Raw genomic sequence first — 72,089 nt, forward strand, 5'->3', positions numbered from 1 at the left:
CCTATATAAATGGTAGTAGGAGTAGTAGTATTACCCAGATTAATAAACACTCCATAATAACCTTGGAACATCCATAAACATAGAATGTAACACATCTCCTCAAATATACCGATAATGGACCTGACTGCTACAAGACATATGTGGTATAAGGGAAAAGCCCTGAACCAGAAGCTACTGGATCTTGTCAGAAGCGATGTCTCTACACACTTAGCTGGGAGATCTGAGCCATTCACACCCCATCTCTTTCAAATTAGTCATCTGAAAATTCAAGGAGTTGACCTAAATTGTTTGTAATGCCCCTGGAAGCTCACAGACTGTCGTTTTAATGGATTTTCTAGATTAAGTAAGGTCCGTCTACAATATCTGAGAGGCATAATGTCACTAGATAATATACTGGAGGTTTTTGTGGAGGGCAGGGTGACTATTACTTATAAGATATCTCCCTAGAGAACTCCTAATTAGAACACTTGAACTCCTAAATTTCTTTAAACCACATCCTCCTAGTCAACTCTACTAGACCCCACATTTATTTATTTCTGTTAAAAGGAACAAGCTGCTGTGCCAAATGATAAAGAGCCTATCTCTTAGGAGCTGGGAGCATTTGACAGATACTATCACATTAAAACTGTTAGTTGTTGGAGGACAGCTAATATGAAAAATCATCCTACTGATAAGGAATCTGAAACAGAAAGTCAAGTGACTTTCTCTTGAGCACCAAGTGAGTTAAGGCAATTTAACTCTCCGAATTCTATGGACTCATCTGGCCTCCTAATTAGGTAAATGCAACTGCCCAGGCTACTGTGATGTACCCTGTTATGGACCTCTTACCTGTCACTCACTCCTGTGCTTCTCCCCCCAAAACCCGACCCTGGCTCTGACCCTCCCTCCACCTCACCACCAGGAGCATCACTATGGGCTCCACTATGATCACCTCTCCATTCTCAGCAACTCCATGGTCAAATGCCCTCCTGATGCTGATCCAGTCATAATGTTAGGGAGGATTATCTAAATGCCTTCCCTCCAAACCCCATTATAGAGAATAGAATTGTCCACAGCCCAAATTGAAATTGACACAAAATCTGCCTTTGGTATCTATCAGCCATCTATGGGCCCTTATAGCAAGACCCGTTAAATAATTTGTGGGTCTCAGTGCAAAGTGAAAATGAAAGACACTTTGTTAAAAAAAAAAATTATGAAGAATTAACACCAGAGCATTTAGGCAAACGCTGGGCCCCAGGTAACTGTGGGCCATGTCACATGCACATGGAGCCGGACCCGCTTCCCAGCGTCTCCTCTTGAGTTCTAAACATATACCAGATGTAGGGTCTGGCATCGTCATCAACCCGGAGCTATTTCCCCTGTCCTCACAGCAACCTCAGGCGATTTGTTTGCCAATCCCTTGTCTCCACAGGTGTATTTTATGTGCCACTGACATTTGCTATTCTCCTGTGGAGGAGGTCGTCAGATAGTGAATCCACTGGATCAACACTGTTATCTGGAATATCATCCTCGCACTCCCATTTCAAATATGGCCTCCATCTTCCTGGCTGCATTTTTATCGACTAACCTATCACTAATTGGGCCAGGGAAACCCTGTGTGTGGACAGTGTGAATCTCAATATCTGTCCAGGAACCTGGTATGTGGTCCACCTGGGAGTAGGGCTTGACCCTGGAGAAAGTCTCCTCAGCAGAGTAATGGTGTCTTTTCTTCAGGATGACAGACAAAACACTTAATTTCTCATTATCTAAAGCCAGTAAAACATCTGTAGGCTCAAAGCAGCTCTGCCAATTAGCAGAGGCCACAGCCTGAATCAATAAACTGCAGGCTAAAAATAAAGCCACAAGGTCCCTTTGGAATGCTACTTGACTTAAAACAGACCTAAGTGGAATATTCCTTAATTACCAGTGTTTCATGATACTTTTTTTGACCCTTTTTTCTCAGGCATGTTTGATTCTCCAGGGTATTTCGAGGCATTGCAAGTTAGCAACTTAAATCTGTTTCTAATCTGCAGATAGGATTATTCTTCCTACCGAACAACCATGGGCCTTGACAGAAAACAAAAATAAAATAATAAGGAACATATTATTAAGCATATTGTTGTCTGCATTATCAGCTATAACTAGCATCTTGAACTGCTAGAATTATTTAGAAAAGCTTGGGTGCTTTTCATTTATCATCAAAATTCAAATACACATTTCTTTCTGTTATGTTCTTGAAATACTGGGCATCAACTAAATTTCAGAAATTCAAACAAGAGGAATTCACTAAAGGAATCCTTATGGAATTCTTTTGTAAAATAAGTCATTATTCTCAATATGAATAATCATTCCTCTATCTGTGTTTTTCTTCAGATATTTTATCATATTTTCGTGGCAGGCGGCATACAATCTGTTTCTTTAGAGAATGATCCCCAGACTGCATCATTTGAGACAGATAAGTTAGATCCATTCAACACAATAGAAGCCACGTTAATAACAACCAAGTGGTGAGACCAGCTTCTCAATATGAAATTAATTCATTACAATGAATATAAAGTACCGAGAATGGGGTAGAGTTAAATACAGCATCTTTCTGCTAAAGAAAGAAAAAAGGCATAGATTAAAAAAAAAAAAAAAAAAAAAAAAACCCACACATGTGCCTAAAAACTCTTGGCTGTTACATAATTTGAAATGAGACTATCAGATATATATCATTCCTTGAGTTTTGCCCAGAAGTAAATCAGAAAGGGAATCAGAGAGCTGACTGTAAAAAAAAGCGCAAAATTTATGCACCAGGGTTTTAGCCTAGGCTATATCACAACTAGCTGTGTGATTTGGGGCAATGCACAAGAGACCAGTGTTTTTGTCAATAAAATGAAAATTTTAAACTAGATTATCTCTAAAGTTCCTTTAAACTTTAACTTTCTCTGACAGAAGTTCTATTTTAAAATGGGGTTGGAGAAGCATGTCTCTGATACAAGCTTTTCAACTTCCTACAGAGACAACCAAGATTTAAATATAGAAATACTTCTCTTATTGTAAAAGTCTCACAAAGCTGTTCAAGCAAGTTATTAAAAAACAACCAACTGATGTATATTTTACACTTCTATTTATCTTCTGCCTACTCACTTATAAAAACAGTAAGATGGGATAAATGTCCACCAACCTGGAAAAAAAAACCCTCAAAATGTAATTTTCCCTAAATTACTATATTGAAATTTTTCACTAGAGTCCAACAAGTTTCATGGTTTACTAAATATTATTTTCCATAGTTTTTGAAAATGTGTTGGGGAAAAAAATGACTGTTTGTCATTACTGCCCAGAAATTTTTCTTTTTCAAAATAAGATCATACTTCTTGTCTTTCGATCTCCCCTGTCTCCTTCCCATTCTGCCCCTTTCCTCAGTTTCATCTACAAAAACCACACAGGTAATTTCTCTTGGCCTGATGTCCAGCATTCAGGAGGTCATACATGATTCTAGGCCCCCCAAATTATACCTTTCATAATGGCAATAACTTTCATTTTCTTTTATAATTTTCTTTGAGCCAAATTACTTTTCTTTTATGTAAAAATGTTGTAAAGCTACATTTTCTATATCTGAATAAAAATGTGATGGACTAGTTTTATAGTTATTAAGGCAACCCCCAGATATTCAAACTTGAGGGGGGGAAACGTTTTTTGGGTTGTTTTTTTGGGGGGTTGTTTGTTTTTTATGATAAAAAGCATGTTATTGTAGATTTCTAAAGCTCTGAGATTGCTTTTTTTTTAATTCTTCAAGTTTCCTAAAATTTAACGTGTGTTAATAACTAACTTGTTTGCATATCATGTCCTTCCAAAGGTTCTCAGGTGTAGTTTTATTATGCTATTCTAAGATCCTAAAGACACATGTTTGCTTTGTTTTATTCTAGTTCCTTATTTGATAGAAACACAAGGACTCCATTGTTCAAATTTGCATGTTGCACAAAAATACGTATTTGAGCAAATTATACTTACAAAGCTTGGCATTTCCAGATATATCTCATTAACTACTACACTAATTGTAGATTATAAACAGGTTACAGCAGAGACACAGGACTATCTCTAAGGAAGATTTGCAATGTGAGACAATTTATACAATAAACTCCTTCCCAACTCCACTCCATAATTTTTATATTAATGAAAATTAGTTAAAGGAACATTAAAGGTAGGTTTTATTTTGGGTGAATCTTATTAGAAAGGGGATATATTCATTAATTGTTTAAATATTTCTTGAGCACCTACTGTACCAGTCGCAGCGCTATGCCCACAAAAGCAGTTGAAGCATGGATGAGAAAACTGGGCGATTCCTTTAGTAAAGGAGGGAGAGACCTTGCAGGCCAGTCCCCCGTTCTCCACCTTTTTTGTACCACCTACCAGCTAATGGAAGGAACTATTCTTCTTAAATTGCCTTGCCCCTCGGTACCACCTAGCCATCTGCTTCCCTGAGTCCCCGGACATCACATAGACCTCCATAGATGGGTCACATGGGGCTCAGCATTACCATTACCCTGGAGATAGATTCGTTTCAAGATTGTAAAGTTTTTATTTTTTTATTTTTAAATTTTTTTTAATGTTTTATTTATTTTTAAGACAGAGAGTGACAGAGAATGAGTGGGGATGGGGCAGAGAGAGAGGGAGACACAGAATCCGAAGCAGGCTCCAGGCTCTGAGCTGTCAGCACAGAGCCCTACGCAGGGCTGGAACTCACGAACTGTGAGATCATGACCTGAGCCGAAGTCAGACGCTCAACCGACTGAGCCACCCAGATGCCCCAGGATTGTCAAGTTTTTAAATAGAAATCTGCATCAGAGCCATTTTACTCTCTATGATTAAAAAAATAAATAAATTGCCATGTCCTGCCCTTCCATAGCAGGAAATTTAGATACCTTGCAGAAAGTAACAGGCTCATATTAAAGAATAAGGGCAGTGAGATATTTAGGGGCTGACAAACCAGACAGGGGTGCCTGGGTGGCTCTGTCAGTTAACCATCCAACTTTGGCTCAGGTCATGATCTCACAGCTCCTGAGTTTCTCTGTGCTGACAGCTCAGAGCCTGGGGCCTACTTCAGATTCTCTCTCTCTCTCTCTCTCTCTCTCTCAAAAATAAATAAACATTTAAAAAAATTTTTTTTAAATGAAAAAAACCAGACAGACCCCTGCTTTGCAACCACATACTGGTAAGCCCAGTATGTTTAACACATATATGGTGACTTAAAGAAGCAAATAGTCGTGATTTCCATCTGTGATAACAAAGAAATACAAAGAAACAAGAACTACAAAGATAAAGATAATAAAGAAAAGTTCCAGTTTCCTCGATACTTTATTACATTAAAAATGAATACATCATATTATTTCAGATAAAAGAAAATATGGATAATGGTAGATAAGACATATCTTGAAATATCGCCTCATTATCAGACACCTAGAAATGTTAGAAAAATACATGTAACAAAATACCTCTCCCCTCCCATTTAAACATATATTTAAGCTTACCAAAAAAAAAAAAAAAAAAAAAAAGGAAAGAAAATCCCCACAGAAAAACAGAGGGAATCCTAAACCAGAGTAGTAAACTAGCATTTAACATATGGTTGAGCTCAGCATTTGCTATTTTCAGATATCTGAAGGGTTGGCTTTTAGGAGCCTTTGCATGTCAGAAAAAGAGATTCCAGGCAGCTCCAGGTAGGAAGATGAGCAAAGGACTTCAAAGTGCTACATCTTCAGTGAAAGAGTAGAGAGGAAAACACAGTTACCTGCAAAGACTAATGACAAGGAAACCTGGATTCAGCATAATACCAGGGTATTCTGTGCTCTCCTGGATTTATAATTTAAATTTACCCTATGTATATGGTCCTGGAACCTCCTCTTTCCTCATGACAACAAGCCAAGAAAATAGGAAAGAAGTCCTAGGTTAGAAGTGTCTGGGCTGCCTGACAAAGCCAATGCACATTGTCTTCAAGGAATGTATCCTCAACCTTGTTCTCAGCGGGTTCCACAGATAAACATCATGAATGTACAATAAAGCTAAAGAACACAACCCAGTCCAAATTAAACAACTGTAAGCTGTCTCCTTTTTTCCAGGAGAAGAACTTCGCTTTTCTAGTTGCTAATGTTGCCTTAAATAGACTGGACGGTGGAGGTGGCGGGGGGGAGGGGGGGGGGGGTCGGACACTGAGATTCTAACTGATCTCTGTAATCCAGTTGGCCAAGACACAAAAAGACCAACCACTAAGTGCTCAGGAGAAAATGGAAACCAAGCAGGGCTGCTGTTCCTTTTCATTACAAACTAGAGATCAGAAACCTGAAAGCATTACTAATTTCCTGGGAAAGTCAAGAGAATGGATGTAGAGCCACCATCAAATGGAAGCTGTAATGACTGGGAGTTAATGACTGGACTTTATAGACTGACAGAACCACAATTGTAATAAAGGCATCTTTAGAGTAAGTCATTTGAATAAATGCAGACAAGTTGGTAGCTAGTTTTAACTGTTTTTAAGTGCATTTTTTGTGCTGGCAATAGTGTGGGATGTTCAGTAAACCGTTTTTAATTTACATTGTCACCATGTTTCTGGTTTACACAAGGCAGAAGCCAAAGTTAGGTTGTTTCTAGTTAGCAGCAAGCAGAGAGGCCAAGAAGAGGAGGTGAGTCAAGTCTGGGTTACAGAATATTCCACCATGCTCTAAGATGTGGGCATTGATGTGCCTGGGTGGTTCAGTCAGTTGAGCGTCCGGCTTCGGCTCAGGTCATGATCTCGTGGTTTTTGAGTTCGAGCCCCACGTCGGGCTCTGTGCTGACAGCTCAAAGCCTGGAGCCTGTTTCGGATTCTGTGTCTCCCTCTCTCTCTGCTCCTCCCCCTCTCATGCTCTGTCTCTCTCTCTCTCTCTCTCTCTCTCTCTCTCAAAAATAAATAAACATTAAAAAAATTTAAGATATGGGCATTGAGTCTATTATGACAGAGGTTGCTCTACAAAGATACAACATGGGAAGGAATTGCAGGCTGAAGGGACAGAGTAGAAAAGCTAAGGAGATCAGATCCAGAATTCAAGAAAAGCAGGAGCAGACTCTCAGGATCCTGACACAAAGGGCGGCCGTGGAACACGGGGAAATCCACATAGATGGATATCTCAGGATCTGTAAAAGGCAATTGGGCCCTCACAGAGGACAGATCACCCATATCTGCTCACTCTAGGAGAAGGGCTATACTTCTTGGTGATAAAATGAAGTTTCTGGTTAAAAAAAAATCAGTACTTTGAGACGTTTCTTAAGCAAGGTGCTACCTACAAAGCACACAGAACTCACATGTTTCTAAACTTTTTAGTAAAAACTACGATGTTGTAAACAAAAACTTGAATACAATATTTTTAAAAATTCTTTAAGGAATATAGAGGTAAAATAATTGTGTTGTTCAAAACCTGTTAAAGACTAAGGAGGCAATAGCTGACATATTCACATCACATACTGTCTTTCACAGACTGTTTCAGTACATCTTTCTTTTCATTTTCTCTACTTAAATTAGTAAGCAGGAACAAGCATTTTCATATAGTACTTAAGTGTTAAGCACCATAGTAAAGGTTTTCATAATTTATTATCTGACTAATTTGTGGTTTATTTAAAGTATACAAAAATATATTCTAAGTTAGTTCATTTAAGTATCAGAGGTACATAGTCAGAAATAGCTGCTGAATATCATTACAAAATCTGGTTTGAAAAGAAATACACTTTTGCCAGGGGATAGAAAATAAAACTATAGAGTTTGTGTTTCCATCTAAATAGAAAACTCTCCGTAGCAGTTAAGGTAGTAACTACTCCACACGGTCTCAACGCAGGTGGTTATATTTACAGACACATCAGAAAATCTCTCCTTTGTGAGAATGAAAACATTGGCCCAAACTGCTGCCAATTGGATACATTTCACTGAAGAACTCCCCAGTATCTATGAGTGAATTCACCAGTTGTTTATCATGCTTCTAGAATATACTTAAAAGTATTATGTATTAACTATATATATTAAGTATATATCATATTACATTAAAGTGTTATATCTTGATTATGTATTTTAAAGACCATATATTAAAATATATAGAACATATTTACTGTGAACAAATGGCAACGATCATACAAAAGAAGAGGATGTGCTGTAAATAGCTTATTTCTTAAACCACCACCACCACCAGTAACCCATTTCTAACATTTCATTATTCTATTCATGTAAAGAAGTTGAATTTTAACCATGCAAAAACAGTAAATATTCTGTAACTATGCACATTTGAACTTGTGTTACTTCAGTCTTAGCTGGGCTGAAATAGAATTGGAATGAATGTGCTCAGGAGTGCATAGACCACAATTAATCAAAGACAGACTTTTAAAGAAAAGAGCTTTTGCAAACTGCACCAGTGAAAAGGCTCAATGCTCCTGTCACCTGCCCCTACCTGACGCCTCTGAATCTGTCGGGTCCACCTTTAATTCCTAGACTACCTTTTTCCAGAAAAATTAAAAATGCTTAGGTACCTGCCACAAATATCTACACTTTGTCCTGGAATTTTTCCGGGGCCATCTTATACATAGCCATTCTGTTACTCTTCACTCCATGGCTTTTTGCTTCTCAGTCCTGTTGATATACAATTTTCACTCCATAAGAAGACGTTCATGTTGTATTCTGTTCACCAAGCTTTCCACTGGCATTCTTCCAGGGTGCTACTTTCAGAATTGTCCTGTCCGCTCCTTGCACCCAAACCAGGGGAAAAAGAAATCTCAGGCACAGTGCCCAGAGAGACTCCCAAATGTCCCGAGGTAGGGAAGGAATTGGAGAACTAGAAACCAATGAAAATGAGTGCTATCAGCAAACAACCTGGATCCTTCACAACTGATCCAAACCCCATCCTGGCTTCTAACCTTCAAGTTTGTCTGCCTTTTCTAGTCCCAAACGTATCCTCTACATTTGATAGATTCAATTTCTCTGGGTTTGTACCTCAAAATCATGAAATACAAGTAAAAATAATCTTCTGCCTTGTTAGGCTCCTAAATACCTTTTTTAAGTTTATTTATTTATCTTGAGAGAGACAGAGACAGCATGGGTGGGAGAGGGGCAGAGACAGAGGAGACAGAATCCAAAGCAGGATGTGTGTTGCCAATGCAGAGCCCAACACAGGGCTTGAACTCACAACATTGCGAGATCATGACCTGAGCCAAAACCAGAGTCCAATGGTTGACTGAGCCACGCAGGCACCCCTAAATAATTTTTTAATGTTTATTTATTTTGAGACAGAAAGAGATAGAGCGCATGCAGGGGAAAGGCAGGGAGAGGGAGACAGAGAATCCCAAGTAGGCTCCATGCTCTCAGTGCAGAGCCTGATGCTGGACTCAAACTCACAAACAGTGAGATCATTACCTCAGCTGAAACCGAGAGTCAGAGACCTAACCAACTGAGCCACCCAGGCACCCCTAGGCTCCTAAATACTTTAGGAAATACTCCATCAATCATATTCTGATCTCCTTTCCTGCTATTTTGTTCTAGCATTCCTCAAATCCCACCATTCTCTTTCTCTCTCTCTGTCTCTGTCTGTCTGTCTCTCTCACACACATAAGTTTAGATTAGACATAGGATAAGGGTATTAACAATCTCACCATACTATGCGTTCATTAATCCTCATCTGGAGCTCTGTGTTCAGTTCAGATTTTAACAGGTATACTAACTGAAGAATAATGGTGAGTCCAGAAGTGACCCTATGAGGACCAGCTGAAGGAACTAGAAAGGCTTAACTAGAAAGGAGACCTCTCTAGACCCTTCGGTTATTACAAGTCCTTAGTAATTTGACTATTCTAAACAGATTGATTTTAATAGTTTTCAATAATTTAATAGCAAGTGCTTTCAGGCTCAGCCTATTTATTGGTATTCAGTTCTCTGTTTTTTAAAAGGGAGGTTTCACTTTAAGCTAAACAAGAAAAAAATTTCTAAAAGCCATTTTGGAAAAAAGTTTGAATATTACATTGAAGCTACATAGAGCTACTGCTTCCAATCATCTGATCACTTCCGATGGGTTGATAATGTTAGATACAACCTCTTTATCAGCAATGCACTAGCGTCCCAGAGCACTATTTTCCATATTCAGCCAAACCTCTTTTTGCATAGATACATGTGTAAAAACAGAACATTCATAGAGAGGGCAGAGTGCCATCAAAGGTAATTATAGAGACAGTAAAGTTATTTTATGCCAGGAAAAATATAATGCTGGCTGTCTCATGGACCTTCAGCACCTGATTTCAAAAGGATCATACCGATAGAAAATAAAATTTAGCATGGTGGACCGTTCTACAGGATATATTTGTAAGTATACGATTCCATAAAATAGTTGATGACTACAATAATGTTGGCTCGATGTAAATGACTAGTGGATGTTTACTTTAACAGCAGGACCGCTGGAAGTGTTAGCTTTCTTCTAAGGAAAACAAACTGCCAAACACATGTTTGCCTGGCCTAGGCTTTCTATAATTAAAAAATACTTATAGTCACACATGTATAAATGAAGCTTCTAAATTGGGCAGTAAAAGAAATATTACTGGCTTAGAGTAAGGAACACTCTCATTTTATGTGTTTTTTGGATGTGATGTACATGTTTAGATGAAGATATTTAACAAAATCAGGTATCTCAGAATTGTTTGCTTCAAACATCATACGTTATCAAATAATTAGTTCCAACACTGGATTAGCTGTGCTGACTCCATGTATGGATTGTTGTAAGGTTTACATGAGATATCGTCAATTTTGATTTTACAGAATTTCTTCATTCCTTAATGTTATGCCTAACCACAACTACGCACAAATTACTTGCTTTTTGAAAAGCAAGAATTCTATGTACTGTGGCAAACAAAACCTCACTAAAATGTAAACTGCTCTAGGTTTTTCTAAATTCTATGGGATATTCTATATCATAAAATAAACACATTTAAATGCAGAGATTATATTGAACAGAATGAATTTATCACCCGTCAGGATAATAAAAACATTTAAATATGTGAAAAGGTGAAAATGAAGACAATTAATTTATTTTCGTATTGTTTTGAGAAAGATTTCATTTAAATGCTAGCTAAAGCTTGGATTGTTCTGGCATAATATATATCCAACTCAATTCATCATTAAAGCATTTATAAACCACTCTAAAAATTAGATTATATAGATGAAATGTATGCTTTCTTTAAAATAATCAAGAGAAAACATTGGAGTCAAAATCATTTTGAAAACCTAACTAAATACTATGCTTAGAGTGTAAAAGACCATACTAGTCTTACCAAGAGGATATTGAAAATTTTTTAAAGATAAGCAAATTAATGTATATTGTTAACATAAGATAAACAAAAAAAAATATTTAAAGAAAACCTAATGGAAAATACAAATAAAAAGTATAGGAATTTTTACAATATCAATGTATGAAATTAATAAAGTTCTAGATAAGGAGTTAAAAATAAGGATAATCATAATCTAGCACTTACAAAGTGAAAAAATTATTTACTTAAAATATAAGCAAGGTATTTATAGAAATATTTTGTGAAATATGCATTCTCCAGGAAGCACACAATAATTTTTTGCTTTTGTTATTTATCTTATTTTTAGGTCAATGGAATTTTTCCACATACCATACTACTAACATGAGAAAAAAATGATTGTTGTTGATTTGAAGCTTGGTGAGTTTCTCCAATTTAAATCATTTCTATTTCATATCCATTTAGGTCATTCTTTCACAGGAACTCTCTTTTTGCCAAAACAGAATTTTAGTTCTATGGGATACTTGAGGATAATTTTTATTTTTACCAGTAAATGACAAGGTATTCTCTAATTCCAAGTAAGTTTATTAATTTACATTTTTTTTGGAATCACCAAAATTATTTCTTCAAAGTTCTCAATTATAAATATGAAAAGGTTTCACCCTGTCACTCTAAATTTTGGTAGTAACAAACTGTAGATGCAGGTCTCTTACTTAATGGTACATACTGTCGAAAGCAGGATTGCAGATATTTCTTCTTAAACCACTAGCTGTTCTTGGAAATTCTTTGTCTTCAGACTGAATTTTATTTTCTTCATTTTGTCAGACAAAATTCTTCTCTAATTTTAGAGGCATGAGAATTTTAATTTCTATTTCTTCATCTACTTTCCATCTTCCAAAATTAGTTTAAAAGATTTCGTTGTTTTTTTGTCTCCCTGTTTAATCTCTACTCTTCTTCATGTTAAGTTAAAATTAACTATAATTTTAGCAGTGTTTTGGCTAAAAGAACCAATAAGCTCAAGGCAGCCAATCTGTTCTATTATCAGAAGCTGGGTAACCTGTTTGTGAATTTATCTCTTGGTTTCAATGTAGAAGGCGTTATGAGGATATGGAGAATGTTCTGTGGTATTTCAGCAAAGGAGTAGTGCACAGTGATAGCAAATCCACCAGTAATCAAAAGAGGGAGGTGCAGTGGACATTTGGTTTCTGAGATCTTAGAAGATGAGCAGTAAGTCTCCAGCAGGTGAGCAGGGACATGGTGCGCAGGGACTCCTATACTGGGACAGCCCCCAACAAACTCCAGCTCTTAATGGACTAGAAAACCAAAGAACTTTGTAAAACAAAACTGCTTTGTGATCTATTTATTTTATGCATAATACACCTCTTACATAATTCTGTCACCAGATATTTTATTTACTTTGGATGTTTTTATATCATTATATTCTATTGGTATTCTATAAGTTAATCAATTTGTGAATGACCTAGAATACTAAACAACATATAAACAACTACTTACACAGGATTATCAAATAGTATTTGAACATAACACTTCAGCGAATTTATAGTCTATTAGGAGTAGAAAAGTCAGAAATATAAATAACATTATTTTCATACATTTATATCACACTCTTTTTCCAAAGGTCACCCAACTAATGAGCGCCTGGGGCCAGAGAACCTCTGAATCAGACACGTAGCTGAATTCAGGGCTGCTACTAGTCTATTCAGAGTCTTTGTTGGAATTTTAAAAGATAGCCTTTCCACCACATGGATGAATGGATGAAGCCCCACATGGAGGCCCATAGCTTGACCTCTCCTCTCCGCCAGACCAGGCATCTCCATAGAGGAGAAATCTGCCTAATTGTAAGGGTTAGCTCTGCTGGTCTGTCCTCTCTGAGCTCCTCTGGTCAAACAAATCCTTCCCAGCCGCCCCGTCACTTCAACAGGACACACTTGCCCCAAAGTGTCTGCCCTGAGGTAGCAGACCAGCTAGTTCTAAAGCTGGAACCCAGCTGCTAATATAATGTGTGAAAATTGAAATCTAGGAACACAGCAGCAAACAAATGAAAAGAAGGAAGAGTTGCAGGAAGTATGCTAACACATTGAAGAATGAATAAGGTTAATTGGAAAACTTACAAGGTCTGAGCTGAAATTCAAAAAGAGGAAGGAATGCAGTCCGATAGATGTGTGTTTCCTGCGCATACAAAAGAGCTTAGGAAATATTTCCTGAGTGACAGAGTGCAAGAAGCTGAAAGAAGGTCAGATTAACTGGAACAGAAAGTTTTTGCATATAAGCATTTTTCTAATCTTTACAATTCCATTTTAGGGAAAAGGAAATTAAAAATCTAAAAGTTTACTTAGTGTGTGCAAGGTCATACAGCTAATAAAACCCCGAACTCAGGCACATGTTTATTTGCCTCCAGAACCAGAATTATTTTAATATACCCAGTCACCGGTCAGGAGCTGTGGGAACCCCCTAAACTCTAATGCATCTGGAAATCACTTTACCTTTGCCATGCTTCTGACCCCAGTGAGTGTTGAATACTAAGACAGTTCTATCTTTACCGAACAGTTCCATTAAAGCTCTTTAAAAATACATACTAACTTGTAAATAGACATGAATTGTACCTTTTCTTAATTTGTTTAAGTTTATTTATTTATTTTGAGTGAGAGACAGACAAGGAGTGCACACAAACAGGATAGGGGCAGAGAGAGAGAGAGAGAGAGAGAGAGAGAGAGAGAATCCCAAGCAGGCTCCACACCATCAGCACAGAGCCCAGTGCAGGGCTTGAACTCACAAACTTGAGAGTCGGTTGCTTAACTGACTGCGCCACACAGGCACCCCTAGACATGAATTTAGTTACAGAAATCACTAATGTGCACACATAGCTCTAATACACCAAATGAAGAGACAAAGAGATATAAAAAATTATTAAATGTAGTAGATAGGGAGAGGTCAATGACGAGCAGAAGACAGTGATGACTAATTACCCTGACACAGGATGGAAGGAACTTCTTTACCATCCTCCTACTTAGAAGAAGAGAAGCAAAGAGTCACTGGGTAACCTACATCATAGAAGTGATTACAGAGATGAAGAATCTTACTTTTCATTCAGGGCCCAATTATGAAAAAGATCAGTTATTAACAGCCAATGTAAGAGATTTCTTAGCCTCAATGATTTCAGTATTAATCATCTTCAGTCAGATTTATCTTTCTATAAAAAAAAAACTCTTGTTTTCAACACAGCTATTATTTACAGACCTTAGTGAATTATTACTACAACAAAATAGAGCTCAACATTTAAGGCTATCCAGAATCTAACAGCACACACAGATATATCCTTATAATCAACTCTCTTTTTTGCTTGAACTAGTTTGAATCTATATTTACAATCAAAAGTGTCCCAACTTTGTTTTTGTTTTTTTTCCTGTAGATCTACTTAGCTACCTTGTCCCTTGTTCCTCCTTACAGTAGAGAGACCCATACAGAAAATGAAGTCCATCAACCCACAACACCCGTAAATTCCTATCGCCAAAACTGCAAATATACTTAGATCTATGCCCGCTCCAATGACAAGAAAACAGTAATTTCTTCCTCTAGTTCTTTAATGTTGTCGCCCACAATCTGAATTCTGGTTCCTTTTTTTTCCTTTTTCAGAAACCTGAAAATCTATTGATTTTCCTCCTTTCGGCTGTCTGCAACTTTTTTCCACGGACACCATTTGCCAATCTCAGGGCATGTCAGCCACATTGGAGACTTTATAAACTATACTCCTAGAGATGTGCAGGCCAGAATGGCCAAACAGCATAGTCCTGCTTCTCTGTCTCTGTTATAATACTCGGTCAGTGGCTTTCATCAGAAGGAAAGGAAGAAAGGGAGATAGGGAGGGAAAAAGGAAGGGATGGAGGGAGGGAGAAGGAGAGAGGAAGTATAAGTAGCCCTATATTTGTCCAGGTCTCCATTTCTTCTTGCTTTTTCTCCCCTCTTGCTGCTGCCCTCCCTGTTCTGCCAAAAGCCTTCTCACCAAGGTTCTTGATAACCTTCTTGTTAGCAAATCGATGGATAGTTTTCAGTCCTTTGTTCTCTTCATCTCTTCCCAGCTCTTAACACTCAATTGGCCAGGCTTTGCTTTTTGATAACTCATTCTTTGGTGTCTTGGTACCACATTACCCTGATTATCCTCCTACAGGCTCCCTTTTTCAGTCTGTCTCTGAGTCACCTGTCTTGGGAAATCTGTTTTTCTCAGTACATACTCTCTTCTTGGGCCACCTTGTTTTTTCTTTTGGCTCCTATGTGTTTTGTAAAAACTACCACCTCTACCTTGGGGTCAAATCTTTCACCTGAACTTGTTTCCTTTCTTTCTCCCACCTTCCATATCCAGTACATCAAGTTCTGGTAGTTCCTCCTCTACCCCATCTAAAATCTATCCCCTTCCCTCCATCTCTACTGCCACCTTCCTAATTTAAGCCTATAATATCCTCACCTGCACTCCTGCAGGCACCCCTTAACTAGTCTTCTGCATTCCGCCTCTGCACCATTACAATCAATTCTACTCACAGAACCAATTTCAAATGTTAACTTGTCAAATATTTTAAAACCTTCAATGATTTTCTAGTGTCTTACTATGAAACTGATGGTGTGTATGACCTAACATGTCCAGCTTCTGCCTATCTTCCAACTTTATCTCTCATCACTTTCTTGTGGCAACAAGCATTTTTGAATGTGATTATTGGTCCAATCTCAACTCTCTAGCCTTTTCCCTCAACCTTCTCCCTGCCAAATTCTATATTCAAGTAATGACTACATTCATTTCCTCAATTAGGACATAACCCATTGCCCAAGCTTCCCCATCCCCTCCACTCAGCACATTCCTGCACATCCTGTAGGTTCCAGCTCAGCTATTAGTTTACTGGAATGTCGTCTCTAACCACCACCAAGGCTGGTTAGCTTCTCCTCCTGTGTGTACTCATGGGCTCCTGGACTTCCTGTCTCAAAGTCCCCATCACATGGATTTTAAGTGCTTGCTAGTGAGGACAGGAAGAGGAAAAGGCAGGATCTTTGCACATAATAAATGTTCAGCAGATGTTTCGAAGGAGTCAATAAAGATTGATATAAGAACTCACTGTTATCCTTAATAATTCATTGTATGTAAGTGTGCATATGTTTAGCAAAATATCTCCAGCTCTCATTATAAATTGTAGATTTAATTATTCTTAAAGTTTTGAGTTGTTTTTCAAAGTCCCAAGTCGAAAACCTTCTATGACATACATTGTTATATAAAGCCTGGGCTGAGTACAGGCTGAGTACTGGGCTGAGTACCTGAATTTTAAAGCCAAGGTCACACTGCTGAGAGTGGGGAAAACCAGGTAAGCAACCCCCCTCTCAGAATTCACCCCTAAGGAGTCTTGTTTTTTTTAACCTTTTACACTATTTTATGTGGCTAATGACAAAAAAAAGCTCAAATTCTTATTTAATAGATTGAGAGCTCTTTCTAAAACTAAGAATTATCCAAAAAAGGGAAGATGTGGGAGTTGACTTTGTTGTTAGTGGGCCCTAAATGGGAAGCTCTTTCTCAGTGAGCTGCATTTTTTTTAACACCATTATGATGAATAAGTGGCCCAGATGGGTTCTAAAGTCACAACTCTAAGAACCTATATTCCTAAAAAATATTTATGAGATGAGTTTTTTTGTTCTCCTCTCTTCTCTCTGCCCCTGCCAGTGACTGTATTCCATTAATTTCAGAAATCCATGCTTATTTTTTCATGATTTATAATTTTGGGTATTCCTGAGACATTGACTCTAGCATATAATTATTTTAAATGACTAAATTATACTAAGTATATTTCTGTATTGCTTTAGAAAAATGAGCAGGCGGACTTGTTGGATTTGCAAGCCTTGCAGAGATGAATCTCAGAGGCTCCCGTCAAAGTAAGTAGCATTTAAATTCTATGGCCACCATAATGCATATTTACCACATGATAAATAGGTGTACATTCACTCAACTGCTAATTTAATATATTTTGTTCAGAATGTAGAATTTGCATTTACACATGAGTAATTTCACCAGAAGAGCAATCATGTATTACACTAAGGTTTCATTTTCATTAGTTATGGTTTACACTTGAGAATTAAGCAAGTTTAATGTTTCTACAGTGTCTATTATGAATAAATACTGAGACTTTTTCTAACATTTTATATTGTTTATGTTAAAATGAGATTCTTTATCCAAAATATTGTTTTCATGATTCAAACCCTCCATCTACAAAGTGTCAGAAACCTCATGTCCAGTTGGAAGAAGTGAGACCGGGGAGGTAACCAAATGCTTACCAAGCTCCTGAGGCTCTTGGATATTTTGCCAAAAGAAAAAATGTAGCTATTTGGATGGGAACGGTGACTGTTGAAATAAAAAGCAGAATGCCTCAGGAGGGTAACAAACCATTTGATTGGATTTTCCACCTCAGGGTTCCCAGGAGTTTAACCAGAGTGCCTAACTTTAGTCCACGTGGAATACTCAGTCGTAGCCACATCTCCCTTGCTAGGTCAGAGCTCCTGGCATGCATGCTCCACCCCCTAGTACCTAAATGTCCAAAAACACTTAAAAGCATTTGTGTGAGGTGGGGAGGAGGCTGCAGTGGTAGGTGGAAGAGACAATAAGGCCCAAAGCTCAGCATTTTAAACAACCAGGTGAAGCTACTACACTGAACAGGCACGTGCAAAGAGGAAGATGAAACAGGTTAATTTGGGAATAGCTTCCTTCTCTTCTGCTGGTGACTCCCATCGAGTATCACCATCTGGGCTCACATGTCTTTCTACTTGCCTTGCAGACCCCCCACCCCCATCAGGGAAGGGAGAGACCAAGGAAAGAGAATTCACGTTCCTGGCAAGGCTGGTAGATAACAGTCACTTGCTAGGTGCTTTACTTTCACGAACTACTTTAATTTTCCAGATAGATAGCTTTGAGAAATAGATATTATCCCCATTTTATAGATAATAAAGCAGGGCCTCAAAGATTTGAGGTAAAACCAAAATTTATTAAATGCAGCACTGGAATTAGAATTTAGGACTGTCAGATTCCAAACACTCTCCATTCTTGTTTCCATAATGACATGAGGTCTCAGAATACTCCCTGTTTTTTATTAAGAAATCCAGGTAGGTGAGGGGACAGAGGTGTTTAGAATTATTAGCATACAGACAGCTGAATAGCCATGGGACAGCATGAAGTTTGTGAGATACTCAGAAAAAATTACAAGCCAAATGGGATTAAGCCAAAACCAAATTTCATTTTCACAGTTTTTTAAGTTTATTTATTTTGACAGAGAGAGAGCACATGGGAGAAGCAGAGAGAGAGAGAGGGGGAGAGAGAGAAAGAGAGAGAGAGAGAGAGAGAGAGAGAGAATCCCAAGTAGCCTCCACACTAGGATAGTGCAGAGCCTGATGGAGGCTCAAACTCATGAACCATGAGATCATGACCTAAACCAAAATTAAGAGTTGGTCACTTAACCAACTGAGCCACCCAGGCACCCCTCATTGCATAATTTTAACACCAACCATAACCATTCCAATCATGGTCTATCTCCCTAAATCTCATGAATCTTAGAGGCAGAAGAATTCTCTAGCCAACAAAGTACCAACACTTTATTTTAAGCTAAGCCAAGACAATGATGGCCTCTTCACTCATGTTGTAAATTTTATTTTTTCCTATATAATGAGAATGGGTGGGACAGAGAGGCATGCCACATACCTTACCTAGCACTTACCATTTTACTGGATGGAAAAGGTTACTTGAGGTTACTGTTTTTAAAGTTCTTAATAACAGAAAAGAACAGTGAGTCAGATACCATTTCATGAAAATTTTTTTTTTTAAGCAATCTTTACAGCAGTATACTGTTAAGCCTCAGTGCTGATGCACATAGTCCGTCTAAAACTGGCAAGAGCCATCTGAATTTGCAGAAAACAAAAGATACTTGACCTTTTTAAGATCTTGATATTTTTCCATGTTCTAGGTCATTTTTTAACCTCTTTAATCTTCCTTCATTGTGTCAAGTACCTACTAATGCCGATGGCTGTTCCCTCAAAACCAATTATTGAGCAAACTATACCAAAAGTAGCCAATGGAAAGGGTTTGCTTGTATCTAGAGCTATCTGATTATATGATGTTATTGAAAACTGGAAAATTAAGAGTGAACCATTGTAAACTGAAACAATCATAAACTAAATGGCAGTGAACACAATGATTATTTTAAAGGAGAGAAAATAAAATGATTTATATGTAAGAATACAGTCACTTGCCAATTCACCTCACAAAGCCCAGAAAAAATGAACAGAAATGAAGCTTCAAACCCATATCTTTCACAGATATTCTTGAAATTGTAAATGGTTTCTTATACTGTTTATTTACATATTATTTGCAGTACTAAAAATTCAAACCTTCAACACGTAAACAAAATTATAGCAAATAATAGAGAAAATACCTACATAAAGTAGATATAGAGTTAATAACTTTATTCTATGAATGCATGCAAAGAAGCTTTGTGGATGAATCCAAGATGTGAAGAGTCTAAATGGCAAACACATTGCTGGTGACAGCAGCACACAATACAAACCCAAATGCAATTTGGCAACTTACACCAAGAACCTTAAAAATGTGCATTTTTGACCCACTTTAATTCTACTTCTGTGAACTCCCTCAACAATTACCTTATTTGATCATAGCAAGCCTTAATCACAAGTTTTTATGCTAAAAAGTGAGAAATAATCAAAATGCTCATTGAGAATATGTAAACTATAGAATGCTCCCTTGTGGAATACTCAACACTCCTCGGTGACTAGCAGTGATTATAAATCTATAATTATAAGTTATAACATAATAAGTGGTTATTAAGACAATTGTGATGACATATAAAAAGCTTATTAAAAATAATATATACATATATATGTACACACTCACAAAGTATGCACACACACAAACACACACGCAGAGTATGGCTACTTCTTGGTTAAAACACACTAACACACACATAACAAAAACACCAAAAAGAAATCAAAAATATTAATAGTAGTAATTCAGGAATAGGTAAATTACAGGACTAAGGGTGCTATAGATCATCATCTTGTAAAAATTTATCATATTTTCAAATTTACATTACTTTCATAATTTTGTTTAATTTTAACAATTTGGAAAGTAAAAATAAAATGTAAAAGATCACAGAAAGATAAATTTCCTTTTAAAATCACATACAAATATGGGGCGCCTGGGTGGCTCAGTCGGTTAAGCATCTGACTTCAGCTCAGGTCACGATCTCAGAGTTCATGGGTTAGAGCCCCACATCGGGCTCTGTGCTGACAGCTCAGAGCCTGGAGCCTTCTTGGGATTCTGTGTCTCCCTCTCTCTCTCTACCCTTCCCCCACTCATGCTCTGTCTCTCTGTGTCTCTCAAAAATAAATAAACATTGAAAAATTAAAAAAAAACACATACAAATAGAGTATAGCTATATTGTGGCATTATTTTCAGGATCATATATTTCTATTTAATTCAGCAAAACCTTGAGAATATGTTGATGCAATGACCACCTTTTGTTTCTTTTCAAAGCATTACTTTGGAGGAAGTGTTACAGTGGGCCCAGTCTTTTGAAAAGTTGATGGCTACGAAATGTGAGTATGATGTATATGTTTGAATAACCAGTTTCATTCCTAAGAGAAAAAAGTGGCCCTAGGTGATGAACGTATGCAGCTCTTCTCACAGCCTTCAGAATGGCAGCTGCCCCAGTCACAAAAAGAAACCCTGAAAATAGTTTGTCGTGTCAACCACTATTATTTTCTTTGCTGTTAATTAAAACAAGATTAGTCACTGTGAATAGTCTTCACAAGTGTATGTGTAAAATCCCTTGGAAAATATGTCTAAATTGTAACACATACTGAAATATACTGTCTTATCATAGCTTTCTAAAGTTAGAATTTTAGAAAACTCAAAAATTTGCTGCTCTTAGTGCCTTCAAAAGTAAGAATAAATTTTGAGTCTTGATGTTCTAAAACTCCCCAGAGTTAGTTTTCAACTTTATCAGTGTCTGATTTCAGTGGGACTTTATATAAGTCTACATATAGTTGTATATAAGCATCAACATTCAGACGGTATAAATGAAAGCTAACAACAATGGATATTAGGGACACAGAGTCATAGGCTCAATGCAAGAAATGAGAAGCATTTGTATTCATGGGAGCAGTCAACTGTATTTGGGTACAAAATTGGGAAGTTGTAGAAAATGATAAATATCAGAAGACAGGTACAGGAAAAAATATTGTAAGTACTCAAAGAAAATTCTTTTTTTTTAAATGTTTATTTTTCTTTGAGAGAGAGACCGAGTGCTAATGGGGGTGGGGCAGAGAGAGAAGGAGACACAGAATCCAAAGCAGGCTCCAGGCTCCAAGCTGTCAGCACAGAGCCCGATGCGGGGCTCGAACCCACAAACCGTGAGATCATGACCCGAGCCAAAGTTAGACACTCAACTGACTGAGCCACCCAGGCGCCCCATCAAAGAAAATTCTCTTGTTTGCTGAATTTGCTATTTTTTAATGGAGTTTGTTCCCATCAAATGGTTGTTAATTTTTGTCTATACATCTCTTTTTATTTGAGATTCCTTATTAGCTTCTGTGTGAATATTTCATCTGTTTATACCTATTGACTATGGAAGGGGACTTAGCTATGCTACTTGATGGTTCAATTGATGAGATATGCAGGTGGTAACTCTGGGTAAAGTACTTCCTGTTACTCCTGGGGGTGACCATGCTTCTGGGGCACTTCCTGCTCTCTCTGCACAAGGGCCCCTCTTGATATGGAGACAACTATCACTGTCTGACCCAGAGGGCAATTAGGGGAGGTGTAGACCCCTGGCTCCTCCTACAGGAACACCTTCATCAGATATTCTAGCAATTACTTCATGGCCCCTCCATAGCACCTGCAGATTTGGATCACTACCTGAACTCCCACCTATCATAACAGGCCTTTCCAATAAGCATTTGAGACCATGATTTACTTGTGAACCCTGCCTTTTACTTTTCAAGTATTCCTCATAGCTTGTGATCCAAGTTGCCAGCATGTGAATTTTTAAAAATATATTTTTTGCAGGGTGCCTGGATGGCTCAGTAGGTTAAGCTTTGGACTTTGGGTCAGGTCATGATCTTGCGGTTTGTGAGTTCGAGCCCTGCATTGGGCTCTGTGCTGACAGCTCAGAGCCTGGAGTCTGCTTCAGATTCTGTGTCTCCCTCTCTCTCTGCTCCTCCCCTGTGCGCTCTCTCTCTCTCTCTCTCTCAAAAATAAATAAACATTATATATACATATACGTATGTGTGTGTATATATATATGTCAATTTTAGAACAATGGGATGAGAGGAAGAGACAAAGGCATATGTTTAGTCAGCTATATTGATTGATCCACTGCTAAAGAATTTGGATTTCAGTCTCAACTCCCGGTAATTCCTGTTTTGCCATATTGCAGGTTAATCTCTCTCTTGAAGTCACAAATTCTCCATCTGTAACATGAGAATAATATCACCCATATTTTCAGCATTATTGTTCAGGTTAGACATAAAACACCTAGCTTAATGGCTGAGCAGGTTAGGCACACAATAATTGGTAGTTCTTTTTATTAGTAACAAGGTGCATGTCTCTGAATACCATTCCTTTTTCTCTGAGGCTTACCAAGAAGTTCAAAATCCCTATCTTGGCATTCAAGACTCTCTACACCCAAACTCAGTGCACTTTTCACGATTTAGCCACAGCTCTGCCCCTTCATATAACACACCTGTCGGCCAGGGTGACCGTTGTTCCATTGGCTACACCGGCAACACACCTGTTCCAGGCTTCCCCCGCTAAGTCCTGTCTACTCTGTTATCCACACATCTTGGGTAGTAAAATTCAACTTCCACCTTTTCCATGAAACTTCTTAGAAATACTTGCCTTCTCTCTTCCATTAGTATCATTATTTATTCTTCTTCTTAGTACAGCTATTTGGTGTATTGGGTCTTTTTCCGCACTTTCTCAGTAGATCTTAAATTCCCTGAGAGCACAGATCAAGACGCATTCACCTTTCATCTCCCGTCCCAGAGACTAAAAATAATGTGCTTTGTATCTAATGGGCATCCAATAAGTGTTCAATGAGTAAATACAAGACAAATACTAGTAAGAAAATATCAAAATGTATTAAGCCACATTATGTAAAAGTTTCTGTGCCAGTTCTGGAGCTCTCATAGACAAAGTAAATAAAGTTAATTGTTCGGTAATGATCTCAAAGGAGAGCCTAGCTAGAACTAGGTACTTTGACATCTAGTGTCATGAAAATAAGCAAAGTTTACAGAAAAGATGAGGACAGGAAGATAGCATACTGCTTTTTATAAAAACCAGCAAAAGCAGGATAAGAATCTTAAGAGCAATCTAATTACTGTGAAATTCATGTAAAAATTTAATAATCACATAATAAAAAAGATGATAAAACAATTCATTCTATGGACCATCCAATCAGAAAGATAAAACTAAAAAAACAGACATTAAATGCCAGAAAATAAAGTGTGTTTACATTAACCAAGGACACTGGTAAAATGTGTTCTCTAGCTAAGATATGTAGATGCCTCTTTTTACATAGATTAAAAGACTGTCTCTAAGAACATGTAGTCAGAAACCCACTTAGGAAGGAAATGTATTAAGTGTAGTCCCAATAGATGAACAGGAATTGGTTTAACCCATGTTTGCTGGACAGTCATTAAGTAATAGTCATCACAACACTGAATTAAATCAACTTCTTCATGGGGAGAGAGGATCCAAGAAAAGCATCAGTTTAGGGCAGAACCCTGGTAAAATTAAGACCTTAGTTAGAAATTAAGAACTCTAGGGGCGCCTGGGTGGCTCAGTCAGTTAAGCGTCTGACTTCAGCTCAGGCCATGATCTCGCGGTCCGTGAGCCCCAGCCCCGCGTCGGGCTCTGTGCTGACAGCTCAGAGCCTGGAGCCTGTTTCAGATTCTGTGTCTCCCTCTCTCTCTGACCCTCCCCCGTTCATGCTCTGTTTCTCTCTGTCTCAAAAATAAATAAACATTAAAAAAAAAACATTTAAAAAAAAAGAAATTAAGAACTCTAGTAATCTAGATATTGTTTAATGATACATTAATTGGCAAACAAGTTAATTTTTTAAAAACAGTACGTGTGCTCAATATCCATTTAGTAAATCTTAAGCACTTAGGTACCAGGCAATGTGCTCGAAAAAAACAAAATTCCCTGTGCCCATCTACCACATGAAATAACACAGAAAAAAAGGTAGATTTTTTTTTTTTTTTATCAAAGACTGAAAATCTCCCAGAAGAGAACAGGGAAGCCTGCTATTTATAGCACATTGGGGTAAAGTAGAAAATGGTGATGGAAACAACTTCTAGGAACAGCCCGAATGGCATTTTAAAGGCAAGGCAAATACATATTTTTTTAATTTTTTTAATTTTATTTTTTTTTAATTTACATCCAAATTAGTTAGCATATATACACACTTTTTAAAAATAATGGCATTTGGCAAATTTTTCACTAAAGACTGATTGTCAGGGTTTGGTTTGCTTTCCTTTTTGGTTTTTGCTTCCAGAGTAAAAATGGTTTTATGAAGCTATATCTTTCCCTTGAAGAGTCTATTGTTACATTCAACAAGCAGAAGGAAGCTCTAAATCCAGAAAGAAAAACATACACCCACCTTTCTTTGACATAAAATTACTTGCAAGGTCCAGTTAGGACAGCCTCATAGAAGACCAGCATCTAAAATACGTACGACTTGTGATAGTAAAATGTGTCCTTGTGAAGTGCCCTATGTAAAAGGCTGAGAATCTTGAGGGCTCAAAAAACTGCCAAGAGCAAACTGCTTTGAGTTTTAGCATACATTATGGAGTGTGATCTCTGAGCAATTAAGTATTTATGGAGTTCCTACTATGTATGACAGAAGGACAGTGGAAGTGCTTTCTTTTTTTTATTATTTAAATTTTTTTAAGTGTTCATTTATTTTGAGTGAGAGAGAGAGAGACAGAGCATGAGTGGGGTAGGGGTAGAGAGAGAGGGGAGACACAGAATCTGAAGCAGACTCCAGGCCTTGAGCTATCAGCACAGAGCCCAATGTGGGGCTTGAACCCAAGAGCTTTAAGATCATGACCTGCACCAAAGTAGCCACTTAACCGATTGAGCCACCCAGGCACCCTGGGAAGTGCTTTCATGAAGGCACAGATAAGGATAGATAAAATATATGTGCACCATATATTTGTGAATCACTGTAACAAAGGGAGACTAGAAATACAGGTCACCTAGCACAAACCTACTATGTATGGGCTCAAAGGTGAAGATAGATGAGAAGGAATGGCAGGTCTTTGGGAAAAGCTTCTCACAAGAGGCAAATTTGAGCTGGAACTTGATTCAGACTGTTGTAAAATGATGAGGAGGTGTGACTGGCAGTATGTTAAAGACAGTCAACTATTTTAGAAGTAAGTCCAGGGGCGCCTGGGTGGCTCAGTCGGTTGAGCGTCCGACTTCGGCTCAGGTCACGATCTTGCGGTCCGTGAGTTCGAGCCCCGCATCAGGCTCTGGGCTGATGGCCCAGAGCCTGGAGCCTGCTTCCGATTCTGTGTCTCCCTCTCTCTCTGCCCCTCCCCTGTTCATGCTCTGTCTCTCTCTGTCTCAAAAATAAATAAATGTTAAAAAAAAATTAAAAAAAAAAAAAAAAAAAAAAAAAGAAGTAAGTCCAATATAGATAAAAGCTTCTTTGAAGGAAGAGATACAGTATGTAGGATTCTTCAGGATTTAGTGTAAAAAAAATGGTCTTATTAAAAAATCTCCATAATGAATTAAGCAGAAATTTCCAAGTCTACAGATGATAAAAAGTCCTCCAAGTTTCCAAACACCCGAGTTTTTAGGAAGGAGTTACATTATTTGCAAATGGACATAAAAGTAGTAAGTTATTTAATGGGTCAGAAAAAAAATTTGTCAGACCTGTTGACAAAAGTATCTGAGAATCACAAAATTTGTTTTCTTAAATTATATTGACCCAAAATAGACACTGTGCCTCAAACATCATCAGAATGTTGGGCATCACCAAGATGAATAATAGAAAGAAAACCCTGTGAATATATCTGCTAACTAAACCTAGTAGAAATCTGTAGTTCTGATGGCTAAATCTGGTAGAACTAGAAAAGATACAGAAATATGCTTTTGCAATGACAAGGGGACCAACAATCACCTAAAACCCAATGGCTCTACAAACTGGAAAGAGTCAAGAGTGAAAAATAATCAAATCAAAATTTTGACTAATCAGTTTTCCTTTTAAATGACAAAATGACAAATGGTACCAGACATTAAAATGACAAAAAATGGTACCAGAAAAAACAATACATATGCGTATCTGCTAAACCTCAAAAGGTGAGGGTAGAGGCTGCTCATTCATATTTGAGTAAACTATGTTTAATATAAATTAAAAGAAATCACTAAAACTGCAACTAACTTCTTTGGATGATTCATTCAATGCTTCCAAGTGTCTGGCAATCCTACCAAGCGCTGAGACAGAGGTGAAAAAGACCTGTAAGGTCATTGTGCTCAGCTCATGTGCTCCCTCTAGAGGGAGGAGATAGAAAAACAAGCAAATAAATTAATTAAAACATTCATTCCAGTAAATGTTAAATGCTTTGAACAAAATAAAAACCAAGTGGTATAACAAAGAAAGGCAAGTATGAGAGGGTAGTTCAATTGGATAATTAGAGGAGAACTGTCAGGAGGCACAAAATTTGAGCCAATTGCTGAATGATGAGAAGTATCATCAAGCTGATGAGCCGTCAGGCTGGGATCTGGGGGGCACAGTGGCCCACACAAAGGAAAGCCATGTTCAAAAGACCCTGAGATGTGACTGAGGTTAGTGTCTTCAAATAACTAAAGAAGTTCAACATGACAAGAGTATAGAGCCTTATTGGCCACATGAGTGGCTTTAAACTGAAGAATAACAAGAGTCAATGTATCCTCCGGTTCTCTTCTGAAAAAAAGAAGCAGAAAGACCAGTTGGAAGGCTATTGAAATAAACCACATAAGACCAGAAGTCGGTGGGGAAGACAAAGCCAAGAGTACTTAATATATAAACTCTAATCAAAGCCATGGGACTATGAGATTACTTAGCAGGAGAGTTCAGAGAGAGGAGAGGAGAGATCCAGAGATGGAGCTTAGGTGGACACTAATATTTCTAAATCCAGAGAAGAGGAAGAGTCAGCAAAGGAAATGGAAAAAGATCATCAGGTGAGTTAAGGGTGACCAAAACAGTACATCATCATGAAAGGCCAAAAAGAGCATGTTTCAGGAAGGGAGCTGTGAACTGTGGTCAGAGACTGCTGAGAAGTCAGGTAATATGATGAAAGAGCAGTGACCATTGGATATGGCAATATGAAAGTCAATGGTGCCTTGGGAGGAACAGTTGCAGAGGCATGGGGATGGATAGGACAAGAGGAAGCAAGGCCGAGGATATAGGGGATTATTTACATAAGTTTTGAGATGAAGGTCAACAGAGAAAAGAGTAGCAGCTAGAAAGAGTCATGAGGTCAATATTGGAAATATAGACAACAGACCTTGTTGATTTTATTTGGGAAATACAGCAGCATCATTGTGGATGATGGCAACCATCAGAGAGGAAGAAAGTGATGACGGGGAAGACAGTGGAGACAATTTTAAGAGCAACAGAGAAATGCAAAGCCATGGAGAAAGCATAATTAGGTAGAAGACAAAAAGAGAACTGTTTGGACATTGTTTTCCTATCAGAAGGAAAGTTAGAAAGGACATGTACCAGTAGAGGTAAGTCGGTTGATTTGGTAGAGAGAAAATGAGGGAATCTCTGCGTGAATAAATCAGTGTTCTCAGTGAAGACTGAGGCAAGGTCATCAGCAGAGAGCTGAGGAGAGATGTGCTGGGACCTTAAAAAGAAAGAAGAGGGGCGCCTGGGTGGCTCAGTCGGTTGAGTGTCCGACTTCAGCTCAGGTCATGATCTCACAGTCTGTGAGATCGAGCCCTGCATCGGGCTCTGTGCTGACAGCTCAGAGCCTGGAGCCTGCTTCAGATTCTGTCTCCCTCTCTCTGCCCCTCCCCTGCTCATGCTCTGTCTCTGTCTCAAAAAATAAATAAAAACATTTAAAAAAGATATGAAATAGCTTCTGGAGAGTTAAAGAACCAATTTAAAAATTGTAGCTATATAAGTTGTCCCTCACATGAGTTTACTCTATAGATGGGGTGCTCAGAATAACTTTAATTAGCAGACAAACTTAGTATTCACAGTACAATCAATGGTATAGTACCATGAGCAACATAGATAGATGTGTTCTTGAGAGATATTTTATCTATAAACCAAGATACCATGGAAGGGTGGTAGGATGACTGGGTCATGTTGAGTGCCCACTTAAAATCTGCAGAGATGATTTCAAGTGCGAAAGCCCAGTTACATATTTTTCTATGGCCTCTTCAGTTTGCTCCAGACCAGACATAGAGTTCAGCCATTCTAAATAAGCAGGTGTTCTGAGTCACAGGGTTGGCATCACTATTAATTTTGGTCAAAATCAACCTTCAGTGTATGGTGTACTTTCCTCCCTTTCTCAGTTACCACAACCACCTGCCAACAGCCTCGGAAACGCCAGGTTGGATACTATGGGATTATTTTACTGCTAAAGGCAATGAAGACTGCTCTGACTTACACTGGCCGGTGCATCCTCATCCTCACACAAAGCAGGCATTAGAAGCTACTAATGGATATTGCTGTCCCATCACGTACATCCTGATCTCTAAGGCAGAGCCCCTCCTTCAGCTCACTTCCTCTGTGACAGATTCTGTACTGCTCACTGTGCATCGACAGCCTCCTACACTATCACTTATTCTACCCTCTGCTAACCACTGCTGTTGCCATGGCTCCCGTCAGCAGCCCTCACATTCCCTGCACGGCCAGGCCACAGCCCCTTCCCTCGGTACTGTTTCTCTTCTCTAACTTCTCATGCACTTGTTCACCTTGCAGGAAGAAAAACAAAACAACAAAACCTGGCCTTTTATAGACACCACTGTTCAATTAGTGCATGTTTGTCTCCCTGTCCAAAAAAAAAAAAAAAAAGTAACAACATGCCAGGTATAATCCTCTGGTCCTTGGTGCTTCCTGGATACTAACAATTAGGGCACGCTTCTTCACTTTTCAAAACGTATGGAGATTCACTTGAAAACAGAAGCACGAGGAATCCGAAAGCCTGAACTGACCTTTTTTAGTCAGTACCTGCTGTCCATCAGGCAGTGCATAGGCACTGGGCATAGGAAGGTGGAACTGGGGTCCTAGTCATCAAAGTGTTTGCCTGTGAGTAGGAGAGTAATCAAAGTAAATTAGTAGATACAACACACTGTGGTATAGGGTGAGAGGGAACTATCATTAAAATAACGGTAGACTAGGTGCTATTTGTCAACTGACAGGAAGCACTTACCTAGTTGGGGAGGAGGAGGTTGTTCCAGAGAAATTTTTCCAGAAACAGATATTTAACCTGAGTCTTAGATCCTAGTACAAAGCCTACCACACAGGAGGGAACTGCATATACAACAGCGTGGCGGTCGCACACTGCTTGGCCAGGAGCAAGGCTCAAACAAAGACTGTTTCCAGAAGTGACAAGGGAAGAGGATAGAGAGGTAGGGAGCACTGTATCCTAATGGGTCCTGTAGCCACTGCTAAAGTCCGGCTTTTTTTTTTTTTAATTAGGGCAATGGGAAAAGGTTGAAAGGTTATAAATAAAGGGTTGTGGCCAGATTTTTGCCTTAGAGATTTTTCTCTGATAAAAGTGCAAAACAGATTGAAAGCAGGTCAGGTAGATGAACTGAGGCTTTTTCAGATTAGGTGGCTTACAAATATTTCTCAAAAATCATTAAAAAATAATCTGTAAAAAGAGAACAGAAGATAACATAATAAGTATAACAGATAGCTTCTTTAATATACAAAGAAGTCTGAAAAATTCCAAAAAGACTAACAATGCAAAAAAAAAAAAAAATTCCAAAAGATTTGAAATTCAGTAGGAAAGAAAAAATGTTGAGGCATTAATATTTTAAAAGTGCAAGCTAAACAGTTACAAGTCATTGGTTTTACCCCATCAGATTGGAAAGGATGGAGTAAGCAGACACTTTCACACCGCTGTTAGTAATGAGAACTAATGAAATCTTTCCAAAAGCAATTTTACAAAAGATATCAAGAGTTTCCAAAAACATTACATCCAATAATCTAGGAATTCCACTCTTTTAAATTCATTACAAGAAAATTATTACTGATGCAAAGATTTACACACCAAATATTCAATGTAAAATAATTTATAACAAAAAATGGGAAACAATATAAATATTCAACAATAGTAGGGTAGCCTAATATAATATAGAGTTGTCTTGCAATGGACTACTATGTGACCCTTGAAAATAAAAAGGAGAAAATGTTTCTGGGGCACATTTCAGGGCAGCTCAGTCGGTTAAGCATCCGACTTCGGCTCAGGTCATGATCTCACGGTTCATGGGTTCGAGCTCCACGACTGGATCTGTGTTGACAGCTCAGAGCCTGGAGCCTGCTTCAGATTCTGTGTCTCCCCCTCTCTCTGCCCCTCCCCCACTCTCGCGTGCGCTCGCTCTCTCTCAAAAATAAATATTAAAAAAAAATTTTATAAAAACTGTTTCTACATATTAAGTATGAAAGAGTGACACAGAATTGCTTTCACATTATAATGCCAGTAATTTGCATGTGTATCTGTGTTTTTATAGACAAATGAATTCTAGTTAGATAGAAAGTTAAACATTAACAAAGGACTGAAAGAATAAAGAAAATATATCAAATCGTCAACAATCATTATCTTTTTTAGAGGTTCTCTGTATTTAAAAACGACTTATAGTACTTTAAGTTACATTTATAAGGAGAAAAATCATAAAGGATTAATATCACAGAAGCCAAACTAGAGAAACTCAATAAAGTAGATTTACTTTCAAACTTCAGGAAGAAGCTAGTACAGTTATGGAATTTATTATCCCAAGTGGTACAGATTGAAAATAAACTAGATGTAAAATCGTTTTAGGCACATTTCTGATGAAAGACTGCTGCATAGCACGATTTTAGGATTTATTTCATGGTGTAAGCTTTTTCCCCTTGCAGAAAACAATCCTGGAACAGATGGGCCACTGCTCTGACTCGGCCAAGAGGAATGCCACATTTCCCTTCCACATCAAGAAACTGACATGTGTCACCTTGTGTGTCATAGAAAATACTAATTTCCACGACTGGTTTAAAAAAAAAAAAAAAACAAGCTACAGAGTCCCAAAAGCATCACTCTCATTCTTAAGGGAAAAGCATACACTATGTATGACATAAACCTACTTTTTCCATCCTCTCAACTTAATGAGCAATTCTGTTGTTTATCTTTATTCACTCTGTGCCAACAGAGTCACTGTCTCTTTAATGCTCAGGAAGGAGAATCATTTACAACTTCAGAATGGGCTACTTTGGGCTACGTGGCCTAATTTGGAAAAGGCTTTTCCACCTTTAAATTCACTTGTTGTATGAGTCATTAGAAGTTCTAAATTGAGCAATTCAGTTCCAACTTTAATAATTACTCAGATTCCTGGAACACTGTTATACAAATGCGCTTTCAGCTGCTTGCCTTGGTTAACTTATAAAAATTCTGTAAAACACACCAGCCATGTGAGTTTACTTATTCTACACACCAGAATGTTACGTGAAATATCAGATAAGTTCAAATGGTCCACGTCTGCTTTCAGGTCCAGGTCAGGTTATGATGCAGTAAAACACGACATTAAAATCCCACTAATTTATTTATAAGAAACATTCATTTCTTGTTTGCGCCACACAGTGACTGAGTTCAGCTCCGCCTCCATTCTATGTCCTCATTCTGGCCTTCCGGCAAAAGAAGCAGGTCTTTTCCAGAATGTACTTTTTGCATGACCGTTTGAAAGCTCAACAGCAGGCCACCTGCTTGAAACTTCTGCTTAAAGCCTTTTGCTTACACCTGCGTATGGCAATTTGCATGTATTTCATTGGGTAAAACAAATCCAATGGGCAAGGCCGATATAAATGGGACATAAAAGTATAATCCTCCTATGAGAATGGCAGGGAGTAACTAAGATCAATACTACAATCTACCATATTATCAAATATCTATATAAAATACAAATTGCAAAACATGGATGGCCTCATTAGCAAAGGACTTGAGTATATGGAGAATTGTTGAGTCATTTGGCCAGCCCGAAAAGATCCTTCCTCCACTTGCAATCAGGAGAGAAATTAGAGAAGACCATACAGATGCCGGCAGGTTCTGAAATGAGAATCTCTAAATATTTTACTATACATTTAAGCTAAACATAAACACAAATTCAGAATACTATAACACAGACTCTAATATTGGTTTCCAAGTCATCTCCCTAGTCCCCACTCACCCATGCACTCACCCATCCGAGTACCTGGCACCTATCATTCCAGGATCTACAGATTTTATCTGGTATCTCATTTTTTCCCTGTTCCATAGCTCATTTCTTTATTTTAGGACTTATTTTCTGTCCCTAATGAGGTATGCTCTCAAAATTCTACTAAGTACAAAGTACTAAGTACAATATCCAGACTTTAAGCCAGCTTTAAGTCTGGCTTATTAAGCCAGAAATACCTTTCTGTTTTGATTTGTTTTTTGTTGTCGTTGTTGTTGTTGTTTTGTTTTGTTTGTTTTTGGTTTGCCTTTCCATTCAGCTGTTTCTCCAACAGGAGCTCCAACTGCTACAGGTATTGGTTCTGACCTCAGCTTTCTGTGTCTGTGATGAGGCAAGGCACATCTTAAAGTTAGTTTGGTGTGAAAATAAACTTCTTGTTTGAAATCTAAGATAAAATATATTCCCCCATTGGGTAGAAGTATCTAATCCATATTACTTCCTATGTTACAGTTTTATACACGCTCTACCCCCATTTCATCTGTCCTCTCAACTCAAGTGATGTTCCTTTCAAACCCTTTCCCACTCAATGTCATGGAGGCTTCACTTACATGATAATAATGAGACATGCTCTAATTTTGTGTATTACTAAAATGGCACACTTCTTGCAGATTACCAGTTTTTCCCAACCCTAATCCTCCTTAGAAGGGATCTGCCTCTATTTGAGTTTATCGCTTGAATAAAAATATCTTAATTGTTATCTTTATTTTTGTATTACTGCCAACAGAGCCAAGTAGAAGCCAAGGAGTCAAGGCTTTCTAGTGCTAGAAAATTCAATCCAATCTCTTACGTGAAGATCCAAGAAAATCTGATTTTACATTGCTATTCCATCTGATTACCATTATTTCTTATAACAGTTAATAATACTGATAACATATTTTTAATCAAAATTCTATATTTGGTCACATATTCAATGTGCCTACACACACATTTCTCTTACTGTCAATTAAAAGTTATGTCGTTCCATCATTTAGAAATTCAATTTCTCAGATATGCCAAGAGACTTCCTAGTCACCAATGAAGTTCTGAGAGTGTTCATCTTCGATACTGAGAGTACTTGGTCCTCCCAAAGATTCATATTAATGTGTCAGATTTGTGAGAGCTTGTCTAACCCTCTTCTTCAAACACTAGCTCCTACAAAATAGAGCCTCAATCAGAAAAGCTCCTTCCACATGCATGTCATTAGCCACTCAGTCCAGAAATGCAATTTAAGACAAAAACTAAGAATAAACATCTCTGGCATCAAATGTCATTTGATGATTGTGCTGCACATACCCATTGTCCTGCTCTTGATTTTGAGATAGTTTCCAACGCCCCATCTGAATTCCATTCTTTGCCTGGTCCTTCATTTCTAGTTTGAAACATAATGTATGAATATAAAGTTGAACTTTTCATCCATCTGTGTTCTCCTGCTCAGATTGGATATTGAGAAACACCCCAGGATGTACAACTTGATCAATTTATTACTCCTACATGACTTGGGTATTTTTCTTCCAACCTTGACCTGCCTGTTGAGATTCTAAACCTTGCTCTGACCCTCCAGTTTGGCTTTGAGGGCTTAGATTTTTTTGTTTCAGTTTCATGATCAGAGCTCTGTCCACTGATGCAACTTAAGTCTTCTTTCTGGGTCCTTGTGACCTCTTCTATCCTAGACCTACCCACATCAGTGGACATTCTCCTGAGTGGCTCAGAATAAAAGAACGAAGGGGTAACCACACCACTGACTGGCATTGTCAAAACATGCTTCAGATTTATAGATCTAAGGTGTGATGCGTGTGTGTGTGTGCATTTGTGTGTATCATTATATAACACTCACTTGTTAAATAATTTGGAGCTTTGATTTAAACTTTAGTTTTAATCTGCATTAAATGTTGTTCAGATTTTTTGATGATTTGACCCCCCAAAATAAACTGATTTCTCCATTACTTTTAGATGGTCCAGTAGTCTATGCAGCATACTTAAAAATGGAGCACAGTGATGAGAATATTAAATTCTGGATGGCATGTGAAACCTATAAGAAAATTGCCTCACGATGGAGCAGAATTTCTAGGGCAAAAAAGCTTTATAAGATTTACATCCGGCCACAGTCCCCTAGAGAGGTAACTACATGACAATGATGGCTAATGGAAATCAGTACATCCCGGGGAAGGACGCTAATATCTGTCAAGCACACATATGCGCCAGGCACTTTATATCCAGTACCTCCTATTATGCTACAAAATCAGTATTGGTAATCTTATTTTACAGATAAGAAGCCCGAGAATCTGAGAAACTAATTACCTTGTTCAGTGTCACATATCAGTTAAGTGAAAGTTAGGATTCAAAGTTAGGCCTGTCTGGCTCCAGAGCCTCTTGTCATTAAATTATCTTCATTCCTTGGAAAGTTTCTCTTTTAAAAAAAGAAGTCCTTGTAAGAAGAATTGACTTTGCTAGAAGGAACTACAGATACCATAAATGGGCGTGGTGACAAGACCAGTAGTGTTGGGAAGAGTCTGCACCACGGCGCCAAAGCTCACTGCTCACCTCAGTTCCAAACCGGCAAACCCAGCAAACATTCACACTGACGCCACCGCCGGTCACTTACAACTGCCTGAAGAAATAACAGCCGTGAGCGAATGACGCGCTAAGACCCCTTCTGGTAGAGAGAGAATAAGGAATGAAAACTCTTGTCAAGGAGATAAGGGTAGGCTATGATACATGAGATGCCTATCACGCAGGACAGGCCTACATTATCCTCTTGTTCCTCAAAACTCTTGTCTGGAAATCACTTGGTTTATTGAAATAACCACTTCTCTCCTTTATTTCTCCACTTCTCTTCACTCTCTTCCCATTTCACGGCATATTCAGTGAACAACATTCATGACTACTAAGATAAACTTTAAAATAGTACCGACTTCCCTTTTCCTTAAAAGAGATATTCATCTCATAAACTTCCTTGTTTGTAGACTCCACTAACAGACCACTTGCATCTGCTTAAGTAAGCAATGGTTACTGAGATTTCCCTGGTCTTGGGCTTTTTTGTTTTGTCTTGTTTTTTCAAACTGGGATATGGAGGTGGGTGTTTAGTTTAAAAAAAAAAAAAAAAGCAAAGTTTGTCTCTTATAAGTCGTTTTAGATACCTATGAAACTTGAGACAAAATTACCCTATTCCACTAAGGGAAAAAAAAAAAAAAAAAGGAGAGTGGGGAATAAATTAAACCTTTCCATTATAGTTTCTGTCTTCAATTATACCTACTTATGCTGTATGTGTAATTTCACTTTTCAGATTAACATTGACAGTTCAACAAGAGAGACTATCATCAGGAATATTCGAGAACCCACTCAAACGTGTTTTGAAGAGGCTCAAAAGATAGTGTATATGCACATGGAAAGGGACTCGTATCCCAGGTTTCTAAAGTCAGAAATGTACCAGAACCTTTTGAAGACTATTCAGCCCAACAATTCCTAACTACTACTCAAAAGTTTAAATTGAAGATGGTGTATTGAAAGTACTGGCTTTGTTTTTTTAATTCTCACACACACACACACACACACACACACACACACACACACAATCAGAAGTAGAATAGGAATGAAATAGAAAAAAAAACCTATAAATTAATTTCTTCTAATTCTCAAAAAAAAAAAAAAAAAAAAAAAACAGATCCCCAAAGGGATGGGGTCCAGAACAGTTACAATATGAATAACATAATTTATGGCATGCCTATGTAGCTCAGTTAACATATGAGGAGAAGGAAGGTCTTCATTACACCAATATTAGAAAGTTTTTACTGTAGTAGTCAACAAATGGATGTTTTCTTATTAATAAAATTTTGCTCGCATAATGCATAGACCAGTTCTTTAGAAATTGTAGCTATATGAGTTGCCTCTGGCATGAGTGCACTCCATAGATGAAGTGTTTGTATTAACTACTCAGTAGACAAACTTGGTATTTGAAGACAGTCAATGGTATAATATTATGAGCAATATAAAAAGATGTGTTCTTGAGAGATATTTTATCTGTAAAATTTTTCTACTATTATACTCAAACTAAATATAATATATAACAAATATCTTCTACATGTGAAAAAATCATGGTGATTGTAAGCTATTAAGAACGCATAAAATACTTCATTTATTCTTATATTGATATAAAAGTAGAAAATTTGGTTCCTATATTTTAAGAATTGTCCTCACAATGTGAATTTATAATGGTCCTGGTAATCAATAAATCCAAATATAATCTAAAAACTTTTAAATCTGTGCCTCTTTTAAAGATACAATGAAGTTACTTTTATAGCAAAAGACTGTTTCTTATCTATCTTGTCATAGCAACTTCTTAGAATTTATCAGAAGATAACAGAGGAAAGAACTCATATCAATTTCACTTGTTTTGTTTAGCATATAGCATAGCATATAAATTTTCCATACAGATGGATAAATATTCTATGTTTTCTTTTAATGTTTATTTATTTTTGAGACAGAGAGAGACAGAGCATGAACGGGGGAGGGTCAGAGAGAGAGAAGGAGGCACAGAATCTGAAACAGGCTCCAGACTCTGAGCTGTCAGCACAGAGCCCGACGTAGGGCTTGAACTCACGGACTGCGAGATCATGACCTGAGCCAAGTTGGACGCTTAACTGACTGAGCCACCCAGGCGCCCCATATATTCTATGTTTTTAATGAAGAACAAAATACATAAAATATTTACTATGAATTTTCCAAAAATTTAACCATATAAAATTGTTGTTCAGGATTTTTAGTTTTACTATGAAAAGTGTTTCTCATGTCTCAGATTTGACTGAAATAGCATTACTATTTTAAAATACCTATAAACTTATGCTGTATGGCATGAAAATGAATACTAACGATAATTCTTCTCAATCAGCAAAGGGTTATTATAACACAATAAATATTTGGGGGTTATCTCTGAGAAAGAAACTGTTTAAAAGATATTTCCATGAAAAAGTATATCATTCATTAATATGGATCCTAGTTAAAGTAAAAAGTGTTACCATAGTAGTCTAATTTTACATAGTTCAATGAGTTTTATTTTCTGTTAAAAATACCAATATAAGAATACAGATTGACATCTTAGATATCTGAAGTTAATGATGATCCCTAGCCATAAAAAAAAAAAAAAAAAGTTTACACAGGTTTCAAACAGTTTTATCCCACTCTGTTAGCAAATTAATATATTTATGGACATATATTTAAGAAATGTTATACATGCATAGTCATAATACATATAGTTTGAGCAGTTTCAGAAGACCTGGAGCCCTTATCATTCAAATTGTACCAAGTCAGCCACTGACACAACCAATAAATGGAATTGGAATAATCAGCCTTCTTTACTACTTATCTGTCCCCTCTAGGGGGTATTTATACTCCAATACAGGATAAGTCTAGAGCTTTCAGTATTGCTTATGCACTGATTTTTCCTCCCGAATAGGGTCTCTCTCTGTTTAGCTATCCCAAGACCTTCATCTCACGTTGGGTCAACAAGGTGCCACGTGGTAACATGAAACGAAAAGCTTTGGGCTGAGGAACAAAGCCATGGATTGGTGCCCGATCACTCAGCTGATGTTGTACCATTAATACCAGGAGCTCTCATTTGTCTCATCTATCAAATAAAGGGGAGGGACTACTTGGTTTGACTGGGCCACACACAGTGAGCGCTTTATTACATCCCATTACTAATGTATTCATTCTTTTTCTCTGTAACAAGTTTGGGCTCATTTTGGGAAGAAATTCTTCCAAAAATCAATGTTTTCATGAGGAAGTAGATAATAAACTATTTTGCATTTAACACTGGTTAAGGGAGTTCTGAAATTTTTTACTTAGTAACAGAATTTAAACTGTTTTCCTTTCAAGAATTCTACATGGAAGTATGTGTTTTATGTTAATAACAATTAAAATATTTTTCAGATCATTTTAAACTAATAACATACTAAATCTTGTTCATTTTCCTTAGGATATTTATTAAAATAATTCAAAACTTGATGATATTAATCAAATGGCTATAAGGATAAGCCCATATAAACATATTTTTTACATTGTATTTGTTTTATCGTAAGTACTCTGAGATTAATAAGTTAAAAACGTACTGTTAAATTTCTGATATCAGAACGTGGATATATTTATGACTTTCTTCTATTTTTAGATATACATTTTCAAACTCTGGAGATATATGAGATAAGCCTTCATTGTATCTGCATAAAAATAAAATCTTATCTTCTCCAAAGAAGATAGTGACAGAGATTTGTACAATTCAGATTCAAACATCTTGGCAGAGATGAACACTTTCCTATTTATAATTCATCAGTCACACCATAGTTTCATCAACTGCTAAGGACTTTTTACCAATTTTGGAAGAACGATTATAGAAAAGAGATATGTAAAGCTTTCTCCAAAGACATAATAGGGTGTGATTTGAAGAAATCATAAGATACCACTGCCCAAAAATATCTTCCCTATATCTAGGACCTGAAATCCATCATTGGTCATAGAAGATGAAAACGGGTTTGAAATTCAAGCTGTAAGTGAAGAATGAAACACTATGTTGACACGTTACCTGTTGCCTAGCAGAAAGTAAAGCTTGAGAAATAGAATGTAGGCCTATAGGGTGGTACAGGAAAATAGGCTGAGAGAAGAAAGATATCAGGGTAACTAGAAGTCACCAGATACCAAACAGGACATGGAAATTGGGGACACAAATGGAAAGGGATTACTTACTAAAATCTTCCTATGTTGTTAGTAGAAAACCAAAGGAGAACAGACTTAGCTTAAAAAGCAAGTATTCTGGGGTGCCTGAGTGGCTCAGTCGGTTGAGGGTCCGACTTCGGCTCAGGTCATGATCTCATAGTCTGTGAGTTCGAGCCCCACATCGGGCTCCATGCTGACAGCTCAGAGCCTGGAGCCTGTTTCGGATTCTGTGTCTTCCTCTCTCTCTGACCCTCCCCCGTTTATGCTCTGTCTCTCTCTGTCTCAAAAATAAATAAATGTTAATAAAAAAAAATTTTTTTTAAAAAGCAAGTATTCTAGGGGTACTTTGGTGGCCCCATTGGTTGAGCTTCAAACTTCAGCTCAGTTGTGATCTTGTGGTTCATGAGTTCAAGCCCCACATTGGGCTCACTACTGTCAGCACGGAGTCTGCTTGGGATCGTCTGTCCCCCTCTCTCTCTTCCCCTCTCCTGACTGTGCTCTCTTTCCCTCCCAAAGAGAAATAAAATATTTTTTTAAAAAACAAGTATTTTAAATGCTAATTATACATTTTTGTATAAAAAATAATAGCATTCTCATAGAAATAAAGAGCAAGTATTAAATTCCTCATTAAATATTTATAGAAATATTCTTTTAACAAAACTTTATCTAGCTCCTGCTAAGTACAGATATTGTATGTACAAACATTAATTAGGTGAGGCTTCTGCTGTCAAGGATGTGAGCTGATAATTGAAATACAAAATAATAACCCAAAATAATAATGGCCAAGGTTGACCTGTTTACAGAGTGCTGTGCAGTCCCAGCAGAAGCATGTACTTCTACCTAGCAGAATTTAGAAAAAAAAGAAGAGGTGATGTTTAAGATGACTCTTGAAGAATAACTAAGAGATCACTCAGAGGAAAGGCGAAAACAGAGTGGATTGGAACAAGGGCTGAAAAAGGGAAATCTTGTGGCAATTAGGAAGATTTAACAGATGGTTGGAGGCTCTTGAATCAGACCAATTTAAGTCCAAATCCTGGCTCTAACACATAGCAGCTGTGAGAATTTAAGGAAACTGTTTAATCTCTCTGAGCCTTGTTTTTTCTTCATCTGTTAGGTGATAATAGCAATAACATTTATAACAGCTACCTTGTAGGCTTTTACATGTGCATATAAAGTCCTGAGAATGTGCTTAATAAAATGTAACCATTTTATTAGTTACTGTAAAAGTTCAAATGAGAGACAATGATAGTCTAAGCTAGGCAAGTGAGGAAAAGCAAGGGAGAAATAGTGAACTGATCAGATACAGGGAATGATCAAGGTTGATCCAAAGTTTCTAATCTGAGCATCAAGGTGAGTACAGATGCCATTAGTCGGAAAAAAAAAAAAAAAAAAGCATCTCAGAAGGATGAGCAGGATTGGGAAACAGGTTGAGTGTGAGGTGCCCGTGTGTTGTAAGCGGGATTCCAGAGCAGAAATGTAGAACGGGAACTGTTAGCATGGCTGACTCAATGACCAGAAGAGATCTTATAGTGAAATCGTGCAGGACAGAGAGTAGAAACCCAAAGGAACCTTAAGGAGCAAGATAACATTAATAACTCTTCATTAATTCTCATGGAAGCTCATCACAACATTTATAGTACTAATAATGATAATTTACTGAGTTGTAATATGTAGTGGATACTGTGCTAAGTATTTGCATATGTTATTCACACATCCAATAAATAGTTATTGAGCATTTGCCATACATCAGTACAGTTGTCAGAGATAAGAACTCACCAACAAACCAAGCAGAAAATGTGTCTGCCCTCAAGGGGCTTACATTGTCTTTATGTAATAAGATAGTAATTCTAGAAAACCATATCAGGTTTGAGAAATGCTAGGAAAAAAAAACACAAGATACTAGCATAGAGAGTAGCAAGGTGAAAGGGGTGGGGATGCTCTAGAGAAAGTCAAGGGATCCTCTCTACATAACTGTTATGCTCCTCCCTCCTGACAAGGCTAACCAAAGGTGACAAATCTGAGGTTTTGAGAAGGTAAATAATTTTTTCAGTACCTCTCACTAGAACCAAGATTTTTCTAACTCTAATACTTTCATCATTGTAAGTACAGCCTCCCACAAATAAGCCACATGGAAAGTAAGTGTACAATGACCTAATATACAAAAATATGCATTCAAATTTAAAATGCCATTATTATACAGACCATTTTAATATGGAGGATCACTATTAAAACTATCTCTAGTTACTGCTAATAAACTCACGAGAATTGGTTTAAAATACCATTGATGCTTGGGTCTCTGCTAGAAAGACTTACAAGGGAGCTGATATAATTATGCTCAGGTTCCAGTAATAGGATGGAACATCTTCCGTTTAATTGGCAAATATGGAGGTTGGGGCTGCGAGGCGACAGCTTGGGCTCTGGAGCCGGGAGGCGAACCGGGAGGGAGACTCGGGGCTGGGGCGGAGGGAGCGGCCGGCCACGAAGCGGCGGCAGGGCCCGGGGCCGGGGACAGGCCGAGCCCCGCGGGCGGGCGGGCGGAGCGGGCCGGCGCTACCCCTCGGGTTCGGCAAGGAGCGCCCGCGGAGACCCCCCGCCCTCGGCAGAGGAAGAGATGGTTACTGTATGATATGGAATCGTGAAACGTGATCTTTCTTAAAAAGACTGGAGACCCTCTGAGGGCAAGGACTGTGTGTGCTCAATTCTGTTTGGCCCCGTGTGTAATGCCTTGCTGTATTTGAGGACGGCGCTGTGAGTTCAACTAAGTGGACATCACTTGCAGTCCCTTCCACATCTGCCTGAGGGGGTTCCGGAAGATGGCGGCGTAGGAGGACGCGGGGCTCACAGCGCGTCCTGCCGATCACTTAGATTCCACCTACACCTGCCTAAAGAACCCAGAAAACCGCCAGAGGATTAGCAGAAGGGAGTCTCCGGAGTCAAGCGCAGACTAGAGGCCCACGGAAGAGGGTAGGAAGGGCGGCGAGGCGGTGCGCGCTCCACGGACTGGCGGGAGGGAGCCGGGGCGGAGGGGCGGCTCGCCGGCCAAGCAGAGCCCCCGAGTCTGGCTGGCAAAAGCGGAGGGGCCGGACAGACTGTGTTCCGACAGCAAGCGCGACTTAGCGTCTGGGAGGTCATAAGTTAACAGCTCTGCTCGGAAAGCGGGAAGGCTGGAGGACAAAGGGAGGGAGAGCTGCTGAGCCCCCGGACGGCAGAGCTCAGCTTGGCGGGGAACAAAGGCGCTCGCCAGCGCCATCTCCCCCGCCCATCCCCCAGCCAAAATCCCAAAGGGAACCAGTTCCTGCCAGGGAACTTGCTCGCTCCGCGCAAACACCCAACTCTGTGCTTCTGCGGAGCCAAACCTCCGGCAGCGGATCTGACTCCCTCCCGCTGCCACAGGGCTCCTCCTGAAGTGGATCACCTAAGGAGAAGCGAGCTAAGCCTGCCCCTCCACCCCCCGTGCACCTTGCCTACCCACCCCAGCTAATACGCCAGATCCCCAGCAACACAAGCCTGGCAGTGTGCAAGTAGCCCAGACGGGACACGCCACCCCACAGTGAATCCCGCCCCTAGGAGAGGGGAAGAGAAGGCACACACCAGTCTGACTGTGGCCCCAGCAGTGGGCTGGGGGCAGACATCGGGTCGGACTGCGGCCCCGCCCACTAACTCCAGTTATACACCACAGCACAGCGGAAGTGCACTGCAGGTCCTCACCACGCAAGGGACTCTCCAAAATGACCAAACGGAAGAATTCCCCTCAGAAGAATCTCCAGGAAATAACAACAGCTAATGAACTGATCAAAAAGGATTTAAATAATATAACAGAAAGTGAATTTAGAATAATAGTCATAAAATTAATCGCTGGGCTTGAAAACAGTATACAGGACAGCAGAGAATCTCTTGCCACAAAGATCGAGGGACTAAGGAACAGTCACGAGGAGTTGAAAAACGCTTTAAACGAATTGCAAAACAAAATGGAATCCACGATGGCTCGGCTTGAAGAGGCAGAGGAGAGAATAGGTGAACTAGAAGATAAAGTTATGGAGAAAGAGGAAGCTGAAAGAAAGAGAGATAAAAAAATCCAGGAGTATGAGGGGAAAATTAGAGAACTAAGTGATACACTAAAAAAAAATAATATACGCATAATTGGTATCCCAGAGGAGGAAGAGAGAGGGAAGGGTGCTGAAGGGGTACTTGAACAAATTATAGCTGAGAACTTCCCTGAACTGGGGAAGGAAAAAGGCATTGAAATCCAAGAGGCACAGAGAACTCCCTTCAGACGTAACTTGAATCGATCTTCTGCACGACATATCATAGTGAAACTGGCAAAATACAAGGATAAAGAGAAAATTCTGAAAGCAGCAAGGGATAAACGTGCCCTCACATATAAAGGGAGACCTATAAGACTCGTGACTGATCTCTCCTTTGAAACTTGGCAGGCCAGAAAGGCTTGGCACGATATCTACAGTGTGCTAAACAGAAAAAATATGCAGCCGAGAATCCTTTATCCAGCAAGTCTGTCATTTAGAATAGAAGGAGAGATAAAGGTCTTCCCAAACAAACAAAAACTGAAGGAATTTGTCACCACGAAACCAGCCCTACAAGAGATCCTAAGGGGGATCCTGTGAGACAAAGTACCAGAGACATCACTACAAGCATAAAACATACAGACATCACAATGACTCTAAACCCATATCTTTCTATAATAACACTGAATGTAAATGGATTAAATGCGCCAACTAAAAGACATAGGGTATCAGAATGGATAAAAAAACAAGACCCATCTATTTGCTGTCTACAAGAGACTCATTTTAGATCTGAGGACACCTTTAGATTGAGAGTGAGGGGATGGAGAACTATTTATCATGCTCCTGGAAGCCAAAAGAAAGCTGGAGTAGCCATACTTATATCAGACAAACTAGACTTTAAATTAAAGGCTGTAACAAGAGATGAAGAAGGGCATTATATAATAATCACAGGGTCTATCCACCAGGAAGAGCTAACTATTATAAATGTCTATGCGCCAAATACCCGAGCCCCCAGATATATAAAACAATTACTCATAAACATAAGCAACCTTATTGATAAGAATGTGGTCATTGCAGGGGACTTTAACTCCCCACTTACAGAAATGGATAGATCATCTAGACACACAGTCAATAAAGAAACAAGGGCCCTGAATGATACATTGGATCAGATGGACTTGACAGATATATTTAGAACTCTGCATCCCAAAGCAACAGAATATACTTTCTTCTTGAGTGCACATGGAACATTCTCCAAGATAGATCATATACTGGGTCACAAAACAGCCCTTCATAAGTTTACAAGAATTGAAATTATACCATGCATACTTTCAGACCACAATGCTATGAAGCTTGAAATCAACCACAGGAAAAAGTCTGGAAAACCTCCAAAAGCATGGAGGTTAAAGAACACCCTACTAACGAATGAGTGGGTCAACCAGGCAATTAGAGAAGAAATTAAAACATATATGGAAACAAACGAAAATGAAAATACAACAATCCAAACGCTTTGGGATGCAGCGAAGGCAGTCCTGAGAGGAAAATACATTGCAATCCAGGCCTATCTCAAGAAACAAGAAAAATCCCAAATACAAAATCTAACAGCACACCTAAAGGAAATAGAAGCAGAACAGCAAAGGCAGCCTAAACCCAGCAGAAGAAGAGAAATAATAAAGATCAGAGCAGAAATAAACAATATAGAATCTAAAAAAACTGTAGAGCAGATCAACGAAACCAAGAGTTGGTTTTTTGAAAAAATAAACAAAATTGACAAACCTCTAGCCAGGCTTCTCAAAAAGAAAAGGGAGATGACCCAAATAGATAAAATCATGAATGAAAATGGAATGATTACAACCAATCCCTCAGAGATACAAACAATTATCAGGGAATACTATGAAAAATTATATGCCAGCAAATTGGACAACCTGGAAGAAATGGACAAATTTCTAAACACCCACACTCTTCCAAAACTCAATCAGGAGGAAATAGAAAGCTTGAACAGACCCATAACCAGCGAAGAAATTGAATCGGTTATCAAAAATCTCCCAACAAATAAGAGTCCAGGACCAGATGGCTTCCCAGGGGAGTTCTACCAGACATTTAAAGCAGAGATAATACCTATCCTTCTCAAGCTATTCCAAGAAATAGAAAGGGAAGGAAAACTTCCAGACTCATTCTATGAAGCCAGTATTACTTTGATTCCTAAACCAGACAGAGACCCAGTAAAAAAAGAGAACTACAGGCCAATATCCCTGATGAATATGGATGCAAAAATTCTTAATAAGATACTAGCAAATCGAATTCAACAGCATATAAAAAGAATTATTCACCATGATCAAGTGGGATTCATTCCTGGGATGCAGGGCTGGTTCAACATTCGCAAATCGATCAACGTGATACATCACATTAACAAAAAAAAAGAGAAGAACCATATGATCCTGTCAATCGATGCAGAAAAGGCCTTTGACAAAATCCAGCACCCTTTCTTAATAAAAACCCTTGAGAAAGTCGGGATAGAAGGAACATACTTAAAGATCATAAAGGCCATTTATGAAAAGCCCACAGCTAACATCATCCTCAACGGGGAAAAACTGAGAGCTTTTTCCCTGAGATCAGGAACACGACAGGGATGCCCACTGTCACCGCTGCTGTTTAATATAGTGCTGGAAGTTCTAGCATCAGCAATCAGACAACAAAAGGAAATCAAAGGCATCAAAATTGGCAAAGATGAAGTCAAGCTTTCGCTTTTTGCAGATGACATGATATTATACATGGAAAATCCGATAGACTCCACCAAAAGTCTGCTAGAACTGATACATGAATTCAGCAAAGTTGCAGGATACAAAATCAATGTGCAGAAATCAGTTGCATTCTTATACACTAACAATGAAGCAACAGAAAGACAAATGAAGAAACTGATCCCATTCACAATTGCACCAAGAAGCATAAAATACCTAGGAATAAATCTAACCAAAGATGTAAAAGATCTGTATGCTGAAAACTATAGAAAGCTTATGCAGGTAATTGAAGAAGATATAAAGAAATGGAAAGACATTCCCTGCTCATGGATTGGAAGAATAAATATTGTCAAAATGTCAATACTACCCAAAGCTATCTACACATTCAATGCAATCCCAATCAAAATTGCACCAGCATTCTTCTCGAAACTAGAACAAGCAATCCTAAAATTCATATGGAACCACAAAAGGCCCCGAATAGCCAAAGTAATTTTGAAGAAGAAGACCAAAGCAGGAGGCATCACAATCCCAGACTTTAGCCTCTACTACAAAGCTGTCATCATCAAGACAGCATGGTATTGGCATAAAAACAGGCACATAGACCAATGGAATAGAATAGAAACCCCAGAACTAGGCCCACAAACGTATGGCCAACTCATCTTTGACAAAGCAGGAAAGAACATCCAATGGAAAAAAGACAGTCTCTTTAACAAATGGTGCTGGGAGAACTGGACAGCAACATGCAGAAGGTTGAAACTAGACCACTTTCTCACACCATTCACAAAAATAAACTCAAAATGGATAAAGGACCTGAATGTGAGACAGGAAACCATCAAAACCTTAGAGGAGAAAGCAGGAAAAGACCTCTCTGACCTCAGCCGTAGCAATCTCTTACTCGGCACATCCCCAAAGGCAAGGGAATTAAAAGCAAAAGTGAATTACTGGGACCTTATGAAGATAAAAAGCTTCTGCACAGCAAAGGAAACAACCAACAAAACTAAAAGGCAACCAACGGAATGGGAAAAGATATTTGCAAATGACACATCGGACAAAGGGCTAGTATCCAAAATCTATAAAGAGCTCATCAAACTCCACACCCGAAAAACAAATAACCCAGTGAAGAAATGGGCAGAAAACATGAATAGACACTTCTCTAAAGAAGACATCCGGATGGCCAACAGGCACATGAAAAGATGTTCAATGTCGCTCCTTATCAGGGAAATACAAATCAAAACCACACTCAGATACCACCTCACGCCAGTCAGAGTCGCCAAAATGAACAAATCAGGAGACTATAGATGCTGGAGAGGATGTGGAGAAACAGGAACCCTCTTGCACTGTTGGTGGGAATGCAAATTGGTGCAGCCGCTCTGGAAAGCAGTGTGGAGGTTCCTCAGAAAATTAAAAATAGACCTACCCTATGACCCAGCAATAGCACTGCTAGGAATTTATCCAAGGGATACAGGAGTACTGATGCATAGGGGCACCTGTACCCCAATGTTTATAGCGGCACTCTCAACAATAGCCAAATTATGGAAAGAGCCTAAATGTCCATCAACTGATGAATGGATAAAGAAATTGTGGTTTATATACACAATGGAATACTACGTGGCAATGAGAAAAAATGAAATATGGCCTTTTGTAGCAACATGGATGGAACTGGAGAGTGTGATGCTAAGTGAAATAAGCCATACAGAGAAAGACAGATACCATATGGTTTCACTCTTATGTGGATCCTGAGAAACATAACAGAAACCCATGGGGGAGGGGAAGGAAAAAAAAAAAAAAAAGAGGTTAGAGTGGGAGAGAGCCAAAGCATTAGAGACTGTTAAAAACTGAGAACAAACTGAGGGTTGATGGGGGGTGGGAGGGAGGGCAGGGTGGGAGGGAGGGGAGGGTGGGTGATGGGTATTGAGGAGGGCACCTTTTGGGATGAGCACTGGGTGTTGTATGGAAACCAATTTGACAGTAAATTTCATATATTAAAAAAATTAAAAAAATTAAAAAATAAAAAAAATAAAAAGAGAAAAAAAAAATAAAAAATAAAACTTTGGACATAAAAAAAAAATAATAATTGGCAAATATGTTGCTAAAACCAGATATTTAAACACACATATACATTTATGGATGACAGGGAAGGCAATTGTAAAGGAGCCAAGCTATGAGCCTACCAAGAGGTTGGAGGTCACAGTCCTCACCATGCAGCAACCCACAGCTGTCCCCGTTATCCTGGGAGAAAAAAGAGCAGGGCTGTGGCCATAGTCAGTACCAACTGGCTGCATCTTCAGTTTGAGGTCCTAGGGAAAGAGATGTGGGCAAATAGTGGAAAATATCATTGGAAGCCCCAAAGCCAAAGAAACAAAGTGCTAAAAGAATCTAGAGGGTATGGCCAAAGAATCTGGAGAAAATAAAATAAGAAATCAGGAGAGCATTTTATTTAATTTTAATAAGCAGCATCTTTCTCATCGGAGGCGGTTCTTATCTGTTAACCATGCACCCAGCATTTGTCACTTTCTAAAGACACCATCCAACATCTAGTACCTGGCATTGTTGCCTTGCCCTACAGTTTTGCTTAAAATGAGGAACCAATTCACTTAGGGCTTAGATCATCTATCCAAGTACAACCTAGTATGTTTATAAAAAAGATTTGATCAAGGGCATTTTTGAATTTTAGCAGTTTATGGGCCTTAGAAAGAATAGTTCGCTATTTTACTCGAACCTCCAAATAATCCTACCAGGATGCATTTTCACCCTCAGTGCACAGAGCCGGAGAGTGACAGGGCCCAAAGAGCAGGGTGTTTGCTGCTCTATAGGCCAGTGCTTGAGTGGCGAGATTCAAGCATGCAAATAAAAATCCAGTAGCAGGGCGGTAATGGAAACTTCCCTGCCGGAGAGCTACAGGAATAAATGAATTGATGGACTCAGATGTGCAGACGGTGGTACCTGGTGGATTGTTGTGATCCTTAAAAGGTAGTTATGAAGAGAGAGATTGTGTTTTTAGAAAGTAATGGCTTAAGAGAATTAAAAAGGAAGAAAGAAGAGTTCGCACGCGAGAGAAAAACAAAAGGCAGTATGTAAGAGGAAGCAGAGGGAGTAGGAGCGTAATCCGAGAGACCAGCAGAGTCAGGTGTCAAAGGCTAGAAGAGAGGGAAGAGAAATGAAGAAATAAGAGCCCTGCAGAAATGTTATGACAGTACAGAAGCGGCTCTTGTAAAGGTAAACCCCCTTCCTTAGAGAGCTTCCATTCTTAATAAGGAAAGGAAACGTTTCAATGCAAGAAAGGAATATGCCATATCTATAAACATATCTTGTTTGAAACTTATACTTTAAAAGGAATGGCACCCGGAACGAGGTGGGAAAATCTACTGGATAATTTGACTTCTAGACAGGACTACAGCGCATGTTACTGCTTCTAATTAATAATCCATTTAGCTCTATCAGACACTTTGATGTGTTTCTCTGACAGCACTTGCAACTGAGTTCTTTCTCACAGACCTCAACTAGCGAGAAGAATAAAAGACAGTTAAGGTAAATACAGCCTGTTTGTGCGCCTAACACTATCTCCTAGCATCTCGGACTCTAGGGGACTCATATGCAAGTTACATCCCCAGGAACTAAATCTAAAATTGGAGTGTATGTGCTCGCCCAGTTTTTATGTTTCAGTTTGGCAGTTTGTTTCTAAGGTTGCCACAGAGGAATGATTATTATTAGCTTCAAGCTTTGGGGAAGAGTGCCATCAGTGCGTATTCTTTGAGAGGAAAGAAACCAAAAAGGATTCTGAGGTTCTGTTTTCAGGAATAAAACTTGGAAGCTTCTAGGTGCCAGACACTGTGATAGTCATTTTGCATTTCTTATCTCATTCAGGACTCACAATACATGTGCAAGGAAGTTATTATTAACTACATTTTAACCTTGAGAAAACAGGTTCAGAGAGATTTAAAACATGTCTAAGTTCACTCAAGGAATCAAGAAACCAAGCCAGCAGTAAAATTAAGCACTTTCTGACTCACATCCATGCTCTTCCCATAAATCAAATGAAGTTTTGCTTATTAAAGACCAAAACTGCAACTTTTTTTTTCAGTCATATGCTTGCAAATCAGCCTGACATTGAGGGGACTGTCACGTGACTAAGTGATAATTGCTCTTCTTGACAGATCTCACATGAGCTATTGTCATCATTTCAATAATGATGGGTGCAGGCATCATCTTAGAGAAATATAGGTTAGAAAATTCTTTCGACGAAATACGCAACAGTTACTGCTATGTGCGCTCTTACGTGCACCCTAAGAAACAACATCATTAACACCTAATTTTAAGAGATTACTGTCTTCAGTAATTCTCTGTCTTCCCAAAGGCAAGGAAATCATTCAAACTGAACTGAATAATCTGAGTATGTGAACTGAACAATCATTCAGATAACAGATGCTCAGAAATCACCAAGGCCCCTCTTGCTAAGCTAGATATGTCCAAAACAGTCTCCTCTCTCCTCCTGAAGCATCATCGATCATGTAAGTTCCCCAGCCTAGATCTCTTACCTGAACTCCAGACCCATTTTGGAACCATTTAAGGCGTACCCTTTTATCATCACTCAACCTTAATAACTCAGAAAGGTGGGTGATCTGAATCCCATTTTTCAGATGAAGAAACTGTTACTTCCCTGAAATCATAAACCTAACAAGTGATGGAGCCAGGCAACAATTCAAGCCCAGGTCCTTCTGATTCCAGTTGCTTGTTCATTCTTGTTTCTCCAGCCCTCACTGCCTTTCAGTATAACCTCCAGTGCTCACTTTGGGGTTCCAGAGCTCTCTCAGTTTTTTGCATCTAGAACTGAATGCATAGTTTTTCCTTGTAATTCGTCTCTGCTTCCTGTACTTCCTGTATTTTTTATCAGAACAAATGGCATCACCCGTAATATAATTATGTTCACTTGCCTACCCTTCCACTAAACTCTCAGTTACCTTTATGTGCTGAGAAGCTGTCAGCCCAGCAAAGAGTTTAAAAACACTTAATATGTAAATATTTGCTAACTAAATGACGCTACCCAGTCACTTTAGTCAGAACCCAGAGAGTCATCTGAGACTCCTTCCTCTCCTTCGGCCCCAAAGCCCAGTTTGTAACCAAGTTTTGTCTGCTCTGCTTTAAATGTCTCGCTGTCTTCATTTTTCCACTTAGTGGCTACCTTAGTTCTTATTCCCACCATTCTTGCATGGATTACGACAGTTTTCTTCTGAAAGATGGGAACACTCTTCTCCCTGAGGTGGCTCCCAACCACAACCCTGTCAAACAGTAACTCCGCATTGCATCCACCATGATTGATTACCATTCTAATCTCATTTGCTTGCTCTCTCATGCTTTCTTGTGCTGGCTCTCTCTGACTGTCTGTCTGTCTCTGTTGGTCTGGCAGTCATCTCTCTAGTGTCTCTGTCTCTCTCTCTCTCTCTCTCTCTCTCTCTCTCTGTCACACACACACACACACACACACACACACACACACACACACACACACACACAGTGTGTGTGCTCTAGCTATTAGAAACTGCTCACAAGCCCCTCAAACCCACATGACTTCTCTCCACTGTGTCATTTCCTGTACATGAAATGTACTTTTCTCATTTACTTGCCTCATAAATTCCAAATTACACCACCAAAAGTTAATCATTTGTCATCCCTTTAAAGTCACAGTCTTCTGACAAGTGTACTCTCACGTAGAACTTCTCATCGTCAAACTATGTGTGTCTAATTTTATATGTGCAAAATATGGAAATTTATTGCTTTCATTAAAATATCACCAAGCATTTTATCTTATCTGTCATTGTTTTTATATTTCAGTCAATCTGACCCTCATTATTAGGTAGCATTTGTAGCAGGAAAAAAATGTGAAATAATAACCAAGATGTTTTACTTGCATTTCTCTGGCGTTCCCCTGCTTCATGAGTAACAAGAAGTGGCTCAAGGGAGCACTTAGAGCACAGAAAGCAACTGGTCAGCCTTGGCAGCTGAATTCGAAAATAAAGACCTGAAACTTGTAGTAATAACAAAGATCTTAAAAGTTTTTTATTTGCCGGGCGCCTGGGTGAATCAGTCAGTTAAGTGCTGACTTTGGCTCAGGTCGTGATCTCCCAGTTGATGAGTTCAAGCCCCACATCAGGCTCTGTGCTGACAGCTCAGAGCCTGGAGCCTGCTTTGAATTCTGTCTCTCCCTCTCTCTCTGCCCCTCCCCAACTTGTGCTCTCTCTTTCTCTCTCTCTCTCAAGAAGGCAAATAAATAAACATTTGTTTAAAAAGGTTTTTATTTGCAAGCACAGACAGACTTTTCTCTACTTTCAAGTGGTTGTCTTGAAAACCCAGGCATAATGGTTATGCCGTTAGAAAAATAAATTTTAAAATTTTGAATAAGGAGTGCTTGGAATCCCACTGAAGTTTTCCAAACTTTTTATCTTTAGTATGGAAATTTTTAATTCGAGTTTATTTCCTGTGAGTTATATTTATTCATTAACCTTTCTAGTTTTCATACTTTTTTATTATTTTTTTAATATACATCCAAGTTTGTTGGCATATAGTGCAATAATGATTTCAGGAGTAGAATCCAGTGATTCATCCCCTACATATAACACCCAGTGCTCATCCCAACAAGTGTCCTCCATAATGCCCCTAGCCCACTTAGCCCATTCCCCCTCCCACAACCCCTCCAGCAACCCTCAGTTTGTTCTCTGTATTTAAGTCTCTTATGTTTTGTCCCCCTTCCTGTTTTTATACTATTTTTGCTTCCCTTCCCTAATTTACACCTGTTTTGTATCTTAAATCCCACACCTAAGCGTACTTTATTTTGCCAATAGAACTTTAGAAAGATGTCTCATCAAAAAAGCCTGCTGTACTTTAATAGAAATCATAGCACTCTAGCACCTGGGTGGCTCAGGTGGTTGAGCGTCCAACTTTGGCTCAGGTCATGATATCACGGTTTGTGAGTTTGAGCCCCACACTGGGCTCACTGCTGTCAGCACAGAGCCCACTTTGGATCCTCAGTCCCCCCCTCTCTCTGACCCTCCCCTGCTCACACTCTCTCTCTCAAAAATATATAAACACTAAAAAAATTTTTTTAAAGAAATCATAACACTCTTATATTGTTTCTATAAACACACTTGCCTCTTCCCTGTTTTGCCTTTTTCCCTGGTAAATTTCAGCTGCCTGAGATTTCTGCTCCCTTTCTCTTGGCTTTAAACAACTCCTGTTCCTCTTCAACATACAGTTTGAATCCCACTATATTTTCCCAAAGTTTCCATGATCACTTCCATGTAGAAAACCATCTCTCTCTTCAGATGCTCACCATAATAATTATCAGTGAAATTCGTGGTTCATAAATCTCATGCTATTTCATCATAGTTTTTCTCTTGAACTACTTGAACTACTTCTCAATATTTTATCATTATGTTCTTTTCAAGAATAGTACTCTATTTCTGCAAGTAGATTATAAAATTTTGGAAAGAACAGATTCCATCTTCACATCCACCAAAAACCACATCAACACTTCATAAGGAGTAAATGCAACAAAACACATTTGATACGGTATTCTGCCCCTTTGTGATGATGACAGCCATAATAATAATAATAATAATAATAATAATAATAATAATATAATTTAGTAAGCATTTACTATGTGCCAGGTGCTGTGCCAATCACTGCATGCAGATGATCTCCTCCAATTCTCACAACAAACTTATGAATTTGGTTCCACTGTTACCTTTATTGTATAGCAGGTAAAACTGAGACTGTAGAGGCATTAAGCAATTTATTCTAGCCACACAGCTCGAAGTGGGAAAACCAGAACTTACTTTTATCCTTTAAGCTAAATTTCTGCTTGGAGAAATCCACATCTAGTACGAGGTGGACAAAATGTTATTATATACTTCTTGATGTCATTGATTTAGGAAAAGCATTCATTATCAATAGCAAATCTCCATTCAAGTATCTGTATCTCCCAAAAGCAATGAAAAAGCACTCTGAAACGGGCTTCATAAGTAAGAACTCAATGATGTTAAAGTTGCTTCATGGCTTTAATGAAGTAATATAAATTTTCAGGGAAAAACTAAATCATATTAATAGAAGACATAATGAACCATTCCTCTACAATAAATAATGATAAATAGTAGACAAGGATTTCTAAATATCAGAGCTAGGGATAATTCTGAAAAATAACTAAGTGGTTTAAAAGGACAACATGGAGTATCATTGTCAACTAAATCACTGTGAGAGAGAAAAGTGTTTTTTAAACAATCTCCTAATAGGATCTGGAATTGCTAAAATCATTTACATGTGAATCATAACTAAAGAAAATAAAGACAAAGAGATTATAAAGTACTTTGAGCACAGTACTATTTGTTCTTGGTTTACTGCTTCTGACGAACAACTCTCACAAATAAAAGGAGTATGGAATGTTTGAGGATCCATAAATAGTTTGGGTATCTAATAAGAACTTTCAAAACTAATATATCCAAAATCTTGCTCTTTCTCCAAAGTCTATTCCTTCTCAACTTTCCTCATTTCGGGAAACATCATTGCCTCTTCCAAGTTCTGCACTTCTTCTTTTTTGTGATGTTTTATTTATTTTTGAGAGACAGAGAGAGAGAAACAAAGTGCGAGCAGAGGAGGGGCAGAAAAAGAGGGAGACACAGAATTGGAAGCAGGTTCCAGGCTCTGAGCTGTCAGCACAGAGCACAATGCGGGGCTTGAACCCACAAACCGTGAGATCATGACCTGAACTGAAGTTGGATGCTTAACAGACTGAGCTACCCAGGCACCCCAAGTTCTGCTCTTTTCTCTGTTACATTTCACCAGACCGAAATTTCTGCCCCCTTTTTTCTTAGCTTAAACGTATCCTGTTCCTCAACATCCAGTTTAAATCCCACCATGTTTTCCCAAAGTCCTCCATGATCACCCCAGGTTAGAACATCACCTCTCTCTCACTTCTGAATGTTCACAGCAACCCCTGGCAATGCAATGCATGAAACACAAAGATTTAGTCCAAACCCTAGACTCCTCCTGAGCTTGCTCTTTCTGTCACATGCCGCATGCAATGCATCAGGCAATCCCATCATCTTTCCTTTGAAATGTATGCTGAAGTCTATCACTACTTATCATCTTCACTACATTGACCTACTCCAAGCCACTGCCATATTGTACCTGGATTACTGCAGTAGCCTCCTAATTGGCCTTCCAGCTTCTACCTCTCCACTCTCACCACTTTCCAAAGTGCGTACCCGCACACACACACACACACACACACACACACACACCAGAGTGTTCACTTGAAAATGTGCAGGATTATATCACCCTTCAAAGTTCTCCAGTGACATCAATTGCACTCAAGGAAAAATTCCAAAATCTTTGACACGGACTACGAGGCTCATCAGCACCTACCACCACACCTGTCTAATCTGCCTCTATATTCTGCTAAAAGTTCCCCAAAAAATAGAGTCTTTCTTTTTTAAGTAGTATCAGTGGATAAAAGCTACTTCACAGAGTTGCTGTGAAGATTATATTATTCTCAATAACACATGTAAAGTATCTAATAAACTGACCAGCTTATGATAGGACTTCAATAAATGTTCATAAATAAGCTTCTTTTTCTATTGCTGTATCTTTTTTACTTTATGCAAATGGGAAAATATAGCTGCCTAGAATATGAGCATTTAAAACTGCAATCTGAGAGGTATGAAACACAATAAATGTTAGTTTACAAATTGAAAGTGTAGGTCTATTAGTTTGCATTGTTTAAAATAATAATCTATATCTGGGGTTCTGCAGAAAAAGAAAATAACCTCATAAAAACTCATATTATTATGGTCTTTATTACACTATAAACTAAGTCTTATCTCCCGTATCATACCTACACAATATCAAGGTAGTTGAAGGACCACTTTTCAGGATAATTTACTTCAGTAAAATATGTTTATGTAGATGGTATCTATTTTAGCACCTCATATTTCCTGGAAATTAATTATTTAGAAAGAAATTAGTTGACCATATGTCAATAAATTCAGACTAGCATCTTTTGCCATTTCATGTTTTAAGAATATTTGAGCATTTTCTGACTACAATCCAAATTAAATGCAAACAGTCAAGTGGCACACAGAGACCCCATTATCAAGTTCTTCTGCTAGCTGAGAGGATGAATAATATAATGAGACATATTAATTATTTGCTCTCCAGCAGCTGTGATTGATTAGTGTTGCCTGGTACATCTTGCTAATGTGATAGAGTACAGTAAATATTGGGGCTTGTTATTTTTTCCAGAACAAGGAAACCATGGTCTCTAATGATTTACTTCATTTATAGCCTTTTCCACAGTCTGCTAAAGTGTTGGTGTACTCAGGTTAATCGCTTTACCAATAAATTTCTGTGAATTTTGTTTTACCAGACCCATCATCAAGGTCAGGTGAGTCTGCTAAGTTTGCAGAGACTTCTGTCTTAGAAAAGTTGACATCTCTCTCTCTCTCCCTCTCTCTCCCTCTCTCTCTCTCTCTCTCTCTCTCTCTCACACACACACACACACACACACACACACACACACTGCAGTTTCTGACTTAACAACATATATAACCAAGCTTATGGAAGTACTAAGAAATCCCAGCTACCTTTCTTTCTACTTAAGAATATCTTTTTTTAAAATGTGCAGGTTTTTTTAACAACTAAATGCCTTTTGTGGGCCCATGCATGATTGCACCCAATCCAGTATTAGATCTAAAATCTTTGAACTGAATGTGAAGAGTGTTTCATCATGGAAGAAATTGTCACTGGAGCAGCGCTTCTCAACCTTTTCTTTCATTGTCATCTGTCTAAGAAGACCTCTTAAACATTTTTTTCCTAATTGCCCCCTCCCCATGAAATTTCGATATGTTAGATACATATCTGGTATATCTGATTATGTACTATAGCCCTTTATAAGGCTACCAACCATTGTAATAGCTGAGATTTTTTTGATCCTCCAGAAACCAATTTTTACCCCTTGGGGGCAATATCATCCCCTGGTGAGAATGCATTCATTAGAGTCTTCAGTGTATTTCCTCTTCACCATATTCTCATATTCTATATTTCATCATGAACTCTTCTCTATATTTTTTTTTAAAAAATTTTAATGTTTATTTATTTTTTTAGAGAGAGAGAGAGATAGTGTTAGCAGGGGAGGGGCAGAGAGAGGGATACACGGAATCTGAAGCAGGCTCCAGGTTCTGAGCTGTCAGCACAGAGCCCGATGTGGAGCTCGAACTCACAGACAATAACATTATGACCTGAATCGAAGTCAGATGTTTAACCGACTGAGCCACCCAGGTGCCCCTAAATTCTTCTATATCTTATGTTTCCCATGTAAACTGGTGAAAGAGTAATAGTAATAGGCATACACCCCAAGTCTAGTTTCACTCCCTAAATGAGGTAGTCAAGACAATTCACGTGGTACAAACATACTTTATCCCCTTTTTCCGCCCTCCCAAATAATACATGCTGACCCAGGCTTAAGCAACCTTAAGGCAATCTTGAAAGAAGAAAGAAATCTCAGAAGAGCCACATGCAAATTGTGCTTTGCAGAAAGGCTGAATGAGCTTGAAATCTATAGGCTACTTACTTTAATGAAGCATTAGTGTTCACATCTATTAAATGGAAATACCAGTAGTTATCTCTCTCCCATTCATTCATTTAACAAATATTTGTTAGCTTGGTCAATAGCCCCTATGAAGACAATCAAAATACCTAATCATCAAAAAAAGATAACTTTCCTGGAGCACCTGGGTGGCTCAGTCGGTTGTGTTCAATTCTTGATGTCAGCTCAGGTTATGATCCCAGGGTCATGTGGTCATGTAATCAAGCCCTGCATCAGGCTTGGCGCTGAGTATGGATCCTACTTGGGATTCTCTCTCTCCCTCCCTCCGTCCCTCTCCCCAATCCACATGCTCTCTCTCCCTCTCTAAAATAAGAGAATTTCTTTATTTAAAAAAAAAGATAAGTTTCCTGAACTTACTGCAGCAAGCAAGAACACCACCTTTATGTCTTAAAATCTCCAAAAGTAGAAAATTAGGGAAAAGAAGGATATTTATAGGATTATAGGTTATATAGTTTACAGGGTTAGAAGATGCATGCTGAATGATTTTAAGGTGGGTTTCAAAAAGCAGAGAACCATGTGAGAATGGGCAGAGTTAATGACATAACTTTGGATTGTTGGTCACAGTGAAGTTGAGGTCTTAAAATGAACACTGGTAAGCAGGCTGTTCTTCAAAGCAGTCCTGAGGAGCAACCTATTCATTTTTATACATAAAGTGTTTTAGTTAGTTTGTGGTCTTAGTTTCCTGGAACAAAACAAAAATAATAATAATAATTTTTGCTTGGTCCCAGTGTCATTTAACATAGGAATTGGGATTTGTTTCATTTCTCACCTCATGCAATTTCAGATATTAATTTAGGCATTAAGATATAGCTGTGAGCAAGACAAGTTCCCTGCCTTCAAGAAGCTTGTACTCAAGCAATAAAAACAACTTTGAATATAATATTACATGGAACAAGTCTTTTCAAGAAGTGTAAGTTGCTAGGGAAATAAATATCAGAGCAAATTCATTAATGAGGACATTATAAGAAAATATCATTTTGTAAATTGTCTGGGAGAGTCTCTAAGACATGATAAGAAGGATCCTTGAGAATACCCACTGGCTTTTCAGTGTCTGGGCTTGAAGGCGAAAGACAGGATAGAATAGTTTACCTGATTTTTCATTGTGAGCTTGGAATGATCTATAGATTAAATGCTTCCATCTATAATTATATATAATATATAAATACACACAATCCAATTAATTGTGCCCCAGATACTTTTAAGCCCCAGCTAGGAACTATGACAGTCTTTCAGAAAATTCTAAGCAAGACCCTGCCTCACCCTCGGAGTTTGGGAGGGCATGCATAAAGCAAGGAATAGAAGCTTCAGTAACACTATAATCTAAAAACTATTAGTTCTGGGCACCTGGGTGGCTCCATCAAACATCCAACTTTGGTTCAGGTCATGATCTGGCAGTTTGTGAGATGGAGTCGCATGTCAGGCTCTGTGCTGCAGAGCCTGGAGCCTGCTTTGGATTCTGTGTGTGTGTGTGTGTGTGTGTGTGTGTGTGTGTGTGTGTGTGTGTCTCTCTCTTTCTCTCTCTCTTTTTCATATATTGACAAATAGCCTCTGCAGTGCATATTTCTAAGATACCTCAAATTTTCACTAATAGACCTTAGGGTAAAGTTAAATTTACACTTTCTATGCTGAAGTATTTAACCATAAATTGCAGAATATAACATCTAATATACCTTCCCCTATTCCCCAACACACACACTCATCTAGAGCAGGGTTTCTTAACTTTGGTTGGCACTACTGACATTTGGGCTAGATAATTCTCTGTTGTGGGGGACGACTTGTACATTGTAGGGTATTTGGTACACACCTGGTGTCTACGCGTGAAATGCTGGTAGCACCCGCCTCCAGCTCTGATAAGCAAAAATGTCTACAAACATTACCAAACATCCCAGGGAGGAAAAACCACTCCTAGTCAAGCACTACGGCTTTAAGCTAGGCTTACTCCTTAAGGCCATCCCCAGCCACTAGGATATTTTTCTTTCTTTTGCTTGCATGAACCTCCCGTCTTAGAAGTTGTCTCTTCCACTCTCTTACTCGAATATGACCCATCCTCTAAGACAAGGTAGCTACAGACAACTCAAAAAACTACAGGAAGCTGTCAGAAGTGCTTTGTTTGGTCTGGTGAATGCAGTTTCCAGATCACTATAGTCCCCACAGCTCTGGTTATCTTATAGTTCCCTACTCATCCTATGTGCCTCATGTATGTTATTTGGCTGACCCTTTAAGAATTTGCTGTGACATCTATACATTAATGTGAAGTATAAATCATTCTTCCAGGAAATTTCCCATTCATTATGTCCTTACCTAACCTCTCCCTTTCCTGGAGGAGTTTTGCACTCTGAAGAAAAGAAATGAACACATTCTGGTACCAAAATCTCCTGCAACTTAATTGGCTTCTGTTAACAGAAGTAAACTATTAAACCACAATATACAAAAATCATTTATTCTTTAAAATAGTCCCAGAAATCACCAGTTGTTAGGTTAGCTAAAAAAAAAATTGTTCATCTAGATTAATATATAGAGTATGAACAGTCCTGCAATTTTTAGAGGATCAACACCCATGGAAGACAAGAGTTCTTAATAAAAATTCAGGTAGGAGGGTCCACTTATATAGCAATCTATGAAGCCATTTGTATTAGGTGAAGGGTATAGGTAATAATTTTATGCACGACTAGCTAAAAATTATTTTTTAACTTTCTTGTTTCTAAAAATAAATCCTATCATATTACATCAAGAACATCATAAAAGCAAATGTTGGCAAAATATAGTTAGGTGAACCATAGCTGTTCTCAGCAAGGTTTAATAAACATAGCAGGAGTTGCAACAAATTAATGATTAATAAAAGCACTGTGAAGATGCAATGATATACCTATGCACATATTATAAATGTAGGTTAAATCGATCAAAGTAGCCCTATCTGAATCCAGTTTATAATATGTGCAGGTTTTATAGTTTTCCCTAAAATGCAAATGAGATAAAAATTTGACATTTTATGGTAATATATTATCTTCATATCTGTTCTATATCAAAAGTCTTTAACAATACAAAAAATATTCCCAAACTGAAGTAATGTGCTATGACCTTTGTGAATTATCTACTTTTTGTAAATATACATGATGATCAATGGTGATTACCTCACCCCTCTCCTTTTCCAATTGAAATCATTCTACACCTCTTTTTTTATTCTTGCATCAAACATTTTATAATGTTACAGCACAGCCAGACACTCCTCCTCCAAGAAGACCTCTTCTTAGATAATGTGGCATTTGCTAATTCTCACAACCACCCTTGGAGATAGTTATATTAAGCTTATAGATGGGAAGATGAAATCTCAGAGAATTTAAGAATTTTGTCTGTTTAAATTTTTTGAAATTTTTTATTAAAAATTTTTCACGTTTATTTTTGAGAGAGAGAGAGAGAGAGAGAGAGAGAGAGAGAGAGAGAGAATGGATGGGGGAGGGACAGAGAGAGAGGGAGACAGAAAATCCCAAGAAGGCTCTGAACTGTCAGCTCAAAGCCCAGTGTGGGGCTTGAACCCATGAACCATGAGATCATGACATGAGCAGAAGTTGGACGCTCAACCAACTGAACCACCCAGGCACCCAAGAATATTGCCTGACTTTTTAGGTAGAAAATGCAGAACCCAAACTTCGGCCTACCTGACTTCAAATGAATAGTCTTGGGGCTACTCATGCCACCATCAGTTTTCTCACTCTTAGCAAAGGAATCTTGACTATCGTGGTCAGTAGGGTCCGCCTAGTTCAGTTACCTCTATATAGTCATCCTAGAGTGTTCTTTGTGTGAATTTTTTGGCATTATATAAGATTAGCAGAACTTTGAGAATGGGAATAAAAAGTATTCCCTAGTATGAGTAAAATATATATGGATATGTATAGAGATATTACTATACATGTTAGAATGCATTAAATAAATGAATAGCTTCCATCATATACATAATATTTATAAGCATTCAATGGATGAAAATGAGGATCTGAGTAAATTTCCATGCACTTCTCACAGTGGAACTGGTAAAACACTTTAACTGATGTGATTAGGAGAATAGTCTCCATTCTGGTCTGGATTTCTCTTCTTATTCATGTTCTTCTTTAATGAATATCTCACTGTTTTTGTGCCATCCTGGTCTATTATGGAATGTTGGTTTATTAAGCATCAGGATCTTTATTTTTTCACATGCTGATAGTTCAATTATGAGCTCTATCATTACAATCTAACAATATTTACTCATAATGACTACTCGATATTTGCCAATCACTGCCAATATATTTCATTTACTATCCCATATCATATTAATATTTGCCAATCACTGCACTAAATATATTTCATTTACTATCTCATATCATTTACTATCTCATATTGTATTATAAATCTTTTTACTATCATTTTGTAATTGAGGAAATTGAGGCTTACAGGTATTGTATGAATTTGAACGTCACACAGCTGGGAAATGGAAGGTTGGAAATCAGATGCGGAACTAATTCCAAGCTGTATACTCAGCTCGTAGTACAGCTGAGGAGGGAATGTTTCTCTACAAAGAACCTTTGTGAAATGTCAGCTGCATGCTTCACATGCTAACCTAGACCTATTCCATTCCTCTGTTTACGTAGCATTCTGTGTCCTGAGTGAGGCAACTACTCTTTGTACCAAAGGAAAGAGCCAGTTCCCTTTAAAGGAAGGAGGACTAATGTTTTTCTATGGAGAAGAATATACTTTCCAGATTTTTTTTTAACACTTATTTATTTATTTTGAGGGAGAGAGAGAGCAGAGGAGGGACAGAGAGAAAGGGAGACAGAGAATCGCACGCAGGTTCTGTGCTGTCAGCGCAGAGCCTGGCAGGGTTTGAACTCATGAACTAAGACACCATGACCTGAGCCAAATCAAGAGTTGGATGCTTAACCAACTGAGCCACCCAGGCAGCCCTTAAATGTTGCATTAAAGTTTATACCGAGAAATTTATTTCTGCAGTGGATATTTACCCCCTGGATATTTAGTCAAGTTTTTTTTTCCCTAAATATTTAAAAAGCAGTATGCTGAAAGGTACATATCAGAGATCTATTACAAGTGAATGTATTTTAGCCAAAATCCACATATTTGGCAGGGACGACTACATCTATTATTTACAGTTAAATACTTCCTGTACATGGGGAGATTCCTGTCCTGGAAGGCATTTTAAGACATGAAGTGCTCATATCTTTTTTTTTTTTTTAATAGAGTGCGTGAGTGACAATCTTCCAAAATCCTTGCCAGGAGGAAGAGAAATGCTAAATATAGATTGAGAAAACCCAACTTTGGAAGATTAAATGGCACCTGTATAAACACCTAAAGTCATAGCAACATTCCACCACAAACCAGTCAATTGTTATGTTTTCAAACTCTGTATTTCTTGTATGTTGTTTCCTCACACACTTTTGTAATCATTGTGTCCTTTTCCAACCATTCCCCAGGCCCCCAGATTATTGCTCTTTACATAAATTGATAAAGCTCAAAAAAAAAAAAAAAACTGGTTCACTAGCTAAAGAGATAATCATGGAGTACACACAAAACAGGATTTGAAAAAAAGATTGCCATGTTGTAGTGAAAAAGAAAATAACAAGTATTCTTAAGTTTCAAAACACTAACTAAATTCCGGGATCCTATGTCATTAATTCTAAAAGTGATAGAATCAGTGTTCCTCGGCAACATTACATCATCTTTCTCATGCACAAACATATCTGATCTTTATAGTCACTCCTTGAAGAGATTGTTATTATTATAATCTCCATTTTATAAGTGAGTAAACAATAACTCAGGAAGCTCAAGGGTCTCCTGGAAATTAAACTCAGGTCTCAGATTAGACCTGTGTTTTCTAAGGCAGGCAAGCCCTTTAAAAATGAGGATAAATCAAGGCACTCGGGAGGCTCAGTCAGTTGAGCATCCGACTCTTGGTTTCAGGTCAGGTCATGGTCCCAGGGACGTGAGATCAAACCCTGTATCAGGCTCTGTGCTGATCATGGAGCCTGCTTAAGATTTTGTCCCTCTCTCTTTCTCTCTCTCTCTCCCTCTGTCCCTCTCCCTCACTCATGCACTCTATTTCGCTATAAATAAATAAATAAATAAATAAATAAATAAATAAATAAATAAAATGAGGATAAATCATTACCAAAGAATGAGGTTTAAGGTCATATTGCACTTTGGGAAACTCAGCTGCTGTACTGTATGTAGAGACCCTTCTGTGGTTCTGTAACACAAGACCATTTCCATAGTCCTTATATGCCAGTATAACAGTTTTTTTAAAATGCTTAGCTTGTCCGATTATAATGAATTTTATTAAATAACACACTCACAAACTTCTATCTCAATAGTACAGAAGTTACCCTCATATTTGGAAGTTTCTAGCTTCAGGAGAATAATCATTGCCCAAGGAGGAAACAAAAAGGGTAAGACTTAAGTTTCTTAGCAAAAGTGTTTCTTTCGTATATGCAATGTTTCTTTGCATTTGTAAACAGTCCTGCTTCCCCCATCACCAGGTATATTTTAGCAATAATAACTGAAGTCTGAATCCATCAATAAATTTAAGACAGGATTCTATCTGCATTTTTATTTTATCAATATGACATAATGGAATTTAGGCCCTACATAGAGATTTCTAGAGCCTTTTGGACAAAAAAAATTTCCATTTTGATTAGTACTAACTGTGTAGACTTGCAGTAGAATGCAGCATGACTACTTGTTTTATATTGAAAATGGGTCTGAAGGGGGCACCTGGGTGGCTCAGTCGGTTAGGCGTCCTACTTCCCCTCAAGTCATGATCTCATGGTTCACAGGTTTGAGCTCCACGTCAGACTGTGTGCTGACAGCTCAGAGCCTGGAGCCTACTACGGATTCTGTCTGTCTCTCTCTCTCTCCCTCTCTCTCTCCCTCTCTCTCAAAAATAAACATTAAAAAAATTTTAAAAAGAGGGGCGCCTGGGTGGCTCAGTTCGTTAAGTGTCTGATTCCGGCTCAGGTCATGATCTCGTGGTTCGTGAGTTCGATCCCCATGTCAGGCTCTGTGCTGACAGCTCAGAGCCTGGAGTCTGCTTCAGATTCTGTGTCTCCCTCTCTCTCTCTCTGCCCCACCCCTGCTTGCACTCTGTCTCTCTGACCCTCAAAAATAAATATTTAGAAAAGTTTTTTAAAAAGGGGGGGCATCTGCGTGGCTCAGTAGGTTGAGCATCCGACTTCAGCTCAGGTCATGATCTTACACTCCATGAGTTCGAGCCCCATGTTGGGCTCTGTGCTGACAGCTCAGAGCCTGGAGCCTGCGTCAGATTCTGTGTCTCTGTCTCTCTCTGCCCCTCCCCTGCTCATGCTCTGTCTCTGTCTCAAAAATAAATAAAAACATTTAAAAAATATTTTTAAAAATAAAAAATTTAAAAAGAAAAATAAAATGAATCTGATGGATCTACTGTCTTTCATATTTTCAGCCATGGGTTTGACTTAGCCACAAATTGGTACTTTGAAAGTAGTCATTGATTGCTCCCTTTTAACCTTTTCTTCATTAATTTCCTGATGTATATTCCTATGTACTCATATACATGAACACACACACATACACACACACACACACAGCACAGAGTTTTACTAATTGCCTAATTTAACTATTTTAAATATTTTTAAAGTTCAATGCTTTTCTCTTTAACTCTCTGAACAATTTCATCTCCAATTATCCACCTTCACAGTCAACTTCTAAATCTACACCTCTCATTTTGTGTATTCTCCTTAACTCCAAGCCCACAAATCCAGTTTTCAGGTGGACCTCTAAAATATGAATGCTCCCAGAAGCAGATCAATTGCCTCACAACTTCAAACTTCTCCTTTTCTTCCTAAATTCAGTCTTCCTCTTGCATCCAGGTCTTCTGATAGGGTCTGGTAGCATTCCCAGTTGCCCTTGTCAAAAATATCAGAATTCCAATCATCTCCACGCCCCCTTCATCCTCCTCATCTAATCAGTGTCCTCTAAGCATCCTCAGCACTCCCTGAATTCATTGCCACAGCATTCCCACCCTCCCTTCCTGGGTCTAGCCACCAACATCTCTGGCTTTGCTTCACCAAGTTCCCTACTATTCATCCTTCCAGGAACCCAGGCCTCTCCTCCATCCCTTTATCCCTTACAGCATTACAGTTATCTTCCCAAAATTAAGATCTGACCACTTCATGCCTCCCCAAATTTGTATATCTCCCAACATCCAAAAAATAAGATTCAAATATCCGGCTTGGGTATTGAAGAACTTTCTCTATGTGGCCCCAACACAACTTTTCAGTTGTATCTCCCAGCCTACTGCTTTTTCCTGGTCTCTACAGTGAACTAATCATTATGCCGATTCCAATTCCAATTACACACTTTCTATTACCTAAGACTACTCCATTTATCTTTTCAGCTACCACCATTGATCACTCTGGTCCTTACTTCCATCTTGAAATCTTAGCTACTATCATGTTCTCTAATTGGAAACTCTTCTCAGCTCCCTGAGTTAGAATAATTGCCTTCCTCCTCTTGTCTTCATTACACTTGGTTTGCATCTCTGCCCTGATACCCACCACATACCACTTTTAAGTTATATTAGGTCTTATTCAATCCAATAAATATTTTTGAGAGTCTCCCCTGTACCAAGTCAGTCATAGGAAAAATTAAATGAGTCAGACAGCATCTCTCCTCAAAAATTTATAATGTAAACCATCAACTCAGCAGGCAAATTTTATATCCTAAAAAAGATACAAACAGGTACTGGGAAGACTTAAATGTCTTTCTTTCCCAGAAAAGGGCAAGAACTACCTCTTCTTTCTCTCTTTTTCTTCCTCTCTCTCTCCTCTCACACTTTCTTACACACACAATAACAAACAACATACACACATATCATGGTTTATGTCAGACAGTAAATATTTATTGAACAGAATTTTTTTAACTAATTTGAAGGTCGATCAAAATACATTGACTGCATGTTATGGACTGAATTATGTCTCCTCAAAATTCATGTGTTGAAGTCATGACCCCTAAAACCTCGGAATGTGACTGTATTTAGAGATGGGGCCTTTAAAGAGATTATTAAATTAAAATGAGGTTGTTAAGGTGGTCCCTAATCCCTAATCTAATCTAGCTGATGTCTTTATAAGAGGAAATTTGGATACACAAAGAGACACCAGGGATGTGTGCTTATGGAGGAAAGAAGACTACATAAGGTCATGGCGGCCATCTGCAAGACAAGGAGAGGAGCCTTAAAAGAAACCAAATTTGCTGACACCTTGCTCTTGGACTTCTAGCCTCCAGAAGCATGATAATTAAATTTCTGTTGTTTAAGTCACCCACTCTGTGGTATTTGGTTATGAAAGCCCTAGGAAATTAATATACTACATATCCAAAAAAAAGCAGGGAAAAGAGGGAAGTTAACACACAGAAAACAGAAAATTAGAAAATAAGCACATCATTGAAAAATAAACTATGTAATTTGTATGGTCTACACATTATAAAAGCAAAATAGTAAGATTGGGTAAGGTTTACATAACCAAAGGGAATTATGACACCATGTGTATAGAAACATGAGCTTAATTAAGGATTCCAGTCATTTACCACAATGTATTCCTTATTATTTATTTTCTACCTTGGGCCACAAGTATTTGTTGCTAATTGTGTTTGCTTGATCTATCAAAAAAAAGTATATTGTTTTCCTATGTATTAAAGAAAATGGAGGTGGGAGTGTACATCTGAGCATATTTTTCATCCAGGTATGATTAGCTTGACATTTCAATTAAGCCATGCAGTCACATTACAGGTAAGCATGTGATTCTAGTAGGTTTTTTTAAAACATTGGAATCAGCTTGAATAGCATCCCCTTTTGCAGCTTTCTTGGGTCATTAATCGTTTGGATCTCTATATCCAGCTGTATTAATCAAATAGCTAACATCCATACTCTTCAGTGTTTGGCATAGTTTTTTACTAATGCAGATCTGAATTTGGACTTTTTTTGAGAGTACATTCCCCAAAAATCTTCCTAAATGACTTAATACTAAAATGGTCATTAAAAATGTTTAATGTTCTGATTTTTTAAAATAAATACGCATGGCATTCTTGTTTCTTGCCAAAAGTAAATAAATATAGGGGTGCCTGGGTGGCTCGGTCGTTAAGCGTCCGACTCAGCTCAGGTCATGATCTCGCGGTCTGTGAGTTCGAGCCCCGCGTCGGGCTCTGACAGCTCAGAGCCTGGAGCCTGCTTCAGATTCTGTGTCTCCCTCTCTCTCTGACCCTCCCCCTTTCATGCTCTGTCTCTCTCTGTCTCAAAAATAAATAAATGTTTAAAGAAAAAACATTTTTTTTTAGTAAATAAATACAGTTGACCCTTAAACAGCACAAAATTGAATTGCATGGGTCCATTTACATGCAGACCTTTTTTGATAAACATGGTACAGTACTATGAATGTATTTCCCCTTTCTTATGATTTTCTTAATAACATTTTCTTTTGTCTAGCTTACTTTATTGTAAGAATATGATATATAATGCATATAAGATTAACACAAAATATGTATTAATTGAGCATTTATGTTATCAGTAAAGCTACTGATCAACAATAGACTACTAACAGTAGGCTCCTGGGGAGTCAAAATATATAGATTTTTGACTGTGGGATCAGGGGGATTGTCACCCCTAACTTCTATGTTGTTCAAGGGTCAACTGTGAGTATAAGTCCACTGCTCTATGGCACAATTTATGCTATAGTGCATGCTATAAAAAGAATGTTGAGCAACTTTTATTTATCTATAGTGAACAAAATACAAATTCTTGTGTAACAAATTAGGTATAAGTGAAACTAAGCATAACCTACCAAACTAGTGATAGGAATTATAATGTAAGATTTATTTGAAAAACTGACTAGGCTTAAGCACTTACTGTCTATGACTGTTAAAAATAATAATGTAGGGGTGTCTGGGTGGCTCAGCTCGTTAAGAGTCTGACTTTGGGTCAGGTCATAATTTCGTGGTTCATGAGTTCCAACCCCATATCGGGCTCTGTGTTTTCAGAGAACCCTGCTTCAAATCCTCTGGCCCCCTCTCTCTCTCTCTCTGCCCCTCCCCTGCTCATTCTCTCTCTCTCTCTCTCTCTTTCAAATAAACATTAAAAAAAATAATGATGTATACCCACTCATATTACATTCAAAAGAGGCCAAACTTCATAGGCACCATGTTCTAGTGACCCAGGATGGATATTTATGAGCAACAATTCTACCATTGTCAAAATTCTCAGATGACTTTGTATAATTTATTAGTTGATGAAGTAAATTATTAAAGGAAAAACAAAACTAAATCTAGATCACTCAAATGACATTTTCTGTTAACTCACTTTCTTGATTATAACAGTTATATAAAAGCAGCTGATTTAATTGTCACATAATCTATCTTAAACATTAAAATAGTGCAAACAAAACCATGTTATTGGTTAAAGCGGTTTATTCAAATGATGATGATCCTTCCTGTGAAGCAGTCAACTAATAGAACACATATAGGATGCTAATTTTTCCCTTTCTAAATGAAGCTGGTCAGGGATACCTCAAGGGTTCTACAGGTTGTTCTTTGTACAAAGGGACAAAGCCAATGGGATGATTGGGGGCTGTAAGCCAGCCTGAACCAACTGCCCAAACCATGTACCTATAAGGCCTTCAGGAGTCCAGGGGAGGTGCCCTGGACTAACTCACACAAAGGGCCCTTTATGCACTAGCAGCCCCAAGGCAGTCACCTCCTTCAACGGAATGATGCTAAAATTACCACACATTCTTAGAATCTATTATAATATCTGAATAGAACATGACTCATCAGCCAATTAGACACTTTGAACATGATTTGAACTTGAGCAATTGTAAATAGTTTTAAAATCGTGAATGTTGGGGTATCTGGGTGGTTCAGTCGGTTGAGTGTCAGACTTCAACTCAGGTCATGATCTCACATCGTGAGTTCCAGCCCCACGTGGGGCTCTTTGCTGACAGCTCAGAGCCTGGAGCCTGCTTCAGATTCTGTGTCTCCCTCTCTGACTCTGTCCCTTCCCTGCTCATGCTGTCTCTCTCTCTCTCTGTCAAAAATAAATAAAATATTTTTAAAAAATTTTTTAATAAAATTGTGAATGACTTTTTTTTGCAAAAGATAAATATTATATTCTAAATATTTTTGAAACCTTAAACTGCCACCATTTGATTCAGCACACTAATAGAATAGAAAGGCAATTTGTTGCCTGATAAGATATTATCTCAGTGATGATTACAATTAACAAATACACCTTAAGATTATTCAAAATTAAGGATCAAGAAGTAACCTCTACCCTATATTTGTAACATTTTGTAATGTTTAGCATTACATTTTAACATTTTGTAACAAACTAATCTTCCCAACATTTGAAGAAAGCAATGGAGTATCTAATCATTTAATCCCACCTTCCTTCTATCTATGTCCTCTATAAGAAGAAGCTAACCATGAGCGAAACTGTTAGGGCCACAAGAATAGGACCACATGTTCAACTGAATGTTAGGACAATTTGGAAGTCCTCATGAGAGAAGCAAACAGAGGTATTTCTTTGTAGTCATTCCTTACTTCAAAATTCTTTTTTAAAAATTTCAACCAGGTTAACAATCTAAAAAAGTTTGCACCTGGTTTTTGGATAGTGAGGTATTCTGTGAGGTGGGGGAAAACGTGAGGGAATGGTATCTAAATTACTGCCTTTCATTTATTCAAGAGGCATGAATTTGTTTAGTATTTTTATATGCTTTGGAGCATATAGAGATTAACTACTATGGCCTTAGCCTTTTAGCAACATCCTTACTCTACTAGAAACTTAAATTCTTGTCATATATCAAAAATTTTACAAGAGTAGTAGAATAACACTTTGTTTCTTTTTATTCACCTGCCCTACTGAATTCTGTTAACAAGTTGGGTCTTTAAGTTATTTTTGCTTAGAGGATATCTTTTTGGGATGTAAGTGTTGCTTGTTATCCTTTTATTCTTCAATTTGCTCTTGGGCTTCCTACTCAAAAAACATTCATTTCATTAGTGTCTCTTCATCATTAACTGTTCAAGTAGCATTAAATACTCTTGCTTACTTAAGCAAAGGAGATGTGGGCATTGTAGGTATGTGTGTATTCATTTTAGTTTGTAAAGCTCCATCAACTAGAGCTAGTAATAAAGTGCAGATTGTGGACTATATCTCAGAGGTTTAAAAGAACTTAGCCAATTGGAGTGCCTGGGTGGCTCAGTCGGTTGGACTTTGGCTCAGGTCATGAACTTGTGGTTCATGAGTTGGAGCCCCACATGGGGCTTTGTGCTGACAGCTCAGAGCCTGGAGCCTGCTTTGGATTCTGTGTCTCCCTCTCTCTCTGACCCTCCCTGACTTGTGTTCTCTCTATATCTCAAAAATAAATAAACCATTAAAAAACATTAAAAAGAAAAAAGAACTCAGCCAATCACATTATATGGACTAAGAATGAATTAATCATCTGTGATAAAAATGATTGCATTCATATACTTTTAGCCAAAAAAATCCAAATTTCTTCTTAATAAAATCAAAAGTTTTAAAAAATTCAAGTACATGGTCATATGATGATGTTCCTTGAGTAGTAATAATGAAAAAGATATTTCTTTGATGTTTATTATAACAATTAGCTTAATATGCTGTGATTTAATTCATTGATAATTTCAGTTCCTTCTGAGATAGGTAAAACTATTTGCTAATAATTTGGATGGTGTTTTATAGTTAAAATAGGCCTTTCAAATGTCTTCTCATTTTTTAACTTCTATGTTAAATAGTACCTTCCCAAAACTCCTTTTAGGTTTTTATGACTGCTGTAAATACATGATTGATAGATAGATAGATAGATAGATAGATGATAGATTTATCAGAGTTCTCCAGAGAAACAGAACCAATAGAATGTGTATAAATACACACAGAGAGACTGATATTTATTTTAGGAGTTGGGTATGTAATTGTAGAGGCTGGCAAGTCCAAAGTCCAGGTCAGCAGGCTGGAGATTCTGGAAAGAGTTAATATTAAAGCTTGAATCCAAAGGCAGTCTACTGTCAGAATTTCCTCTTCCTTGGGACATATCAGTCTTTTTTTTTTTTTCTAAGGTGTTCAATTGATTGGATAAAGCCCACCCACATTATGGAAAGTAACCTGCTTTACTCAAAGTCTACTGATTCAAATATTAACCTCATCTAAA

The 72,089-nt window shown here is 38.2% G+C and overlaps 1 protein-coding gene across 2 annotated transcripts; it reads left to right on the forward strand.

Annotated features, from left to right (window-relative positions):
- The first annotated feature begins 10,098 nt into the window (after nucleotides 1–10,098).
- RGS13 (regulator of G protein signaling 13) lies at nucleotides 10,099–37,008 on the forward strand. 2 transcript variants are annotated; one of them, XM_019465610.2, is made up of 7 exons: nucleotides 10,099–10,318; nucleotides 11,603–11,673; nucleotides 14,908–15,091; nucleotides 17,110–17,178; nucleotides 20,840–20,901; nucleotides 34,703–34,869; nucleotides 36,036–37,008. In XM_019465610.2, the coding sequence occupies exons 3-7, from the start codon at nucleotides 15,030–15,032 to the stop codon at nucleotides 36,216–36,218; spliced, it is 543 nt and encodes a 180-aa protein (XP_019321155.2). In that variant the 5' UTR covers nucleotides 10,099–10,318; nucleotides 11,603–11,673; nucleotides 14,908–15,029; the 3' UTR covers nucleotides 36,219–37,008. The 2 variants fall into 2 exon arrangements, with proteins under 2 accessions (XP_019321155.2, XP_019321156.2); XM_019465611.2 differs by lacking the exon at nucleotides 14,908–15,091 and having other exon boundaries at nucleotides 10,103–10,318.
- Nucleotides 37,009–72,089: the final 35,081 nt, after the last annotated feature.

The sequence above is a fragment of the Panthera pardus genome, unplaced genomic scaffold (genome assembly GCF_024362965.1).
Source record: "Panthera pardus isolate Hobbes unplaced genomic scaffold, ASM2436296v1 HiC_scaffold_21, whole genome shotgun sequence".
Taxonomy (NCBI): domain Eukaryota; kingdom Metazoa; phylum Chordata; class Mammalia; order Carnivora; family Felidae; genus Panthera; species Panthera pardus.

What these genes read in the sequence shown, in the direction of transcription:
- RGS13 (XM_019465610.2), top strand. Translation starts at nt 15,030, where the DNA reads ATGTGCAGGCCAGAATGGCCAAACAGCATAGTCCTGCTTCTCTGTCTC. An exon ending in TGTCTCTGTTATAATACTCG is followed by an intron (nt 15,092 to 17,109) that starts GTCAGTGGCTTT and finishes GTATTGCTTTAG; the next exon opens with AAAAATGAGCAGGCGGACTT. An exon ending in AAAGTTGATGGCTACGAAAT is followed by an intron (nt 20,902 to 34,702) that starts GTGAGTATGATG and finishes CATTACTTTTAG; the next exon opens with ATGGTCCAGTAGTCTATGCA.